The 64,060-nt window shown below is 31.8% G+C and overlaps 4 protein-coding genes, 1 long non-coding RNA gene and 1 other non-coding gene across 9 annotated transcripts; 2 read left to right on the plus strand and 4 right to left on the minus strand.

Annotated features, from left to right (window-relative positions):
• Positions 1–3,800: 3,800 nt before the first annotated feature.
• LOC115724056 (uncharacterized) lies at positions 3,801–39,435 on the plus strand. 4 transcript variants are annotated; one of them, XM_030653511.2, is made up of 5 exons: positions 3,801–3,991; positions 37,279–37,501; positions 38,274–38,379; positions 38,587–38,641; positions 38,846–39,435. In XM_030653511.2, exons 2-4 carry the CDS (start codon positions 37,356–37,358, stop codon positions 38,605–38,607), a joined length of 273 nt encoding a protein of 90 aa, XP_030509371.2. In that variant the 5' UTR covers positions 3,801–3,991; positions 37,279–37,355; the 3' UTR covers positions 38,608–38,641; positions 38,846–39,435. The 4 variants fall into 4 exon arrangements, with proteins under 4 accessions (XP_030509371.2, XP_060960430.1, XP_030509373.2 ...); XM_061104447.1 differs by having other exon boundaries at positions 3,825–4,039; positions 37,236–37,501; XM_030653513.2 differs by having other exon boundaries at positions 3,839–3,991; positions 39,024–39,435.
• On the minus strand, positions 9,496–10,434 carry LOC115724055 (protein LEAD-SENSITIVE 1). The gene is made up of 2 exons (XM_030653508.2): positions 10,221–10,434; positions 9,496–10,150 (listed from the first exon to the last, which is right to left on the minus strand). The coding sequence occupies exons 1-2, from the start codon at positions 10,306–10,308 to the stop codon at positions 9,567–9,569; spliced, it is 672 nt and encodes a 223-aa protein (XP_030509368.2). The 5' UTR covers positions 10,309–10,434; the 3' UTR covers positions 9,496–9,566.
• Positions 15,707–16,916, minus strand: LOC133031114 (uncharacterized). Its single transcript, XR_009684600.1, has 2 exons — positions 16,456–16,916; positions 15,707–16,306 (listed from the first exon to the last, which is right to left on the minus strand). It is a non-coding gene; the product is annotated as an uncharacterized LOC133031114 (long non-coding RNA).
• Positions 28,306–29,280, minus strand: LOC115723952 (uncharacterized). Its single transcript, XM_061104643.1, has 4 exons — positions 29,136–29,280; positions 28,928–29,026; positions 28,574–28,849; positions 28,306–28,503 (listed from the first exon to the last, which is right to left on the minus strand). Exons 1-4 carry the CDS (start codon positions 29,190–29,192, stop codon positions 28,306–28,308), a joined length of 630 nt encoding a protein of 209 aa, XP_060960626.1. The 5' UTR covers positions 29,193–29,280.
• A 3,393-nt stretch (positions 39,436–42,828) lies between the features above and the next one.
• On the minus strand, positions 42,829–43,869 carry LOC115724199 (protein SRC2). Its single transcript, XM_030653681.2, has one exon. The coding sequence runs from the start codon at positions 43,690–43,692 to the stop codon at positions 42,964–42,966; it is 729 nt and encodes a 242-aa protein (XP_030509541.2). The 5' UTR covers positions 43,693–43,869; the 3' UTR covers positions 42,829–42,963.
• Positions 43,870–59,979: 16,110 nt separating this feature from the next.
• On the plus strand, positions 59,980–60,086 carry LOC115708467 (small nucleolar RNA R71). Its single transcript, XR_004009966.2, has one exon. It is a non-coding gene; the product is annotated as a small nucleolar RNA R71 (small nucleolar RNA).
• Positions 60,087–64,060: the final 3,974 nt, after the last annotated feature.

Raw genomic sequence — 64,060 nt, forward strand, 5'->3', positions numbered from 1 at the left:
ATGTTATCCAAACTATAAATATCTAGTTACTTAAAATAAAAGTACTTGGCTGTCAAAAATATAAGTACATAGTTACCCAAAGTATAAGTACTTGATTACTCAAAATATAAGTAATTGGTTATCTAAAATAGTACTTATAGTTACACAAAAAAAAGTACTTGATTATACCTAGGTTACCCAAAATATAAGTACCTAGTTACCCAAAAAGTAACTAGTACAATTACCTAAAATATAAGTACCTAGTTACCCAAAATATAAATAGATAGTTACTCACGTTACCCAAAATATAAGTACTTAGTTGCTTAAAATATAAGTAGATGGTTACCTAAGATAATATACTTGGTTACCCAACTTGTTTAAGTACTTAGTTTTCCAAAATATAAGTACATGGTTCTCAAAATATATGTTATTGGTTACTCAAGATAGTACTTATGTAGTCACCAAAAATATAAGTACTTGAATATCCAAAATATAAGTATCTAGTTATCTAAAATATAAGTACTTGGTTACCTAGAATGACGATAACTAGTTACCCAAGATAGCAATTTGATAGTAAAAATATAAAAAATTTACAGTCGTAATTTGTTACTAACATATTAATTTGTGTGCTAAGAATATCACAAAAATTGTTTACTTTACTTTAAAGAATCTCACAAAAGATTGATACAATGCCCATTCGTAACCTAACTTTAAATACCTTTACTAAAATATTATAAAATGATATATGTAACTTATTACTCACAAAAAAATTGTAGTTATGGATATCAAGATCTAAAAAAAATTATACATGAAAACTCAAAATAGTTAGTTACTTTACACAATTTTTTTAAAAAAAAAAAATTCGAAGGGAAATTAACTCATTCAGTAAAAATTCTGAAAAAAAAAACTCATTCTGTAAAAATAAAAAAAATAAAAAGTAGATTTTTTACCTACATTAATAAAAGTTATGGAAAAAAATAAATAAATTAGAAAAATATGAATGCCATTCTTGCATATATATGAACTAGACAGAGCCGTCTCAAGGTATTGAGAGGCCTAGGGCAGAATTTAAAATGAGACATTTCTCTTTACAAAAATTTAAAATATATATTATTTAAATATTGACACAATATCAATTTTAACTCTTTTATCTCCGTATAATAAATCATCACGTAAGCTAACTTAAAGTAATATTTAATTATAATAACATCTCTATTGTGAGAAAGTTGGAACAAAATTTTAATTAGAGAAGAATGAAGACTATTGTGAAATAATAAGAGTAAAATTGGTAGAATGATTAAAAAAAAATTGGTAACATAATAGATTTTGAAAGAGAGAGTAAAAATTAAATGCATCAATTTAAAAGATGTAAGTTGTGTAATTTACTCTAATAATTAATAAATATACTTTTTATTTAAGTTATAATGTTGTCATTAAATTTTTAAGTTATAATATTCTCAATAATTATTTTTTTAAAAAAATATATGATTTATTTATTATTATCATGATTATTTTTTAATTAGTTAGTACTTAAAAATACTACTGTACACTATACATTACAGTAATTTATAAAAATATTGTACTAAATATAATATTTTCTCCTTTTAAAAATTATATATAATATATAATATTTATCTTATTTTTTTAGGTAATGCATTTTTATTTTTATTTGTATCAAGAAGAAAACTTTATTACCTCCTTATAGAGTAAAGAATAAAAAATAATATTATGTTATATTTTTTTGATTTTATCTCATATTTTGATACGTGTTGAGCTAATTGGTATATTAGTGCTGAGTCATTATATATACGTGTAAAATTTAACATCTTTTTTCGATAAGAGATATTTTAATGCAGCATGATCAGAATAGACAATTATTTTAGATCCTAACAAATAAGACCGAAATTTCTCTAATCCAAGCACAACAACAAGAAATTCTTTTTCAAATGTAGTGTAATTCAATTGAGCTTCGTTTAAAGTTTTGCTAACATAGTACATTACATGAGGTAACTTGTTAATTCTTTGTCCTAAAACAGCACCAATTGCATAATCAGAAGCATCACACATTATTTCAAAAGGAACATTTTCCAATTAGGAGGGCAAATAATGGGTGCACTAGTCAAAAGAGATTTCAAATTTTCAAATTTTCAAAGGCAACATGACATTCATTATCAAAGACAAAAGCATTTTCTTTTCCAAAAAAAAAAACATAAAGGGCGTGAAATTTTGCTAAAGTCTTTTATGAATCTTCTATAAAAACCGGCATGGCCTAAGAATGATCTAATTTCTTTTACTATCTTAGGTGGAGGAAGTTTTGAAATAAGATCTACGTTTGCTTTATCAACTTCTACCCCTTGAGATGAAATCACATGACTTAAGACAATTCCTTTTTTAACCATGAAATGACATTTTTCCCAATTAAGAACTAAATTATTTTCTTTGCAACAGATTAAAACAAGAGAAAGATGGTGCAAACAATCATCAAAAGAATTTCCAAACACAGAAAAATTATCTATAAACACTTTAAGATTTCTTTCAACCATATCAGAAAATATTGCAATCATACATCTTTGAAAGGTTGCAGGAGCATTACAAAGACCAAAAGGCATGCGACGATATGCAAAGGTTCCAAAAGGGCAAGTAAAGGTAGTGTTTTCTTGATCTTCAGGGGCAATGGGGATTTGTTTATATCCCGAATACCCATCAAGAAAGCAATAATAGGCATGGCCAGCTAACCTTTCAAGCATTTGGTCAATGAAGGGTAATAGGAAGTGGTCTTTCCTAGTGACACTATTCAACTTTCTATAGTCTATACACACTCTCCACCCAGTTTGGACTCTAGTAGGGATTAACTCATTTTGTTCGTTTTTAACAATAGTGATCCCAGACTTTTTTGGAACAACCTGGACTGGACTAACCCATGAACTGTCAGATATATGGTAAATGATCCCTACTATGTAAAACTGACGGGAATTTAAAATTTTTTAGTAGTGGATTGAAACTCAAAAAATCAATGGCGGGAGGTATATATTGATTCTTACTTATATGTAGTACATATATATTTCATTAATTTCGCACTTCATACAATAATCATATAGATGCCTTTTCATACACATAAATATTTAGCAACCAAGACATTCCAAAGCGTCCTTAAAAAAACTCATCAAAATTTGGCCACTAAAGACTTTTCCCTTTCCCAAAATTAACAATTACCAAAAAAAATTACAACTTAACAAATATAGATAAATAAATAAATTGAGTCAAAGTTCAACAAAAAGAACACCGCGAATGTCTCGCAGTTGTTTTCTAAAAGGATGTAGTCCCCAAACCCCTCGACCGAGTTTAACATATCAGTGGCTTGTCGGGCAACCTCGTCTAGGGAGTAGATGCAAGAGCCGGTGCTGCATGTTCCTGTGCGGTTGAGAAGGAATTTCTTGGATGAAACACTGTACTCGAATCGAAAAAGTCAGTTGAAGTGGTAAAAATCCTACCATCGTATACCAATAGTCCACACGTTTTGTTGTGAACTTGCAAAGCACTTACCAACACATGATAACATCACCTTCAATCAATACCACAAAATTTTTGTAAATTATCCCAACTTGCTTCAAAATTGTCATCTTACTTAGAAGTTAAGAATAAAGAGTACAATTATTATTGGGTCGTCTTTAAGGTCAATAAAAGTGAACTCTAAGTTATTTCAATATGGCAGTTAATGCCAGTACTACTTAATAAATAATTGATAATTAAGAAAAGTCAGTCAGTCCAATATAACACGGCAATATATATGAGAATAATTATTCCCATATATATAGTAAGAACTGAGCTGAGGATATATACAGAATACCAATAATATTATATATTATTATTATTTCTTATTGCATTTAATTAAGTTCATTCAGAAAAATATGATAGTTATGGATTTATGGCACAAAATTGATGAGAGCAAGTTGAAGGAAGGAGATCACATCTACACTTACAGAAACCAACACACATATCATATCCCTTCATGGTAAGTATATATATCATTCTCTCTCTCTGTAAATAAGTGCATGTATGTGTATTCCATCTGCAACAATATGTACAAAAATTTGTAACTCTCTTTATACAAAATTCAACATAGTCGTCTTTCTTGTGGCAATTTTAAATATTAGTTATATTATTTTAAAAAAATATATTTATTAATTTTCATTTATATTTGTTGGGTTAACATTAATGAATAAAATATTTTGAAAATTAAAATAAAAATATAAAAATATAAATTTTAAAATAGAAAAATTATTAAAAATATTTAAAATTAGATATAAAATGATATATACATATAAAAGAAAAGTATGAGCGGTGAAATCATTCTAAATTTATTTTTCTCTTCTCTTTTTAATTTTTTTTTATTTTGTATTTCAAAATCTTCATATAAATATATATATGTTAATTTATTTTAAATTTAAACTTCCAAAAAAAAATTCAATCGTATAACTAAAAAATATATCTATTCTATCTATATATCATTTCTAAAACATCCTAAATTTGTGGTTAAAAAAAATTCTAAATTTAAAAACTACCAAGAAAAAAAAATAAGAGAAATCAATAGTATATATCTATATTTTTTCTTAAAAATAATATCTATATCTTTATATATTAAAAGTGTCTATCTAACGGCATTTCTTAGTTTAACAGAATATACTTTAAAAATAAAAGAATATTCTGTTAAATTTAACGATAGGTTTGATCCTCCCGTTAACTTTCAAAAATATATAAATAATTAAACCAAAAAATTAAACAATCTTTTTTTAAACGTTTAAACACAATAATTAAATCCAAAAAATTAAACAATCTTTTTTCAAATTAAAAAAAGTCATCCTAGCCACATATCTCTCTAACATAACAAACCGTATATCTCCAATGTTTGATATTTTTTTTATTAGTTAAACGTTAACAAATAAATAAAAAATTAACAAATATTAATATGGGTTAACTTTCAAAAATATATAAATAATTAAACCCAAAAAATTAAACAATCTTTTTTTAACGTTTAAACCCAATAATTAAATCCAAAAAATTAAACAATTTTTTTTTTTAAATTAAAAAAAATCATCTCAGCCACATATCTCTCTAACATAACAAACTGTATGTCCCAAATTTTTGATATTTTTTTTATTAGTTAAACGTTAACAAATAAATAAAAAATTAACAAATATTAATATCGATTAACTTAACAGACTGTTTAACGTTTAAACTCAATAATTAAACCCAAAAATTAAACAATCTTTTTTTAAATTAAAAAAAACTACACCGATACTCACCCTAAATAACAATTATCAATATAAAATTTAAACTCTATATAAAAAAAGTCGCTTAAAACATAAAATATTTGAATAACAATGTGTATATTATAGATTTATGTTATGACATTCTTAACAATTAGTTTTATAAAACGTATCGTTTATAACATAATTTACAATTAGTCACTAAATTCTTAAACAAAAACCCCTAGAACTTAAAATAAAACTAATATTTACGTGGCTCGCCACGTAATTCTCTTCTAGTATACATATAACTCTAAACTATCCTAATTAAACTTAACCCTATTTGACAAAACTCCATTTTTTTCAGCCACTACCCCTCACGTTTTTTTCTTTTTTGTTTATTTGTTTGACAAAACTCTTACCCCACTCATGTATTTGGTGCTTAAAGCAAGATCACTAATTATATTTATGTGGTTATTATGTAATTGTTATATTATTCACAATATTATTGTTGGAAATATTGTTGTGCTTCAATAAAAATATCACATCAACAAGATTATAAATTTATGATAAATAATACAAATGACAAATTCACAGATTAAATAATGTTACAACACTAAACAAAATATACACATAAAATAGAGAATAGAGATATAAGCTACACATGAAACACAATATATAAATAACATATATATAAAAGAGATGTGACAGGCGCAATCTTAACACCACATACACCACAAGTAGTATATAATAGGAAATCGCAAAACTTGAACAAGGTCTTACACCTCTGTCTAAAAGCTTATTTCTCCTACCACAAGCACTTAGGGAAAAGAAAAGAATGAAAATAGTTTTCTGGATTTATCAAGCCTATAGTGTTTCTAGCAATATGTTCTCTTGATAGAAACTTGTTCTCTCCCAAAGTAAACTCAAGACCTCTATTTATAGTGTTTTGAGGATTACATTGAAAATCAAATCCTTTCATCACATGGCTGTTACCAACACTATAATTGGTGTTCAATGGGATAAAAACGTTGGACAAGAGAGCTGGAAACATGCTCAATTAATTTATGTACGTTTATGAACGTTTTCAAAAACTTGTTCCAGGTGTTCGTAAAACAACCATGAAACAACATAAAAACAACTATTAAACAACTGTTTCCAGAGAACTCAAAATGTAACTCCTCTCCGAGTTAAATCTTTTCTCAACGTCCCAATACCCAATTAATTAATGATAATTAGTATTGTAATAGTTTTTGATAGCTAGAAACTTATCCCATTAATTCCATAACTCCCATATGTAACAACTCACATAATTACATATTTATCAATTTTGATTTTTAAGTTACAATCTATTTTCAGATTTGTAACTTATGTTACAATTTTATGTGTATTATTATACTATATATGATATAATATAACCTCCAACACATAATATATATTAATCTCATATTAATATATAATATACCACATTTTAATCTTTAAATAATAAATATATAACAATTATAATATAGTTTTATATTTTATTATTTTCTTTTATCATATGTTTTGTCATATATATTCTTATATATTAATCATAAATATATATATCTTTGAATTGATGCAAGTATGTAATTTTGTGTGTAAAATATATGGCAATTTGATCATGGCTAGAAAAACTTTAATGTGACATATTCAATTTTAAACTAAGGATAGTATGCAATGCTTCTCTCCCTAATTTATATATTTTGTCAAAATATGTGATTTGAGTTTTTGCATGTAATTTTTGCTCTAAATCTCATAATCATAACTTATTATTATTATTATTATTATTATTATTATTTATCTTTTCTCAACAATTCTTAGTACCACATCTCACTTATAGCCGCTACTACATTTAATATTGATGTCAGTAGCAAAAAAAACATTATCAAAATCAATAGAAGAAAGAATTTAATAAAATTGTTTGAATTAATTTTTTTATTATACATATAAATATTAAAATAAATAAAATATTTTACTTTTACAATATATAGGACTCAAATATATAATTTAACAAAATATATAAATAAAAAACTAATTTAAAACAAACGTCAAAACTAAAAATAATTGAAAAACATACATATATTAAAAAAACTAATTAAAGTTAAATTCAAATTATACAAATTTTTAAAATAAAAAATCAAAATATAAAAATCCTTAATTAGTAATACACACTACTAGACTCTAAAATCTCTATTTCAATATTGAAAACATACATAATATATTTCAATTGCGCTAAAATTAAAAATTTTAATTGATCACAGGACCATGTATTATTGATTCAGTTACACACACTACAGCTAGTCTCCAATTAATTTGGGACGACCGACTTATCAAATTAAGAAAAATATGATATAGTATATACTATGAATCATCATTACAAAACTTAAATGCCTCGTAAGTCCATCAAACTACAGATGAAGCGGTTACGTACTTTGTAATGTGTAATGTGTAATATTGAAACCAAAAGACTAAAGACCAAATTTTTGGAAAGTTCAAAAAGGTATTTCAAAAAAATATTAAGGGTCAAAGTTAATTGTTAATCATCCTAACATATTCTTGGCTTCATATGGTGTTGATCATCCTCCATAAAAATGTAACTAAAAATTTCTTTAGAATGTATTATAAAGCGCATGTATAATAAATCAACATATTATTGTTGATAAATTTATTGATTTAGGATTATAAGTGGTTTAGATTATATAATAAGAAGAGATATAAAATTGATAATTTTTTAATAAAAATATATAGCTTATAATAAATAAACAATAATTATTAATATTTTTATATATAATATAAGGTTTTGTTAAATTTTTATTGAATTTTTTAATTCATTAATAACTGATATTAAATTAAAAAAAAAAAAGAGAGAATTAAGGAAAGAAAAGATAATAAGATTAAAGTTATTTTAAAGTGTCACGTTATTGTGTTATTTATATATAGATTGAACAAATAAGTCTCAACCAAATGGTGCATCCAGTGTCTTCTATTTTCTTTATGTCTAAGACTTTAATTCTAATACAAATAACCTGTTTAACATTTTGCACATATCTCTTTACACAGTAGGGACCTCTTTATCCCAAAAAACTTTGTTCTTAGTTCTCCAAATCATATATACACAAGCATTAAACACCATAATGTAAATGTCTCTCCTCGTCTTGCTTTGTTTACAATTTGTATCTCCCAATCCAATTAAGTATTTCTTTAAACTGGTATTGATTTGATCCAATACCAATTCATTGCATCAACTGATCAAAACAATTCTTACTAAATGTACGCTGAAAAAACAGTGTCACAAGCTTCTCGAGTCCAGTATTTCATGGTCTCAATCTAGTAGCAGGTCAGCATTTACCTTTATTACTTTTGTCCAATACCAACTACTATCTTGGTGAATTTTATACGTACTCCAACCAATTCAAACCTTACATATAAATTTCATGAACCCATTTCACTTACAAGTTGTCTTGTTTTTGAGCCGAAGCCCACGCGTACTTACCCGTAGCTGCAATATTAATTCCACTCTTCCAAGCATCTAAATTCCAAACCCCCAAGCTTTTTTGGAATTTACACACTTCCTTCCATGCCACTATGCCAAAGATAATCTCTACAGATCCCTATCAATGACTTGCAAGACTTTTTTAATTAGGCAAGACCATTATTTGAGCCCAATAGGAGTGAATGGCAACAAGAATGGAGTTGACTAAAATGACCTTTCCTGCATATGAAAGATGTCTATAGCTCCATATTCACATCTTCTCTATCAACAACAGTTCACATTCCACACTTGAGATCTTCTTAGAACATATTGGGAGACCTATATATATACTTAAATGGCAGATTCGAAAAATCTGTTGCACATCTTGACTCTCCATTCTCGTACAGAAAATTGTAGTTTTATTATAGCATTTGCTTGGAGACCAGATGATGTAGAGAATCTCTTGCTCTGTAGCAGTACCATTTAATTTGTAGATAAAATTACACTATATTTAAGTTTTTAGTGTGCCATTGGAGATGGACTGAGCATCCCAAAGCCCTGCCCCAAAATATCTAACATTAATTTTGGATAAGCTTTTGGATTCTACCCCAAAGGCCTAAAATAGAGATAATTTTCTTAAAACTTAAAATGTACAAGCAATCAATAAGTTTTAAGAAATAATTCTCATATACAAAATTCAAATTTTTATTTAAATTGGGAACACACTATCTCAATGGAATATGAATATATACATTTCGAAATGTAAGATACTATACGATCACCAACCAAATATCAACAATATAAATATAAAAAGAAACATCTTCTCTGATCATCATTCTGGTTGATCATTATCGATCATCTCCATCATAATCTTGTTGATGCACCCTTATATCATATCGAAGTGTATCAAATTTTTGTGTCACGGCCAAATTAAACATAGTTGTAGCAGTGTTCTTCAAAGAGAAAGATTGGGATGTGAAGTCCTTAAAAGCAATGATCCCTTTATTTTTCATAGAAAAAGCTTGCAAACTTACTCGTTTGCCAGTCTTACAGAACACTGCGAATGTCTCGCAGTTGTTTTCTAAAAGGATGTAGTCCCCAAACCCCTCGACCGAGTTTAACATATCAGTGGCTCGTCGAACAACCTCGTCTAGGGAGTAGATGCAAGATCCAGTGCTGCATGTTCCCGTGCGGCGGCTGAGGAGGAATTTCTTTGATGAAACACCGTACTCGAATCGAAAAAGTCGATGGTCTTTATGGAAACAGTCTAGGCATGACTTAACAACCCCTATTCTCTTCTTTGGATTGTATCCACAGTCTTCACACCTATAATTACTACTCTTCTTGATTTTTTTGATGTGATCATCATCATCATCATTATTACCTCCTGTTCTTGTGAAATGTATAACTCTATTTTCCCCCACATATATTCCTGCACTTTAAATATTAAATATTAATTTCCTTATAACATAATTATAAGTTAATTATTAATTAATTGTTACCGTGGTGGGAGTAGATGTGTGCGTTTCTGAAGCTGTAAATGTGATCTCCTGCTTGGAGTGAACTCTCATCAATGGAAAATAACTTCATCACTAATAATTTGCAACCTCGTCTAGGTAACACCCTACTCGCGAATCGAAAAAGTCGGTTGATAAGGAGGCAAAAATCCTTTTGTCCACGATTTTTTATATGGTCAATAAAAGTGAACTCCAATTTATTACAATATGTCAATTAATAATTAATTGATAATTAAGAAAAGTCAGTCAGTCGGGCCAATATATAACACAGCAATACATATTTATAAATACTAGGTGAGGTTAGCGTGACTAGTTTTTTTTTGTTTCATTTTATTTATATTTTTCTTTGCTTAATTTTTATTTTATAAAGTATTGTGACAAAAATTTATATGTTGTTACAGATTCACTTATTTACCCTTAAGTTGAATAACACCACTCATAGGGTTTGACAAATATACCCTTACATCAGATACAACAAATATCAAGACAGTTACAAAGACAGTTACAACTAAAAAACAGTTACAAATATCACTAGGGCTCTGCCCTAGATCAGATCACAGAACAGTATATAAAAGGAGGTGCTTTTCTCAGATACAACAAGCAATAATATTCAGAGCAAAAATAAGAGATACAACAAAAGTAAATAGTCACAGCCAGAGAGAACAACATGAGAAAAGAGAGCCTTTTGGCTTAGGGTTGTTATCTCCATGTGAGCTCCTCCTAGAGTGTTCATGTAAAAGAAAAGAGAGTTTTGTTAGTATCAAAAGTGAGAAAAACAGAGAGAAATATAAAGTTGTAAATCAAAGATTGTAACCTATTTTGAGATGAATGGATTCAAGCTTTGAGGGCTTGACGGAGAAGTAGCCGGTTGTTTTGGGCGAACTCCGAGATCAAAGTTTTGGTGTCATCTACTTTAATCACTGTTTGCATTCTCTCATCTCACTCTTATTATTTTCTGGTATTTGTATTTGTGTATGTGTTCATGTTCTTGAGTTTTCGGGTTTGATATGTTTTGGCCGAAAGTTAAAGGGGATTTTTGGGGGTTCGGTTTTGAGTGAGTAAAGCTTTGAGGGAGTGAGTTTTTGGGTTGTTGTTGTCTCGGTTTGTAGCTGCAAAGAAAGGAAAGAAAATATTAGAATAACCCATAAAACTCTTGCTGCCATTAAATAGAAAAGAAGAAGCTTTAAGAAATCAAAACCCTAGAAAACCATAGAACAAGCTTGCTGTAAGAAGAAGAAGAAAGGATAGAAAATCTTACCATTTTATTTCTGCCATTTGAAGAGAAAAGGAGAAGCTTGAAGAAACCCTAGGTTCGGTTGAAAAGAAGGAGAAGATAAGAGAACACATTAGAACCCCATAACCCTAGCTTCCATTTGTGTTGAAGAGAAGAAGAAGAGAAGGGAAAAATATACAAACCCTAACCCTAGGAATTTTTCCTTGTTGCTGCCGTAGAGAGAAAGAGAGAAAAGATATTTGAAAGAGTTTGATTTTTAAAATAAAGTGATGGCTGCCGAAGCTTTAGTTTAGGGTTAGAGAAGATATCATATATATATATATTAGGGTTTGTATTGTCTTCTATTGGGCTGGGTTTCTATTTGGGCCGAACCATTATTGTGGAAAAGTGAGTCTCATTTGACTCTTTCTTTATTGCTTTGACTGAATATATATCAAAGAAAGGGTGTTGATTGGAGAGAGAAACTTTGTTTCTCTTTGGATTGATCTGTGAGAACCGAACCATTGATTGGTTCTTTTGATATTGTACATAAAAGCTTGATATTGATTTCTTGTTGGGCTGTTATCTTTGGGCTGAAACAAAGTTTGCAAAATGTGTTAGATATAAAATTACCAATTTTATTTTGTGGACACATAATATAAAAGTAAAATTAGAAAAATACCAATTTGCATATAACATTAATTTTGCTTCTTAAAGTGTGTTGGTTAGAACAAATAATTTCCAACAGTGGTATCAGAGCCAAGTTATTTCCGCAAAGAGATTCAAAATAATACAATAAAGAAGCAAGTTTGAAAGATATTGAAAATCAAGAACACAAGGATGGACATGAAGAGGAGGAATTAGATATTGGAGATTTGGAGGACATTCTAAACCTTTATCTAATTTGATTTTTTAACAAATACAATATGAGTAATTTTAAAGTTGATGTTGATAAGTTTGATGGATCAGGTGACTATAGAATATGGAGGAGGAAAATAAGATCTCTACTGGCACAACAGAAGCTGTTGAGGGTCCTTGAAGAACCCATTGAATGGCCTGAAGGAACAACAAAGATACAGCAAGAAGAGTATCTTGAAACAGCTACTGGGATTATCATATTCAACCTAAGTGATGCAATCATTAGGTTGGTTGATAAGGAAGAAACTCCAGCAAAGATATGGAGGAAGTTGGAAGTGCAATTCCAACAAAAGTCACTAACAAACAAGATCTTTCTAAAAGAAAGGATCTTTGGCTACAAGATGAATAGATCTAAAAGTCTTGAAGACAACTTAGATGAATTTCTGAAGATGCATATAGAGTTGGCTAACTCGGGAGAAGGAGAAGCATTGAGTGATGAAAACCAAGCAATCATCATTCTCAACTCATTACCGGAATCCTATAAGGATGTAAAGATAGCAATAAAGTATGGAAGAACTTCGATTACCCTAGATGAAGTCATCTCTGCACTAAAGTCTATGGACTTAGAGATGAAGAATGACAAGTTGGGGAGCTCTAATGGTGAGCTGAACTTGAGTAGAGGAAGGCCTCATGAGAAGAAGCCTTGGAACAATAGGGGAAGGAGTAACAACAAAGATTCTTCCAAGGGTGGAAGATATGGAAATGGGAAGTCTCCATCAAGAGGACAGAAAGATCCTAAAGGCTGCTATCACTGTGGTAAACCGGGGCATATCAGAAGAGACTGTTATTTTTGGAAGAGAAGTAACAGAGGAAGAACAGATGGTAGCAATGGTGACTCAAATAATGGAGAAAATCATTTCTCAAAGGAAAAGGGAAAGAAGCATGAAGCCAATCTAAGTGATGGCTATGAGAGTGGAGAAGTTTACATCACTGCAACTAAATTCAAAGATGAATGGATTTTAGATTCAGGATGCACTTTTCACATAACTAATAAAAGATCTTTACTTTCTAATTTCAGGGAATCCAAGGGAGGGAAGGTCATATTAGGTAACAACCAAACATGCCATATTGAAGGCTCAGGTAATGTGAGCTTTAAAATGTATGATGGTATTGTAAGAACTCTTACAGGTGTAAGATTTGTGCCTAACTTAGCTAGAAATTTAATTTCTATAAGTATGCTAGATGACCTTGGTGTTGTGAGTAAGATTGAGACAGGTACAATGAAACTAAGCAAAGGTTCAATTACCATAATGAAAGGCTACAAGGAAGAAGGATTATACTACCTAAAGGGAGAACCAATTTCACATTGTCACAACACAACAGAAACTCTTGAAGATTCTAAGGCAATCTTATGGCATAGAAGACTTGGGCACATGAGTGAGAAAGGTTTGCAAATTATGAGTGAACAAAATCTTTTATGCAAGGATAAAGTAAGTAAAGTTGATTTTTGTGAGCATTGCACATTGGGTAAGCATCATAGGCTTAAATTTAAAATTGGGACACATAATTCTAAAGAAATTTTAGAATATATACATGTTGATGTATGGGGTCCAGAAAATACAGCTACTCATGGGGGGAGTAGTTATTTTCTATCTATTGTGGATGACTACTCTAGGAAAGTATGGGTTTTTCTTTTGAAAAATAAAAATGATGCCTTTGCAAAATTTCAAGAATGGAAAATTTCAATAGAAAATTTAACTAACAAAAGAGTTAAGACTCTTAGGACCGATAACGGTCTAGAGTTCTGCAGCGATTTGTTTAACATGTATTGCAGGAACAATGGCATTCAAAGGCATAAGACTGTAAGATTAAACCCGCCACAAAATGGAGTAGCTGAGAGGATGAATCAGACTATTTTAAATAAAGCCAAGTGCATGATGTTCCAAGCAGGGTTAGCTACGGGATTTTGGGGAGAAGCAGTACTCACAGCAGCTTATTTGATAAACCGAAGTCCATCAAGTGCTGTGGAGTTAAAGACCCCTGAAGAGAGATGGTCCGGCAAACCACCAGATTTATCCCACTTAAAAGTTTTTGGGTGTGCAGCATATGCACACCAAGAAGATGGAAAGTTAGAGCCTAGAGTTCTAAAGTGTGTATTTTTGGGATATTCAGAAGGAACAAAAGGGTATAGACTTTGGGTAAGAGAAAAAGGTTTTAAAACTATTAATAGTAGAGATGCAATATTTGATGAAAATATTTTTCCATGCATTGCTACTAACCCAAATGTTTTAGGTTCTTGCCCTAGTACTAACCATGCAGGTAACTCAATCAACGTTGATCTAAGACCTACTACTCCAAGTGATGAACAAGGAGAAAACACTGTTCAGGTGGAACAGGGAGAAGACACTGTTCAGGTGGAACAGGGAGAAAACACTGTTCAGGTGGAACAGGGAGAGAATACTGTTCAAGTGGAACAGGGAGAAATCATTGTTCAGTTAGAACAAGGAAACCTAAGGGAAAGTCAAGTAGAGGAGTTGGAAGACTATCAGTTGACTAGAGACAAAGTTAAAAGAGCACCTAGACAGAATCCTAAGTATAGCTTCAACATTTGGAATGAAGACATTGCCTATGCACTATTAAGTGCTTTGCAAGGACAGAAGAATAAACCAGAAAGTTGTGGAGAAGCTACGAAGAGCAAAAATGCTAAGAAGTGGAACTGTGTTATGGAAGAAGAGATAGACTCATTGAGTAAAGAGAAGACTTGGGTTTGTGTTACAAAACCCAAGGGAAGGAGTGTTGTGAAACATATGTGGCCTTTTAGACATAAAGAAAAATGCAGTAAGAAAAATAAAGAGTTGGAGGATATGAGTAAGATCCTCAACCCTAATGAGATTCGTTCAAAGATGTATTTCATGTTGAGTACCATACCAGATACAACATATACTATGGTTGCTGTTAGCAAGTATATGGTATTGACTGGGAAGATACATTGGTTGGTTATCATATGGATTTTAAGTTACTTAAAGAAGACCACATGTGTTATACTTGCGTTTAGAAAGTCACAAAACCAAATGGAAGGGTTTTGTGACTTGATCTATACAAGAGAGAAAAACAAGGTGACACAAGGAGGTGTCACAAACATGAAGACCATGGTGTTTGTCCTAGCTAAGTTCAAACTGAACTTGCTAGGGATAAACAAATGGTACTGACCTTTGGGGTCATTCAAGCCCTCATAGCATTATCAACTATCCTTGGGTAAATAAGAGAATCTGGGTGGAATTTGTTGTTACAGATTCACTTATTTACCCTTAAGTTGAATAACACCACTCATAGGGTTTGACAAATATACCCTTACATCAGATACAACAAATATCAAGACAGTTACAAAGACAGTTACAACTAAAAAACAGTTACAAATATCACTAGGGCTCTGCCCTAGATCAGATCACAGAACAGTATATAAAAGGAGGTGCTTTTCTCAGATACAACAAGCAATAATATTCAGAGCAAAAATAAGAGATACAACAAAAGTAAATAGTCACAGCCAGAGAGAACAACATGAGAAAAGAGAGCCTTTTGGCTTAGGGTTGTTATCTCCATGTGAGCTCCTCCTAGAGTGTTCATGTAAAAGAAAAGAGAGTTTTGTTAGTATCAAAAGTGAGAAAAACAGAGAGAAATATAAAGTTGTAAATCAAAGATTGTAACCTATTTTGAGATGAATGGATTCAAGCTTTGAGGGCTTGACGGAGAAGTAGCCGGTTGTTTTGGGCGAACTCCGAGATCAAAGTTTTGGTGTCATCTACTTTAATCACTGTTTGCATTCTCTCATCTCACTCTTATTATTTTCTGGTATGTGTATTTGTGTATGTGTTCATGTTCTTGAGTTTTCGGGTTTGATATGTTTTGGCCGAAAGTTAAAGGGGATTTTTGGGGGTTCGGTTTTGAGTGAGTAAAGCTTTGAGGGAGTGAGTTTTTGGGTTGTTGTTGTCTCGGTTTGTAGCTGCAAAGAAAGGAAAGAAAATATTAGAATAACCCATAAAACTCTTGCTGCCATTAAATAGAAAAGAAGAAGCTTTAAGAAATCAAAACCCTAGAAAACCATAGAACAAGCTTGCTGTAAGAAGAAGAAGAAAGGATAGAAAATCTTACCATTTTATTTCTGCCATTTGAAGAGAAAAGGAGAAGCTTGAAGAAACCCTAGGTTCGGTTGAAAAGAAGGAGAAGATAAGAGAACACATTAGAACCCCATAACCCTAGCTTCCATTTGTGTTGAAGAGAAGAAGAAGAGAAGGGAAAAATATACAAACCCTAACCCTAGGAATTTTTCCTTGTTGCTGCCGTAGAGAGAAAGAGAGAAAAGATATTTGAAAGAGTTTGATTTTTGAAATAAAGTGATGGCTGCCGAAGCTTTAGTTTAGGGTTAGAGAAGATATCATATATATATATATTAGGGTTTGTATTGTCTTCTATTGGGCTGGGTTTCTATTTGGGCCGAACCATTATTGTGGAAAAGTGAGTCTCATTTGACTCTTTCTTTATTGCTTTGACTGAATATATATCAAAGAAAGGGTGTTGATTGGAGAGAGAAACTTTGTTTCTCTTTGGATTGATCTGTGAGAACCGTGTTGGGTTTTATGCCCTAAATAAAACTCATTTCAATATAATCAGATTTGTTTATTAATATAGATCAGAAATAACATTTAATGTTGCATGGTTCACATGATTTATTTCATGATTATATGTACATAATGTATAAATTCATCTGAAACCCTTTTCACATACTTGATCCTGTTTATTGTGTCGTCAACACATTGGAAAGTAAACATGACTATGTGAATAAAGTTTCCTAGATTTATCAGACACAGGGTTTTACTGATATGATAATCTACAACAAGAGTTTACTTGTATTTGGAGAAATACTATGTTCTTTCCAGAACATTGGTTAAAGTAAAGCTCAGGTTGGATGCATGGAGTATGCATCGGAAGGGACCGATATTGAACTTTGACTTAGATTTATTAAACTTACCGTAATATCTATTCAAGTCAATATCGCCTAGTTGATCCTAGATCAAATGATCTTAATCCTGATATGATTAGGCTCAATCTTGAAAGGCTATTCGTGTTCTTTGATTTGTTAGTTAAGCCTACTTTTAGGTCAGGGTGATACGTACATTTTGGGAACACGGTAGTGCAATTGAGTGGGAGCGCTATCATAAACATGGAATCTATAGCTTCTATCTGGCGAATAGTAAGCAAAGGATGATCTCCTTCGAGCTTGACCAAACGAACATAAATGGTGGAGTACTCATTTCACATAAGCTGAAATATCATTTATACGGGGTCAAGTGTTTTAAGGAATAAATACATTGTAGGGTGTAACGGTAATTTAATCCCTTTACAGTGTAGATCATTCATATAGAGGATCATTGATCACATTAGGATTATAACAATGGATAACTAATGATGTGTCTATATGGTGGAACATATAGAGCATTCTATATAACTGAGAGTGCAATTCTGAGTTCTATGCGTGGATTCAACGAAGAATTAATAAGTTAGTGAATTTTAGTGCTAAATTCTTGATCTACTTATTGGAAGCTCGGTTATATAGACCCATGGTCCCCCCACTAGTTGAGATAATATTGCTTGTAAGACTCATGTAATTGGTTTTGATTAATCAATTATAATTCACGAATTAGACTATGTCTATTTGTGAAATTTTCACTAAGTAAGGGCGAAATTGTAAAGAAAGAGTTAACAGGGGCATATTTGTTAATTATGATACTTTGTATGGTGCAATTAATAAATATGATAAATGACAATATTATTTAATAATTATTTATAGTTATTAAATAGTTAGAATTGGCATTTAAATGATTGAATTAGGAAATTGGCATTTTTGAGAAAATCAGATACAAAAGGTGTTAAAATTGCAAAATTGCAAAGCCCAAGGCCCAATCCATTAAGTGTATGGTCGGCCACCTTTGTAGCTTTTTTAAATTGATTTTTTCATTATTTTAATGCCATATAATTCAAATCAAGCCCTAGAGGAATGCTATAAATAGATAGTGAAGGCTTCAGGAAAAACACACTTTCTGAATCAGAAAAACCTGAGCCTCCACTCTCTTCTCTAGCCGCCACTCTCTCTCTCTTTTCTTCCTCAATATTTCGAACCTCTCTTAGTGATTAGAGTAGTGCCCACACACATCAAGTGATACCTCAATCATAGTGAGGAAGATCGTGAAGAAAGATCATCAGCAAAGGAGTTTCAGCATCAAAGATTCAGAGAAAGAGATCCGGGTTCGGATATTGATAATGCTCTGCTGAGAAAGGAATCAAGGGCTAGATATCTGAACGGAAGGAGTCATTATATTCCGCTGCACCCAATGTAAGGTTTCTTAAACTTTATATGTGTTTATTTCATCGTTTTAGAAAGTTCATATTTAGGGTGTTAATAAACATACTTGTGAGTAGATCTAAGATCCTGGTAAAATAATTTCCAACAACTGGCCTCAGAGCCATGGTAATTGATTTACTTGCAAGAAATTTGGACTTTAAAACGATTGTTTGTATGTTCTTTGGATGGTATCATGTTGTATTGAGTGTTATTTGATGATTGATTGATGTTTGTGAAATTTTCGTGAACAATAATTGTGATTTCGTTTCTGGAATTATTTTTATTGGATAGTATGGAAAAAATTAAGCAAGTTAGCCTTTTACAGAACTCAATTTGGATTTTATTTGAATTAGTTATGATTTTTTGAAGATTTGACAAAATCGGAAATTTGTCTTGATAGTTTCTCATGATCGCAGAACTGTCCGTACAGTTTCGGATTTTTTCCTTTTTCTTCAATTTTTCATACTTTTTCATGGAATTAACTTCCAATTTTTTGTATGGTTTTGTATATATACTATTACTATTCCTAATTCAATTCTAATTATCATTTTGAATTAATTTAAATTTTTTTTAATTTAATTCAAGATATTAGTGTAATTTGAATTTGAATAGAATTAGTATTTATCTTTTTGCTTAAAAATCTATCTTATTTTTAAATTTGATTATATTTTTTTAAATTTAAGGTCAGATATTTTAAGATATTTATAATATCTTTTAAAGATATTTATAATATCTTTTAAGATATTTTAAAAATATCTTATCTTTTAAGATTTTTTAATTAAATCTTTTTAGATATTTTGACCATATTTAAATTTAAAATAAGATATTTATAATCATGTAATTTTAAATAGATATAAGATATTTTGCTAATTTTTTAAATTTTGTTATTTTATTTATTTAAATTACATTTAAAAATTTGAAAAAGATATTTATTTATCTTTTCTAATTTTTTATTTAATTTTTATTTATAAAATAACATTTAAAATTTAAAAGTAGTTAGCAAATTTTTGAAATGATATTTAGGTTGGTTGAAACTTAATTTTTCAAAAATTGTAGGTTTAATTTTAAATTTTTTTTAAATTTCGAATTTTTTTTTAATTTTTTAAAAATTTTCGAATTTTTTTTTTATTTATTTAATTAATTATTTTCGAAATTAAATATTTATTTAAAATTAAATAAATCCTACATCCAACTATCCAGTTAACCTTGTTGCAGGAGTATGTGTTTTAGCTTATGTGTAAGTTTTTAAAACCTATTATTACTTGATTGCAAATAGCCATGGTTACTTTTTGCCGTATCTAATGATACGATGGCTCCCTTGGTCAAGATAATAATTTGTAACAGGTATATTTACAATCTTCTTTCATCTGTGTATGACCTAGCAACATGATAGGACCCATCCAAAGTGTGCCTGTGTGAGCCTATGTGTTTAATTTTATTATAGATGCATATAGGTTAATGTTGCTAAATAAAATGTCATAGTCATTGATAGATTTTATTTAGGCCCATTTAGTTTTGGGCTTATTCAATTAATAACAGTTGTTCTTATTAAGGTTAAATTCCTCTCTTTTGGGCCTTGTGTAAGAGTTGGGAGCCATAGAAGTGGGTACGACATACTGAACCCAGCACCCCCTCACACAAACCACCCCAATTGTGAAGGCCCATTTGCTCGATTTGAATGATCGTACTAGGTTAATTAAACTAGTTTAACCTAATAAAATTGATTAGCAACATAATTAATTTCATTTATTTTGAAATTAATTTAAGAAAAATATAGTTTAAGGAATTTTATATTCTAAGCTAAACTATATGTATTTTCTTGTATTTAATTAAATATAGAATTATAACCATCTAGATTCTTTCTGGAACTTAATTTAAATTTTTCATTAAATATTCCTATTTAAGTTGATATTTAGTTATCTTCAACTAACCAACTTAAATCTGAATATCTTTTGAATTTCAAATTTCAAAATTAAGTTGAGGAATTTTAGGCATTGGTTATTAAGATTCTTTAGATATTTTTTAAGTTAATATCTTTTCGAATATTAACTTAAAATGGAATATTTTCAAATTAAGTGGTTACAACTTAATTTTTGATATTTAATTAAATTTAAATTTGAAAAATATTTAGGTTCTAGATTTTTTCTAATACAACTTAAATTAGATATTTTTTCAAATTTTGTTGAAAAGATACTTAGTCAAATAAGATATTTTCTAGATAGTTATTTCTAGACTACTTATTATTTCTAATATTAAATAGGAAAATATTATAAATTGTGAAATTAATTATTTATATAATTAATTTTGGTACAATTTATTTTAAGTATATTTTTCCTAGTATTAAACTAGAGATTAATAATTAAGCATTCTCTACACTTAATTATTTATTTCTTGAATTTAATACATTTAATTAATTTGAAAATAAAATATCTAAGTTGATTTAATCATCATACTTAAATATTTCTTTTTCATGACATTTAATTAAAAAGAAAATTATTTTTAGTTGAAATTTAATTTTTCAACTAAATTTAAATAATTTTCAAAATATATTTTTTCTTTATTTTATTAATCAATTTTTCAAAATTGCATTTCTTAAATGCTAGAATTTCGAATTTTATCTTGAAAAATAGATTAAGTTGTAAATTAATTATTTATTTTAATTAATTCTTGGATCAACTTAAATCAATGATTTTTTCATTTATTGATTAATTTAAAATAAATTGAATTAAAGTATATTATTAGAAATTGAATTAATTAGTCAAAGGAAAATCTAGATAGATGATATTTTTGCTTGAAGTATTTTTCTAGTGCATTTAATTAAATAGAAAATTAATATTTAAGTTGATTTTCATCATCATACTTAAATATTTGAAATTTTTCTTATATATTTAATTAAATAGGAAAATTATATTTTTTGTTGTAAATTAATTTTATTAATTAATTTTGGGCCAACATTAAATTAGAATAATTTTTCCAGGATTAATTTTTTATTTTAACATGCATTTTCGAAAATTGTATCCTTAAATACTTTAATTTTTCGAAATGCAAAATATATTTATAGAAAATTAAATTTGAGTTGTAAATTAATTTATATTAATTTTGTAACAACTTAAATTGAATATTTTTCTAAATATTTATTGGAAATTATTACTAAGATGGAAATAATTCATGTTATTTTCATATCCATCTAAGTAAAATTTATAAATATTAAATTAAAATTTATATTTAGAATTTTTCATTCTAAATTGGAAATTTTAAATAAATATATATTTAAAATAAATAAATTAAATAAAGAGAATCAAAGAAAATACAACTCACTTTAAATAATGAGCTTGATTATTATTAAGATATTCGATCTCCATTGTTGGTCTTACAAAAGTTAAATGTTTTCAATATAACCTCGAGACGCTAGACTTCGTCCCCCTATGGATGGTTATTCGTTGAACGCATTTAACACCGTAAGATTTCATTTGATAAGTGTTTTGTAAGTTTTCGTCTCTATTAGACTCTCCCCTACGGTGACTACTTAGAGATAAACTTATGAAACATGAAACAATGGTAGAAGCTCATAAAATGAGAATAACCTTGACTCTCGCCTACCGGGACAACGTTGGATTCTTATTTTGATCGAATAAAAGGTTGCTAGAATGGTTTTTATTTTAGATGAGTGACAACTCTATTCAATAAATGATGCTTTGACTCTCGCCTACGGGACCTTTGTATCGGTTTATTGAAAACCTTGGAAATTATTTAGGATTGTATGTTTTAGTATTTTCACTAGTCATTCCTACTTGCTATATGTTTATAATTTACGAATTGTGTATGAATTTATATTGAACCATGTTAATTTATGTTATTAAGTTGTAGTTTAATTTCGAATCTTCATTGTTGGTCTAACATGTTTGTTTTTCTAATGAGATAAATCCCTAGTGGATTTTCACCATTAGACATACATAATAGTGTAAGATCTCGAAAGATAAATATTGTATATGCGACATCTAACATTTTGTTCATCAATTGATGACACCCTAGACTAGTATTTTACGATATGAAACAAGAAGATTGTATAAATAAGATTACTTTGAATTTCGCTAATCGAAGCATCGTTGGATTCTTATTTATAAACGAAATTATCCTAATTCCTCTTAGCTTATTCATTTCGAATTAGCTTCAAAACATATCATTGGATGAATGGTTTATAAATCATTTCATGTCATTGTATTTTCTCTTAAGAAATTAAATGATGTATATGATTATAATCCCGAAATTCTATTCCCAATTGATATAAATCCTCAATCCTAGAAATCTCCTACTTGTATGGGCAAATCTGACTTAGAGTTTGTATTAGTAGTGGTGGTCCAAGAAAGAATTACTCATTATATTTGGTTGAATTTAAGTCTTTGACTTTAATTTTAGAATCCAAACGAAATTTTCTTATATTTCTAATTCCGGATACAATACGATTACACTTTCTCAAGTGTTTAATATCCATCTTTTATTAATGGATTAAACCGTATGGAATGTGAGTTAGGTATTACGTGACAGGATCCACTTGAAGTATTCTAAGAACTCTTTGATGTAACTAAACCTATGTCATCATAGACACTACCACATTTTCTTAATCTATGGCATTTGTATCTTGTTCATAGTGGATTTGACAAGATCAATCTCTGCAAAGAGTTAATATGCCTATATCCACTGAAAGTAGTTCATCTCATTCGCGAGATGAATGTACATTCGGGGGTGGATATGAGTTTTTCGTTGTATTCTTAAAACGATAACTCTAGATTATACCTTATGCAAAGAAATTTGAAATGTTTGAAAAATTTCATTAATTTCTAGCAATGGTTAAACACCATTAAGGTAAGTGGTTAAAGATCTTGCGAACTGATAGGGGTGGAGAAATAGTTAGTAGATATGCAGTTCAAAGATCATTAAATTGATTTTTGAATTATATCCAAACTTACCTCCCCGAAATTTCGAGTTGCATATTGATGATTAGTTCTTTTAGTCGTTGCCTAAATCCTTCTATGGTAATACAATTTCGGAATGATGTAATGGTTGTATACTTAATGTAAATCATTACTAGATTCATGGATGACCTAATCAAAATCTTAAGAAAAGCTAGAATCGTTAACCATGGTTTCTTAGCTATTCTAAGTGATTAGGGGTGGACCATCCCATTGTCAATAGATAAGAAAGTGTTTGTTCTTACAAATACTACTTTTCTAAGATAATGACTAAGTGCGAAAACAAGTAGCAAATAAAGGAGATATTTAATTCTTGATTCCAAAAGTGTTCTATCATCTTATATAACATATGATGATCCCACTGCCTCTGTTGTCTTGTCACAACCGAAGAGATCAATACCATTTAGTTTTCTTAGACATAATTCACGGTGCCTTGTCGTAGTGGGAGAGTTTCTAGGAACTCACCTTCTTATGACTTGGGAGACACTAGTGATTAAAATCCATTGTGAGTTTAAACAAGTAATGGATTGTCAAGATAAGAAACTAAGAAGAAAGCCAATAGAACTATGGTTTAATTCATTCACATGGAGTAACCTAAAGTTTTCTATTACAAGGACATAAAAGGAAATTTTCGTTTATAAGTCTATTCAATGGACTTAACAAACTTCACATTCTAGTATTATAGGTTTGAGGTTATCTAAACCTATGGCTTGTGGTATACCCGGTAATTACTAACTCTAATGCAAGCAACTTACTTTAGTAAGATGTCGGCATTTTCTTTCTAATGGCAATCTATAGAAGCTTCACAACTTCTTAGGTATAGATTTTATTTATCTAAGGAAAAGTCTTAACTATTGTAAAAGATAAAGCCATGAAAGAATTTTCTTATATCAACAGTGAGAGGTCTTAGATATGCTTTTGTATTCCTTAGACCAGACACCTGCTATTGAGTGGGAGTAATGAGTAGGTATCGGATTAATCCGGGGAGAAGAACATTGGAAGACAATCAAGTAAATTTTAAGATAAAGAAGAGGAACTATATGTTAGTCTATAAGGGTGTGTTTAAAACTCTTAGACTACACCATATCAGATTTCGAAATTTGCCTATGTGCTAGTAAATATTTCTGATAAGATGGTGATTACTCTGGGGGTGGAATAGTGATTTTGGAGAAGTGTAAAAACCTATCTGAATTCTCTAAGTCTACCGAGAGACCGAATGTTAAAGGCTTGCGGGAAAGTTACTTATTCAGTCTAAGGAAAGTTCTATACATCTTTGGCACCATTCCAAATTGCCTTAAACTACTAGTGTTAATTCCCTGATTAACCAAAAGTAGTTGCCAAAGGTATAGAATCCAGTATCCCAAGAGAGTAGACATATAGAGAGGAATTTCACATTATCAATGATTTTGTGATTAAAGGAAGAGTAATGGTGGAGAAAAGGTTGTGGTTAATTCAACCTTTCAGATCCTATTACGAGGAGTTTACTACTACTACACTTGATTTGAATATCAAGGTGTTGAGATTATTTGAAACGCACTTATTGTTTTATAATAGTGCAAGTGGGAGTTTGTTGGGTTTTATGCCCTAAATAAAACTCATTTCAATATAATCGATTTGTTTATTAATATAGATCGAAATAACATTTAATGTTGCATGGTTCACATGATTTATTTCATGATTATATGTACATAATGTATAAATTCATACGAAACCCTTTTCACATACTTGATCCTCGTTTATTGTGTCGTCACCACATTGGAAAGTAAACATGACTATGTGAATAAAGTTTCCTAGATTTATCGGACACGGGGTTTTACCGATATGATAATCTACAACAAGAGTTTACTTGTATTTGGAGAAATACTATGTTCTTTCCGAACATTGGTTAAAGTAAAGCTCGGGTTGGATGCATGGAGTATGCATCGGAAGGGACCGATATTGAACTTTGACTTAGATTTATTAAACTTACCGTAATATCTATTCAAGTCAATATCGCCTAGTTGATCCTTAGATCAAATGATCTTAATCTGATATGATTAGGCTCAATCTTGAAAGGCTATTCGTGTTCTTTGATTTGTTAGTTAAGCCTACTTTTAGGTCGGGGTGATACGTACATTTTGGGAACACGGTAGTGCAATTGAGTGGGAGCGCTATCATAAACATGGAATCTATAGCTTCTATACGGCGAATAGTAAGCAAAGGATGATCTCCTTCGAGCTTGACCAAACGAACATAAATGGTGGAGTACTCATTTCACATAAGCTGAAATATCATTTATACGGGGTCAAGTGTTTTAAGGAATAAATACATTGTAGGGTGTAACGGTAATTTAATCCCTTTACAGTGTAGATCATTCATATAGAGGATCATTGATCACATTAGGATTATAACAATGGATAACTAATGATGTGTCTATATGGTGGAACATATAGAGCATTCTATATAACCGAGAGTGCAATTCGAGTTCTATGCGTGGATTCAACGAAGAATTAATAAGTTAGTGAATTTTAGTGCTAAATTCTTGATCTACTTATTGGAAGCTCGGTTATATAGACCCATGGTCCCCCCACTAGTTGAGATAATATTGCTTGTAAGACTCATGTAATTGGTTTTGATTAATCAATTATAATTCACGAATTAGACTATGTCTATTTGTGAAATTTTCACTAAGTAAGGGCGAAATTGTAAAGAAAGAGTTAACAGGGGCATATTTGTTAATTATGATACTTTGTATGGTGCAATTAATAAATATGATAAATGACAATATTATTTAATAATTATTTATAGTTATTAAATAGTTAGAATTGGCATTTAAATGATTGAATTAGGAAATTGGCATTTTTGAGAAAATCAGATACAAAAGGTGTTAAAATTGCAAAATTGCAAAGCCCAAGGCCCAATCCATTAAGTGTATGGTCGGCCACCTTTGTAGCTTTTTTAAATTGATTTTTTCATTATTTTAATGCCATATAATTCAAATCAAGCCCTAGAGGAATGCTATAAATAGATAGTGAAGGCTTCAGGAAAAACACACTTTCTGAATCAGAAAAACCTGAGCCTCCACTCTCTTCTCTAGCCGCCACTCTCTCTCTCTTTTCTTCCTCAATATTTCGAACCTCTCTTAGTGATTAGAGTAGTGCCCACACACATCAAGTGATACCTCAATCATAGTGAGGAAGATCGTGAAGAAAGATCATCAGCAAAGGAGTTTCAGCATCAAAGATTCAGAGAAAGAGATCCAGGTTCAGATATTGATAATGCTCTGCTACAGAAAGGAATCAAGGGCTAGATATCTGAACGGAAGGAGTCATTATATTCCGCTGCACCCAATGTAAGGTTTCTTAAACTTTATATGTGTTTATTTCATCGTTTTAGAAAGTTCATATTTAGGGTGTTAATAAACATACTTGTGAGTAGATCTAAGATCCTGGTAAAATAATTTCCAACAAACCGAACCATTGATTGGTTCTTTTGATATTGTACATAAAAGCTTGATATTGATTTCTTGTTGGGCTGTTATCTTTGGGCTGAAACAAAGTTTGCAAAATGTGTTAGATATAAAATTACCAATTTTATTTTGTGGACACATAATATAAAAGTAAAATTAGAAAAATACCAATTTGCATATAACATTAATTTTGCTTCTTAAAGTGTGTTGGTTAGAACAAATAATTTCCAACATTATATAATTTAGTTTTTACATTTTAATTGTAGTGCAAATTACAAATATAAGTTTTATTATTTTATTAGAAATACAAAAGTAAGAACAAACTGTCACTACAACATTCAGGAGCAATAGCGGCGGGCCCCTCGGCCGCTATTGCTCCAGTTTTTGGCCGCTAAAGAGCAATAGCGGCGGACCTCGGCCGCTATTGGTCCGCCGCTATTGCTTGGCCGCTATTAATAGTATTAGCGGCCAAAAACTGGTTCCGCCGCTAATACTATTAATAGCGGCGGAGCAATAGCGGCGGGACCCCGCCGCTATTGCTTTGTGTCAGTTTCGTGTTTCGAGACTGACACAGGGCAATAGCGGCGGGGTCCCGCCGCTATTGCTCCGCCGCTACAACTCCGTATAATAAAAAAAAAATATTAATTATTTTTAAAAATTTATTTATATTATATATAAATAAATAATTAAATATTTAATAAATAAATCTAATTAATATAATTAAAACAATTTAATTAAATATTTAATAAATAAATCTAATTAATATAATTAAAACAATTTAATAAAATTTATTAATAATTTAAAATTGTCTCCAAAGTAATTAACTTTAACATATTAATCCTAATAAAATATTGTCTCAAAATTAAACTAAATTATTACAAAACATAAATAAATTATTCATTAACATCTTCATTCAAGTCTCTAATTATGAAGTCTTGATCTGGATTATTTTCGGTACGAGTCCCTGAAGCCCGTGGTGGAGAAGGCACATACGCTTGGTCTGATGATAAACCCAGCGTCAAATTACCGAGCTCAGCTTGGTTGAAAATGGGAGTTGAAAAAAATTGGTTCTCCTGCGATGAACTCCCAAATAATCCAAAATCAGCAAAGTTTGAGCCGAGCGGAGGAGACTCTGACGGTGTTCGGTATAAGAACGATTTCCCATTGGCGGAGCGAGGCCCCATTTATTCTTCTTTGAGGAAATTCTTGAGGAAAAGATTGGGGTTCTTCTTGCAAAAAATTTTCAAATTCTTTGCTTGTGACAAATTTTGGAATTGTTGTTGCGAGGAAGGCCGAAATTGTGGTTGCGTAGGAGGTTGTTGTTCAGTTCCGGAGGAGCGGCATGACTCTGAGAAGACGAACCACCAGGCGACTGCGATTGACTATACGTTTGAACGAAATTGTCAAAGCGTGGGTTAAATATTAGGGCACGTTGTTCAGGCGTCAAATTACCCCCCAAGTGGCACGCATAGCTGAGAATATATCTGCCATGGTGCTCATCATTTCAGTAGTTGGTTGGGGAGGCACCGTTGATTGAGTTTGAGGGATTGGTTTCTTTCCTTTGCCCTTGAGCCTTTTACCCACGCCTCTTTGATAGTCAGATCTTTGGCCTAGAACTGTTTCCATTACGTCAAACTGATAACCAGTATCAGATTCAGATTCAGTCCCAGTATCGCTCTGGGATTGTCGTTCAAGTCGCTTCCTATCAAGCTCCTTGATCAGTTCCTCCTATTTAAATCAAAATTATTAGAATATGTAATTAATATAAAATATAAATTTTAATAATAAATCATTTTAATCACTTACATAATCTTTTGCAGCTAATTCATTAACGAAAGTTCCAGACGGTTTTTTCACATGGATCTCCTTCCATGCGTCAACTACATGCTCTCCAGGAGTACCCCCCTATACAAATATAAACAATTAAATTAGTTTATTATAAGAAAAAAATATTATTAACTATTAAAGAATTTTTTTGTATGAAACATTTAACAATTAAAGAATTAATACATACCATTCCGTGGCGTATGGACGCCAACGATTTTGTGCCTTGCGTTGTTGGATATTTCATTAGTTGCCGATTCGATTTATTTTTAGTTGAACGATTCAAAAATGCCTCGCTAACGAACAATTCGCAAACCGGTTTCCAAGTCTCGGTATTCAAGTAGTCAGGGGAGAATTTGAGAAGCGTGTCCCAATCTTACGGTTTTTTGTAATGTTGTTTGAAATGCTTGTGTCTGAGCGTCTTTCGCTCACTATACCGCTCCGCCATCACCGAATATAAAGTCCCCATAAGTAGGTCTCGGTGGGGATTCCCATCGATATCAAAGTAGTACTATGTAATAAAATAATTTAAAATTATGTTAATTTGTAAATGAGGACATAAAATTATTACAACCTTTAATAATTAAAAATCACTCACTCTGATTCGATTGAGCACTTGATCCTTGTATTGTTGGGGTACATCGGAAAAATTTAGATGACCACCCGGGCACAACATGCTCACTTGTTGGCCAAGAAATCGAACATAATTGCTGGCTTCAGTGCCAACTACTTTGCGGTTTCAAGATCTACCTCCACTTAGGTAAGGGCTTACCGGCTTCTCTCCTTTTTTTTTTTCGAGATTAGCGTTTGCGGCAACCCCACGAACCTTTCTGACCGGAGGTGGAACTATATATATTCGAGGGAAAAATTATTTTATTAGTAAATCATACATTCACTATTTATATTCAGAACAATTGTAGATTTGAAAAAATATGAAAACCTGCTTCGCAAGACGACGGTACCCTAGAAGGATCAGGGGGATCCCTGCCATCACCATCCCCACCGTGGTGTGTCGCTAACGTAGCTGACATTTTACTTTACTTTGAAGACGGAAAAAAACGTAAGAATTCACAAATGTGAAACACATAATTGAAATATAAGTATTTAAAATGTCAATACGAAAGAAATTAAATATTCCTTTAATTGTAAAAAATTTTAGTAACAAATGTTTACAAAATAAAAGTTACACTGAAGAATCACTATCATTTCCATCATTCACTAAGTTTACATTTTCATCCTCTACATGTTCAACTAGTAAATCATCTACTTCTTCAGCAACATAATTCTCATCCAGTTCATTATTCTCTATCTCAGAATCCACTAACTGATCGGACGATTCAACAATTACTGGAGGTTCATTCGATTGCATAATCAACTCTCCAAGATCAACTGTCAACACAAAATTGGCAGAGTTAGAATCACTAACAACATCTACATCAGTCTCATCTTCGTTGTCAGTAATGTCCCAAATTTGTCGATGGCTAATATCTTCAACAACCTTCCAATCGCGACCTCTGAGTGGATCTTCAAGATAGAAAACTTGCTTTGCCTGGTTGGCAAGGATGTACGGTTCATCTTGATACCAATGTCCACGAGTATTTATACTAGTTATATTATTTTCAGTGATTGTCTTCTTTCTTAATGGATTAGTGTTATACCATTTACATTCAAACAATGACACTGTAAATGCACCAGTATAAGATATAGTGATTACATCTTCAAGTGTGCCGTAATAATTAAACCCTTCTGTTCCAGCAACAGTAACACCACTATTTTGTGTCTTCCGCTTTTGGTCTCGCTTTGATGCAATAAACCGAACACCATTCACTACACAACCTTCGTAAAATGTTGCTAAGTAATCGGACCCGGAAGCGAGAGCGAGTAACTCATCACCATTTTGTAAAGTTCCAAGCTTGTGCAGCTCATATATCTAAATACATAAAATGTATTAATATGAGAGGAATATAAATGATTGAATTAAAACTTAACAATTTTGTCGTTATACCTTCTTGTGAAACCACGGACGGAAAGTTTGCCTATGCAATGCATCGTGATTACCATTAGGATTTTCATGCTTGATCTTGTCCAAATGTTCACTGTGAAGTATGATAATGTCAAGATACGATAGAAGGAGATAGAAAATAAAAACTAAAAATTTAATAAAATAATTTATAAAAATGTAACAAACTTACTCTAAGTAAGCTTGGATTTCAGGAGAATTTTGAAGAATGTACCACTCAGCTTTTTCACGACTGGTATGATCAAGAGGCTTGATAAGTCCGCTAGTTAAAGGACGAGATTGAGAATTAAAAACTGAGAGATAGCGACAAACAGAAGGCGCATCTTCATTTCGATCAAGCCGATTAAATCTTGTTTCACACCCTTTAAAGTACATTGAACAAAAGGTTACTGCCTCATCAGCAACATAACCTTCTGCAATTGACCCTTCAGGACGTGCTTTATTTCCCACATAATTTTTCAATTTTTTCATGTACCTTTCAAAAGGATACATCCATCTCATAAAGACCGGGCCACCCAATATCGCTTCTTCAGGCAAATGCAATACCAAGTGTATCATTATGTCAAAAAAAGCTGGAGGAAAAATCAATTCCATCTTGCACAATAACAGAATTAAATTATTTTGAGCATCCTCCATATCTTTTACATTTAGAGTTCTAGAGCATAACTGTCGAAAAAAATTACACGATTTGAGTAATAGTTGTTGCGAGTGTCACGAGGTAGAAATTTACGGACACCAACCGCTAATACTCGCTGCATAATGACATGACAATCGTGGGATTTTAACTTGATAATGTTAGACTCATCTGGAGAAACTTTGCTCTTTAAATTTGAACAGAAGCCATCGGGAAACTTTATTCCTTTAACAAACTGACAAAAAAGTTGTCTTTTCTCACGAGTCAAAACATAAGGAGCATGCGGTTTCATTTGCCTCCCATTTACATCTTCATAAATCCACAACGATTCCCTAATACCCATCTTCTTTAAATCATGGCGCGCATTGGTTGTGTCCTTTGATTTATCATTATCCAAGATGGTTCCTAGGAGACTATCACACACATTTTTCTCAACATGCATGACATCAATGTTGTGTTTTAAAATATTCGTGCTCCAATACTCCAACTCGTAGAAAATACTTTTTTTCCTCCAATTATAATTTTACGCAACTCTTCTACGTTTCACGCCCCCAAAATTTTCATGATGTCCGGGAATTTGGGGTTCGAGAGCATTAACTTGTGATAATATTTCTTCACAAGTAAATCGTCTTGGAGGAGGTCTTCTTTCAACTTTACCATCAAATCGAGTATCCCTTCTCATTGCATGGTTACTTGGCAAGAACCTTCGATGACCAACATATGATGTCTTCCCGATCACTCGAATGGACGTCGTGTCTTCATTACAAGTAGGGCAAGCTTTATAACCTTGACCACTCCACCCAGACAAGCTACTACGAGCAGGAAAATCATTCACTGTCCACAAAAGCGCAGCACGCATGGTGAACATTGAGTTGGTCGAACTATCTCTCGTTGCTACCCCATTATTCCACAACTCCTTTAATTCATCCACCAAAGGTCTTAAAAATATATCCATGTCTTTACCTGGAGATTTTGCACCAGGAATTAGGGTAGATAGCAAGAAATAATTATCTTTCATACATAACCAAGGTGGAAGATTATAGTTAGCCAACACCACGGCCACATCTTTGTATGCAAGACTCATGTTGCCAAATGGATTAAATCCATCAGCAGCTAACCCAAGTCGAACATTTCTTGGGTCCCTTGCAAAATCGGGATGTTTTGCATCAAAGTCTTTCCAAGCTAAACCATCGACCGGGTGTCGCAACAACCCATCATCTTTTGATTTTCCAGTATGATGCCATATCATGCTTTTCGCTGTAATCCTCGAACTATATAATCTTTTAAGTCGAGGTGTCAACGGAAAGTATCGCATGACTTTGCAAGGAACTTTTTTCCTTTCCGTTCTCGGAAGTAACCCAACGACTAGTTCCGCAAACTGGACAAGCCTCCTTGGATGCATTCTCCTTATAAAATAAGCAACAATTATACAAACAGACATCGATATTATCATAACCCAAGCCTAATTTCTTCAATCTCTTTTTTGCCTCGTAGTAAGTTGATGGAATATTATTTTCCTTCGGAAACGCAAACTTTAAAAGCTTCAATAATTCTTCAAAGATGTTATTAGGAATTTTTCCCCTAACTTTTAAATGCAATAGCTTTGCTAAAAAGTTAAGAGATGAAATCCAATCACAACCGGGATACAATTCAGCTTCAATTTCCTCAAATAAGTCATCAAATTGCGGGTTTGTGGTTGGTTGTTCATCTTCTCCTTGTGCCTCAGTTGTCGAGGGAAAGAAATCTTCCAAAATAGGAATCATTTCATCCTCTGATTCAACATCGGCAACTGCTACATCAACGACGGCATCCTCAGGCTCCCCGTGATAAATCCACTTGTCATATCCTTGCATAAAACCTCGATCAAATATGTGTGCTCTAACCCTATCTATTTTTTCAAACCTACTATTTATACATCTCACACAAGGACATCGTATTCGTCCATCACAATCCTTATGTTCTGATGCCATTGCTAAAAAGGCTTGTAGACCATTCCAAAATTCATGGCAACCACGATTTCTGATTTTGGTCCAAGACTTATCGATTGTCGCCATCTACAATTTAGACGACAAATGAAGTATTAAATATTTAAATTTTTGTAAAGTCTTATGAAATTTTATGAGTACGAATTTTATGATATATTTTTAAATATAATTATTATTGTTCTTTATTGTTAATTTTTAAATTTTTGTAAAGTTTTATGAAATTTTATAAGTACAAAAGTTATGATATATTTTTAAATATAATTATAAATATGAATTATTATTGTACTTTATTATTAATTTTTAATTTTTTTTAAAGTCTTATGAAATTTTATGAGTACAAAAGTTATGATATATATCTTTAAATATAATTATAAATATGAATTTTGTAAAGTATTATGAAATTTTATGAATATAAATTTTATGATATATTTTTAAATATAATTATAAATATGAATTATTATTGTTATTTATTATTAATTTTTAAATTTTTGTAAAGTCTTATGAAATTTTATGAGTACAAAATTTATGATATATTTTTAATTTATTTATAAATATGAATTATTATTGTTCTTTATTATTAATTTTTAATTTTTTGTGTTATTTTTATTATTTATAAAAAAATAAATTTATTTTCAAAATTTAAATAAATATCAAATAATTAAATTTTAAATGAATTATTATTTTTTGAAACTTAAAATTAGTTATAAAAAGTTAAACTAATTATATTATAAAAAAATTCATTTTACATATTACACTATAAAAATTCATTAAATTACTAAATTTTAAATTTTTAATTTTTAAATTTTTGAATTATTTATCATTTATATAAAAAAAATTTATTTTCTAAATTAAAATAAATATAAAATAATTAATTTTTACCACCATAAAAATACAAAAAAAATTATTTTTTAAAATTCAAATAAAAGTTAATCCATTTAATTTAAATTTTAATAAAAATTAAAAAAATAAATCAAATCTTCTAATTAATCTTTTTAACTTTTAATATTTATATTATTTATTAAGTTACTAAAAAACTAATTATTATTATTTAAAAAAATCTTTTTATGTATATATTAAGCTACAAACTAATATTTCTTTTTTCTAATTTTTTAAATTTTTTTCAATATTCTAAATTTGCTAAATTTACTTCTCAAATTTTAGCAAACTTAACAACAAATCAATTTAATATCAATAAAATCTAACATAAAATAAACAAATACAAACAAATAAAAATTACTAATTACTAAAATTAATTAAAAAACCTACAAATAACAACAATACAATATACAATATTGTTACAATATATAAATTATATATACATTAACATATAATCTATATTTTCTTTAAAAAAAAACCCAATACTATATATTTTATATACACAAATATATAAATAAAAAAAATAATATATACAAAATATACAATACACAAATATATACACTATTATATTACAATATACAAAATATACAATATACAATAATAAAAATAATATAATAGTGTATATACACAAATATATACACTATTACATTACAAAAATAATATATACAAAATATATAATATATATATAATGTATAATTTTTATACTTTACATAATAATACAATACAATATATATACTACACTACGATATACATATATATATATAAACTGTTATATAAAAATATATATATATAATATACCCAGATTATATATATACCCAAAATATATATATACACAGATTTATATGTAAATATATATATACACAGATTTATATATATATTTATATGTAAATATAACCAATTTTATATACAAAAATATATATATACATAGATTTTTCTATATAAAAACCTACATTTATAAAAACCTACACAGATTATAAAAACCTACATTTTTCTATATACACAGATTTTTCTATATAAAAACCTACACAGATTATTTAAAACTTTAAATATATAACATTCAAAATTTAAATATGCATTATATAAACCAATCTAAAACCTAAAACTATATAATAACAAATCTAAAATAATAAAAAAAAAATACAATACTTACCTAAAATAACCGGTGGTGCGTCGGGGTGGTGGTGCGTCGGGGTGGTGGTGCGTCGGGGTGGTGGTGCGTCGGAGATGGAGGCGGTGGAAATTTCAGAAATGGAGAAGGGGAAAGGAGGAGCGGTTTGGGAATTTTTTGAAAGAAAATGGAAAAATGGGGATGAGGGGTCTGATGGGGTATATATAGTGTTATTAGCGGCGGGGCAATAGCGGCGGACCCCGCCGCTAATAACATTTCATTAACTTTTTTATTTTTTTTTTTTAAAATAAAATACTATTAGCGGCGGGGTCGCGCCGCTAATACCCGCCGCTAATAGTTTGAATCAAAATGGGCGGGATTTTTCCCGCCCACCTATTAGCGGCGGGGTATTAGCGGCGGACCCCGCCGCTAATAGTAATAGCGGCGGGCATTAGCGGCGGACAGCCCGCCGCTATTAATATTTTAAAAAAAAATTTAACTCAGCCCAGCAATAGCGGCGGGGGAGGGCCTCCGCCGCTAATACCCCCATTATTAGCGGCGGAGGAGCTCCGCCGCTAAAGATGGGATTTCTTGTAGTGTGTTATTCCAAAATTAAAAATAATGAAACTGGAACGAATTACCGATAGAAAAATCTGGCTGAGTCGCGGACAATGTCGTTTTCTTTAAGACGTTTTGCAGTTCTGCCTGAAGTGTCCACGACAGTCTAGCAACCACGGCGTCCCCAGGATAAAACAGCCTCTCTATAAGTACGATACGTTCTGCACCGAACTGTATCGCTCTATTACACCCTAAAATTTGCTCTAAGAAAAATCGTAAAGAAGAAAGAAAAGATTTTTTAATGTTTGAAAAGATATTTTCTTACGTTGTTTTGATACGACTTATATAAAAGTCGGTCCAAGAATAAACGGTAATGTTATCGTTCGTGGAGAAGTTGGATCGAGGGAGTAAAAAGTGAATCATTGACTGATCGCGTTTAATCACTTTTGATCACGTGTTAAAATTAATTATTAAATAAATAAATAAATAATAAATATCTTTATTTAATTAAATAATTTTTTTTTTTAAAAAAATTAAGTGACACCTTACCCGCCAACCCGGACCGGCTCGGTCAGACGGCGACACGTGTGGTGGTTCAGTGTGTGAGTCCTCACCCATGCGCACAAAACTGGATACCCTGTGGCTCAAACCCATATCTCAAACTTGCACTAGTTATATACTTCAAATGAAGTGTTTCTATCCCATGTGGGACTCCTACTCACACACTTTACTTTTCTATTTTTATATAATTTCATAGAAAGTTCCAACACAAACATCTAAAGTGGGCTTTATAAACATTTTTAACATTACATTGTATATTAGAAATTATTTTGAATTTTTAAAAATTTTGTACATGTCTTAAATAACTACAACGTACACAACTATAAAAACAGATTAATTTTTTTTTGGATGTCAAAATAGTACGAGTTGCACCATTGAGTTCAAAAATATTACTATTATTGTAATTTTATAATTTTTTTAGGTGCAAAATTAGCATAGTCAATATAGACACTAATACCATATTTTTATAATAATAAAAAATTAAAATTTATAAAAATATAAAAAAAAAATAGAAAATTCATATAAATTTGTCATTTTGATATACTTAGGAAATAATCCAAAATATTATTTACTATACAAATCATGTGTTAGGAAAACGACAACAAAAAGAAGGAAAACGACAACGACGAGACTTGAGAGACATATATGGTGTACGGCGTGATACCCAAATGTCAAACAGAAGAAGAAATAGAGAGAGAGCTATGGGGCAGTGCGTGTCTTGCTTGGACGAAGAGAAGAAACAACAAAGGAAAGAAGAGGAAAGGTTAGCCGCCGCTGAAGTACGTGCCAGAGCTGCCGAAGCTGCTGAAAAACGGTCTCTTTCTCTCTCTCTATAATTGTATTATTCCTATTTCATTCAATTCTTTATTCATCAGTCAAATTTGTTCGACTATGTCAATGATCTTTTTCTGTAAACCATAAAATTCGAAATCTATGTATGCAGTCTCGCCGTAGATGCTAAGCTCGATGATTTTGCCCAATTTAGGGATTTTTAATATTTACAAATGCTGATACATGAGTAATTGATCATTTATAGTCGATTATTTCGTTAATGGATTCTTCGCAACATTTAAGTATATAAAACTGTTTCCTGTAATCCCATTTATCATTCTGTACGGTCAATTGTGATAGTAACTATTTCAAAACACTAGCAATGGATCATTGTTTGGCTTATCGAATTTGGTGTAGACCCTTTTAGCAAACCTTCCCAAAACAATTTATGTTCATATCTTTATCTTATGCATTTTGGAATTTTGATACATCATTTAAGTACAGTTTAAAATGCTTTTGCCTCAACTTAATTTCAAGACTGCACTGTTCCTTTTTGCTACTCTTTTTTGGAGTGGCCTACTAGCCTTAAAGAAATAACTACAACATATAAGTGCTGATTCTTACATGGAAAGTACATTAGTTTTCTATTAGGAAAAAAAAATGATCTTTCTGTGATCATGTGGTTGTGACTGGACTTTGCTATGTTAGTCTAAGCTTCTTCTTCTTCTTTTAATTGTGAAAAATGGTGGAGTGGATGTAATTGTTTGTATATATAATGAATTTTGTACTTTTCTGTTTTTTTATCATAATTTCAGGAAAGAGCAGTTTGAAAAATCTGCAGCAGGAAGGGCTGCACGTGCACAGCAACAGGGTCTTGCAAAGCAAGCATCAAACACTAACAAAGGGGAACCAGTATTAAAGGTTTTTACTTCTTGCACTTGCACCAATATTTCTAATGTTATCTTGTTTTTCATCTCAGAAGGTTTTAGTAGTTGCAAACTCTGTACACTTGCCTTGCCTTGATACAATTAACCAACTGTGCCTATGATTTAACTAAGATCATTGATATAGAGCAACAAAGCTATGATGCTCTCAGTTATAACTATTTTATTTTGTTGGGAAATGCAGTGGCAGATGGGTGGGTCTTAAGTATTGTTTCTGTACATTCCAACAACTGCTTATTGTAAGTTTGTGAATATTTTCCATCTTATTGAATCTAATTACTCTGTCATTATACATTTATGTAAGCGATGCGATATGAATGTGTGTCTCAAATACATAAATTTAATTATAAGAAATAAAATGAAAGTGATTAGTTTGGTTGTGAAAATTTTGAATTGAGAATGTTAAATAAAAATGTGATATTGGATGTTTGAATTTTAAACAGATACTTGCAGTATTTTTCCCACTGCAGCCTCGGTCGTTTGTTATTCTTTGCCTTCTCTAGTCTAATCTTTCTGGGATAGTGGCGTGTTGTTCTAGTTATTCCTTTTTTGGTTGGTGAATATTCATTAGAGCAAGGTGCACGGTAAGAAGTATGAGATTTATATTAAAACTAATTGCAGTTAAAACATTTTCTCCTCGAGGGAGTCTATCTTCACAAACACATGTTTATCACCTTCATGCGGCTAAGACAATCCCCTCAAGCCCATAATTGTTTGTTGCTGGGTTTTTTCATTTATTTTTTTCTTTGTAGAGTGTAATTTTGAAGTTATTGTGAATTCTATTTCATTTTTTCTTTCTGAGAGTGTCTCCAAGTGGGGTTGTTTTTTAGATCTTTTAGAACATTGTTATTTGTCTTTCCGGGTGTATGTCTTCAACATGTAATGTGAAATGGTAATACCGCAATACATAGTAAGTATGATATGCACTATAGATGGAAAACGAGGTATCTTGGTTGAAAGAAATTCCTTCTTGTTTAATAACTAATGTATTATTTGACTTTTAGCAATAAAATTGATTATTATATTAAAAAAATCTAATTGTAGATGAGTAGAGTAGCCTACTACACTCTCTTTCGTTATTAAGTTAGGTCTCTTTAAAATAAAATAGAAAAATAAAAAAACTAGAGTGCTCAAAATTGATTTTTTCAATGAAGAATTTACGCCATATATTGTATTTTTTGCCTTTTCCTTTCAATATTGTTTCACATTTTCTATTTATACGATTTCCTTATGCTGGCTTTCATTCACTTTCACTCTTCATTCTCCAATAGCATTACATTGTGTACAACCTTCTAGTCTAATATACGTACTTGGAATAACTGTTCTGTATTATTATTGTTAAGATTATGGTGTCACACTTGTGTTGTATAACTACCAACCAGCGCCACTTAGTTGGAAGCTTACCTTGAGGCACATTTCATGCTTAGCATATAAGCATGCAACTCATGTTTTTTTAACATAACCAACTTAAAACTAGTTTCTAGTTTCTTGCCGGAATAGATGTAAAAAATGTAATATCAGAGTACTATTTTGTACAGGTTTGAAAAATACAAAATCTAATTAGTAGTTTTTGGAAAGTGCATAATTCAAAATGGAATTACTGAATTTAGTGAATACATTGCATTTAGGGATGGTATAAGGTCTCTTGGAGAATTTGCAAATTTTGCTTTACCATTACTCAAGGAGATTCTGCCTGCGGAAGGACAACTTGAGCTATGATGTGTTATTTTGTTGGTGACTTCATTTAGTTTTTCGAAGTTATATAATAAGTATACATTATATATGTTATAAGCTGTTATATAAGGTTCAGAACAATTTAAGAAGGACCTTCGAGACGCCCTTCGTTTTCTTAAGAGAGCATGACTTCTTCATAGGTATCTTCATCCTCCTTTTCGAATAGCAGCGATCATCTTGACCACTTCCAGCCTTTTCGATTCCCCAAACAGCTCTTCCATCCTTCGCAATGTTGTGGTGGCATCGCATTTAAGGCGATTAATGCTCAACGACCTATCCTCAAGGTGCTGAGGTCAGATTTACTTGGTTCACGAAGACATTTGACCAGGCAAGTGTAGAGTGGCATTTATGAGCGATTTGCAAGTTTGATCTTGCTTCAGAGTAAATCTAATCATGATTTCTCTTTGTATTTAATTTTAAGAGTCCTTTTAGTTCCTAAATTAGATTTTACTTTTAATTGATGTCTACCAACCTAGTGTGTGGATAGATTTGGATAATTCCTTGCTTGAAATGGCCATTAAATGCTATAGATCCTACTGTCTCTAGGTTCGAGTGTACCTAGGTTAGTCGCAACCCCCCATATTCCTCGTATAGCAATCTTCTTAGTTTTTGTCTATTTAAGAACTAAAATCCAAGTTAATCTCTTTACCTTATTTGTTAAGACTTGCCTATCTTACTTTTCAATTCTTGCTTTACCTAAAATAGAAGACTTAGCTCGTTTCTTTTTTTTTGCAGCCTTGAGTCTTTCTAAAACAAAGAACATTGTACACTCTCGCATTGATAATGCTGACATTTAAGAAGGACTTCCACTAGCTTCACCCCTATTCCACCTCATGACCACCTTGTATACCATAAAAAGCTTTAATCACAATGCCTTGACAAATTTCTTTAAAAATACTGGAAAGGAAGGTTTCCTGTTAGCGTCAAGAAAAGATCTCCTAATTCCAACCTGTATCTAGTAGCTTTCCACCGTGAAGGAGATAGGCGTCGACCATTGTCAATCAGCCTTGAATTTTTGAAGAAAAAAAAATCTCGTCCTCCCTGAAATCCCTGACCCCGACTCTTCCCTTGTCTCTGAGGTTATTAGGAAAATCCCCTTATGGGTCCAAATCCACAACATCCCATTCACACGAAGATCCATATCGACGGCCAAACTTGTTGGCCAGATTGTAGGGTTCTTCTGGAAATCCATCAACCCTCCCTCCTCGAAGCGTGGGGATCTTTTTTAACAGTTTGTATTATGTTGGATGTCACCAAGCCTTTCTGAAGAAGTGACCCTATTCTCTTCCCTGGGATGGCTTTCGCCACCTAGCTTGAATTGAAATATGAGGATCTCCCTAACCCCTACTATCATTGTGGACGTCTTGGGCACACTTATAGTGGGTGCATTGACTATATGAGAGCCTCCGATGTATCCCCACACCCACCACCACTCCCATATGAGAACATTTTGAGAGGAACCACTCGACCGAACCAGGGACCATTTGGAATCTCACCTTACTATAACCAATTGCGTCTCACAGGAGTCATGAATCCCCCCACCCACTCCTTACACATACCAGGCCAAAACATCGTCAACTTCACCAATACCACCACCCTACATTACTTAACCCACAAGATTTTTTCTTTCCAACTGCACGAAGGAGAACACACTTATAAGTTGCCCTAAATGATTTAAGCGGACTACGATCCTCATAATTTTTTTTCACATTAAGTTTCTACATAAAAATATTAGTGTCTCACTTTTATACTTAATATATGTATTTTCTATTACTTTAATTGATATTTAATATCGTTTGTCTTATTTGATAAGTATGCTATTTTTGACAATAAAATATTGTGTGAATAATTGCAATAAATTTTCTCTAACAATAAATAGTAACAAGAACTCGACTTTTTCTTTGTGTTTAATTTATATCTTTTTTGTTTTCTCTTTTCAATTGTATTCAGTTTCTTTGGGCATTTTCTTCTTGTTAGTTTTTTACTTTTATTTTTGAACAATGGTTTTTTTTCTTAACTTGAACAATGGTTTTTACTTTTATTATTTGCTATAAATCTTATTGTTGACCTATGTTATATTATACATTATTTTATTAAAGTATTTCTACATTATAACAACTAACAAGTCGTCGTGACAAAAATAATATCGTTTTATTCCAACCGCAAGTCTAAGTGGTTGCCATAGATTTTCTTGTACGAGCAGGAACAACCTGGAATTTTTGGGTTCAATGAATAAAAATTATTAAATCCGATAAGAAATATCATTATTAACACCGTATTAACTAGATCATCTAAAAAGATGTCATTATCGATCTTTATTAGATATATATTGCTAACTAACTCGTTTTAAATATTCAGACTATAACTTCCAGAAGAAAAGTCTAATTTTACCTTCGACAAAAACGAATACAAGTCCAATTTTATCTCAATTATAACTAAAATAATATTAATTATTACTTTTTTACTTGTATGTTTTTTTTATTAGTATCATATATTGTGTTACCTACACCCTAGAAATACTCAATATTTATACATAGAAACTCTAATTTCCATATAACATGAAGACTTTATACACATATATTTTGGACTCTTCATTTTCAATTGTCCAAACCAAACTTCATGTGATGTCATGTCACAGTTGCTTACATATTTATTATTGATTAATACATCCAAATTAATAAGAAAACAAAAAAGTCAGAATATTTATCTTTCATATTAATTACTTAATTAACTTTTTCCAAGCTCTTAATAAAGAAAAAAAAACATTAATATTAATATTAATAATAAATTAAATTACATTAAAAATCAAATCCAGCCCCATCTCCAATCAAAATCCCACACCTTGCTGATGTGGCGGGTACCCATAACCCGGTCCATTCGGGTATCCATATCCAGGTGGCGGCGGAGGCGGGTACGACCCATAACCGTGCGGTGTAGGAGGATATATATTATGATGATGAGGAGGTGGCGGTGGGCCAGGTGGCGGAGCGTAGTAGTGATAGGACCCACCTTGTCCGTACCCTACACCCGGTTGCACCGGAATATAACCCCCAACAACTGGCCAGGGTGGAGTGGCCACCATGGCCGTGGGGCCCACCTCCACCGTAGGATAAAACTTAACGGGTTTCTCTGTGAGTTGTTGTGGTGGGCTGAGCTTATAGGAGAAATGGAGTTCGCCTTTGGGTTTGCCGGAGGGTTTTCTAACCTGGTAACTCACGAACTGTGTGGATGATGACGTGGCAGCAGAGTCGAGAAGCTCCTTGACCGGGACGTTCACTTGGCCGATTTCTTTATCGCCGAGGGCTCTGTCGCAGAAGAGGGTGAAAACTAGATTTCTGTGTTGGGCGGCGGAGTCAGCTGATGAGTCGTTGATGGTGAATTTGACGGGGAAGTTCCAGGTGGGGTTTGTGCCGGAGCCACGGTGTACGTTGGTTTTGGTTTGTTGAGAGTCGCCGGAGAGTGAAACGACGACGTAGACGTCCATCTTGGTCATGATGTTTACATCGTTGAGATCTCTGGCGGATATAACGTTGATCTCAAGTAATCTTTGCTCCATTGGAAAGAATAAGAAGAAGAAGAAGAAGAAGAAAGAAGAGTGTAGTTTTGTGAAATGTTAATGGATGGAACCTAATTATTAATAATAATAAACTAGTTGTTAATACATAATAATTAATAATGTAAATTACTTGTTAAATGTTATATGTATATAACGTGGAAAGGAATGGAAGATCAGTAAAGCATAAAAGCAATATATATTACTCAATAAGTCAACGCTTTTGTTGTGGTCAACTTTTGTGTTAGGTCGCTTGTAATATAAGGTTAACTACCATCCATGAGGGCAGTTAAAGATACATATAAACTCTGTTGTTCGAAAATGCTATATAGATATTTATCAAACACTAAAATAAGTAATATCAAAATATCAACTAAAACACCACAATTAAATAAAATACATAAATAGACACCAAAATTTTTGGGAAAAAAATCAAAAAACTGTAGTCCGCTCAAATTATTTATTATCATCAAATTTCAGTAATAGTATTACAAAGTTCTTCTCTAGTAAATCTAGAGACTCACAACAATATTAAGATTCAACAATTTTAGATCACCAATACAATTATTTGTTAGACTTTTTATTTGGGCTTACATTAAATTTTATTGGTTTTATTAAGGGCATTTTACATAAATACTGGATTTGGGGTAATACTTTTCAATTTTACTGTCACACGGCAGAATTAACATTTATACTGTCCTCCCTTTTTTTTTTCTTTTATACTGTCAATACCAAAACAAAAGTATGAGGTCTCTATCTTTGACAATCGCAGACATAACCACCACAACAACACCAAGACAACCGGAAAATAACCATTAATTCCGACAAGATTGAACAAAAGCAGTAAAATCGACGTCAATAAATAATCATGGCAAAACAACGGTAAAACAACACTAAAACAATCAAACAAAACAAAAGAAAAAAAATGATTAAAAAAAACAAACAATCTGCGGCACAACCTCAACACCAGATGCAAAATCAACTATATTTGCAAGTCTATTCCTAAAAAATTATAATTAAAAAAAACTACTAAAACAACACTGAAACAACACAAAAACAAAAGAAGCAAATATAACTACTTAGAAAAATATAAAAGAAACACACACCTCAAAACTCTCTTGTGAGTGAGCTCGTCAAATATATTTATAGGAGAACCAAAAGAAAAAAACCACAAAAATAGCCAAAGAGAACGAAGAAGAAATGTATTTATAGCCTCCATCTTCCACACTCACGTATTTAACCATCACAACAACACGAGAACACCCAGAAAATACATATTAATTCCAGCGAGATGGAGCAAGGGCAGTGAAATCGGCATCAAATAAATAAATCATGAAAAACAACAGTAAAACAATACTAAAACAAATAAAACAATAAAAGAAAAAAATGATCAAAAATTAACTATGTTGTGCACATCCTCAATACTAAATGCATTATATTTGCAAGAAAGTTCTAGAAAATTAGAACAAAAAAAAACCACACTAACTCTTATATTTTCAAAAAAAAAAACATAACTAAGAACTTCAAAAAAAAATTTAAAAAAAAAAAGAAGATGAAGAAGAAGAACTGAACATGAAAAAAAATAAAAATCATGAAAAACAACAGTAGAACAATACTAAAACAACGGTAAAGATGAAGAAAAAAAAAACTTGAAGAAGAAGATGAATATTAGAACATGGGGGTGAAATTTATGTGAAAAGCTAGAAGATAAAGATGAAGAAGAAGATGAATCGTGAGAAATGGGAGTGGGATTTTTAAATCTATTTAAATAAAAGAAAAAGAGTGAGACATGGGGTGTGATTTTTAAATTTATTTAAATAAAAGAAAAAGTAAAACATGTCACTTTTATGACACATCCCATCAACCTTTTCATCAAAATAATAATTATTAAATTATCTCAAAAAATAATAATTATTAAATATTAAAAATAATAAATAATAATTTTTACATCCATTAAAATAAAAAATTAAATAAATAACTTGAGCCCATGTCCCAATCAATCAAAAAAAAAAAAACAATAACATATATAATTTGGCAGTATACTGCCGAAATTAAAAAAGAAAAAAGTATAAACGTAAATTTGGGCGTGGCACAGTATTTTTGTAATACATGGGGAAAAGTTAGTAAAGAGTGTAAATTTCTCTTTATTAAAACTTGGGTTGATTGGATAGTTCTTAGCCCATGTTGTTGGTGATCAATTGTTAATGGGCTTAGCATCTGTGTGTAAAGTCTAGGTGAAGCAGAAGTGTGGGCTTTTCTAGTTGACTGAAGCCTTTGATGAGGAGGCCCAGCCCAACTAGGGTTTTGTAGCTAAGTCCCCTCCCTAACTCTATAAATACATATTGTCTCATCACAATCGTATACCTTTTGATAATCAGATAAATAAACTGCTTCTGATTTAGAGATCTAGGGAGGAAGACTTAGTTGATAGTATTGCACTATCAAAGTGGAGTAACTGCTGCGAATCAAACAGAGATAATTGCTATGGATCAATCAGGTACACATACCTAACTATTATATCTTATTATTGTGTTCTATGTTATATACAAATAGATCTTGGGTTTATTATTAATTTTTCTAACATGTGGTATCAGATTGCCTATTGTATATAATTTAGAACCTATAATTAGTATAATTAATTTTTATCTGTTAATTATCTAAAATTACATATCAATTTCGTTATTATTTTATGTTCAATTTTTCTTTTTTAAATCTTAAAACTTTAGGGGTTTTATTGATCGTTAAATTCTCTTTCAATTGATATATTATATGCATGAAATCATTATGTATATTATGAGAATTTTAAGTTTAAAATTTTAGGGTTTATATAATTATAATATGAAATTATAATTTGTGTGTTTTGATATTATTGTTTTTGATCTAAAATTGATTATAGATATCTCATTATCAATTGTTTATCAACCTTCTTACACCATTTATTTCGTGTTTCAATCGAGAATTGATATCACAATCAATTTTTTTTAAGTTCTTAATTTTCGGATTGGGTTTGCCATGAAATCTAGAGATTTAATCTTTAATACCCGAAATTAGTAGCATAGATCAATTAGAAATTCCATCCCGAGCAAAACCCATCAAGAATCGCGTGTGTTCGTCGTTTTTTTGGCCGAAAAACGGGACAGACCCGACTGGGGCCGACCGGGTCGCGTGACCCGCATCCGACCCGCTGGAGGTTGAAGAAGACCGTCCCAGCAGCAACACCCACTCGCGCAGGAGGCGCGTGGGGGCGCGTGACGCCTCTTGGAATGTCGTTTTTCGACGTTTTTTTTTCAGCGTGCTTAAAATTAAATTTCTGATTTTTTTATGATTTTTAATTAATTTTTTGACTCCGTTTAATAATTATTATTATTTTAATGATAATTATGTAGTTAAAAAATTATTAAAAATAATTTTTGATGATTTTTCGAAATCTGTCGATCATAGAAAAAAAATTTTTTGAGTTTCTTCTCGTTCCATATGACATAATCACTCTCTTATTTGATTTATCTTGACTATGTAGTCTCCACCAATTTTCTTATATTCACATCTTTTAATTATTTGTTGTTCTAAAGTTATAAAACTTGATTGTTTGATACAAAAATAATGTGTTATGGTGGACAATTTATTTTTTGATTATCAATATAATAAAAGCAATTATATATCTCTTTTGGAAATTTGGTTGAAAATTATTAATCTTCAATGATTGTTTTATCACCAAATTTCACATGTTGAAGAAAATATTATATCTTTTGGTTGACTATATGTGTAATTACTTGCCCAAAGGTAGTATTTACATATATTAGTTCACATTCCATGAAGTGAGTTAATATTAAATATATATATATTTTAATTATTTGCCCAAAGGTAATAATTTAAATATATAAATTTATTATTATTTTTTGCTTGAATTAATACATATTTTTAAGAAATTTATTTGCTCAAAGGTAATAAAATTCTAAAATGATATGTATTTTTTCTTTGTTGTTAACTTCATGAAGGTAGATCATGTGTGTGTTATATTCTCACCCCAAAGGGGAGTTTATAATGATCAGTTGATTCTACAATATTTTCTAATGCATTGCTCATATTGCTTATTCAAGTTTTAATTTTTGGATTTTTCGGTCTCTTTTCTTCGAACAACAATAACGTTTTTATCTGAATTCTGAATGCTTCCAACTTTAAGACATGGAAACGAGATGTGAAAATTACTTTAGGCATAATAGATTTGGACTTATGCCTTCGAGAAGAAAAACCTGCTGATCTTACTGACTCCAGTACAACTGCCCAGAGAACTCATCATGCACAATGGGAAAAGTCAAGTCGTCTTAGTCTTCTTACTATGAAAAGATCCATTCCTGAACATATATTGAATGGTTTGTCAGACACTACAAATGCCAAAGAGTTTTTCAATGTTGTACAAAAACTATATGACACTGGTGAAATCGCTGCAGTTGGACATCTTATGGATGCTATGACAACCATTCAGTATGATAAATCATAGGAGTGAGAGGTTTCATTTTAAAAATCATTAAAGTTCAGTACAAGTTGAAAGATCATAATATTTCTCTACCTGACTCTTGCATCATTCATCAAGCTTTTCATACATCTTCTCACTATGTTTCTCAACTCAAGCCCAACAAAGGATAAAGAAAATATGAAAATAAGACACCACAGCCAGGGGCTAAGGGATCTCAGAAAGCCAAGTGAGAGGGAGTCAATGCTTACAGTGGGCACTTATATTGGAGTTGACGTTATTTATGTTGGCACATTAATTCTTGAATTACCGTTTAGTGTTCAGATTGTTTTGAATAGTACTTTCTTGATTCCTACTTTTAAAGTAATTCAGTTTCGCTTCTGCTTTTAGTTAAACAATGATTTTCTTTTCGTTTTCCCAATTATAGTGTTAACATTATGTTTGACTTCGAATAATTGGAAATTGTTTTTACTCTGATATTCTTTTCAAATTATCATTGACTTCCTTAACTTCCTTTTTCAATGCTGTGAATATTGTGGGTAAAAAATCTTATATTAAGATAACATCCTTATTATTATGGCACGATATATCGGGTCATATTTCTAAACAAAAAATGATTGATTCCTTCTAGCTAAAATTCTTCCTCCTGTTAATGTTTCTGGTTGGAATACTTGTGCTAATTGTACTTGTGAAAAATTGACTAAAACAAGAAAGAAGACTACAAACCGCAGTCAATCTTTATTGGAAATTATCCACACTGACATCAGTGGTACTTATTCCACCACGTTGTGCAGAAACAAGTATTTATCACTTTTATCAATGATTTTTCTCGTTATGGATTCACCTATTTAATTAAAGAAAAATCGGACGCTCTTGATAAAGTTAAAATTTTTCGAAATGAGGTTGAGAAACAATTAGGAAGAGTCATCAAAGTTGTTCATTCTGATCGTGGAGGAGAATATTATGGTCGTTATATAGAATCTGGACAACTCATGGGGCCTTTTGCAGAGTACTTACAAGAAAATGGTATAGTTGTTCAATACACTATGCCTGGTTCACCTGGGCAAAATGGCGTTGCTGAAAGGAGAAATCGCACTCTCATGGATTAGTGAGAAGCATGATGAGTAGAACAAATCTTCCAGAATTTTTATGGGGTGAAGCACTTATGACTGCAACTTATATTTTAAATCATGTTCCCAGTAAATCTGTTCCCAAGACCCCTTTTGAGTTGTGGACTGGGCGGAAGCCTAGTCTGAATCATCTTCGTGTATGGGGTTGTCCAGCTGAAGTAAAGATTTATGATCCTAATTTGAAAAAGTTAGATCCGAGAACAATTCTTTGTTTTTTCATTGGTTATCCAATGCACTCAAAAGGCTATCGCTTTTACCGTCCTACTCGTGGTACGCGAATTGTTGAATCTCAGACTGCTAAGTTTCTGATATTTGATGTTGCTGAAAATATTCCTTCAACATCTCTTGAAATGGGGGAGTCATCTAAAGGAATTTGTATTCCTATGTCATTTTCAAGAGATGATAATAGTAGTCTCTATCCTACTCCAGTTGGTAATGCTCCCATTATTGATGAATACATTGCTCCTAATATCTAAGATGACCAGGGTCCTATTATTGATGAGGAACCTATTATGAAGAAGGTTTTGTTGTTGATGAGGGTCCTGTTATCAGAGAAATCTAATTGTGGAATATGTCATTCAAAATGATGGTCAATAAATAGAGGTTATTCCAGAAGTACCTCCTATATGGAGATCTCAAAGACAAAAGATGTCAATAAGGTGTGATGATAATTTTATTTACCTTGGAGAAGGTGAATGTAATCTTGGTCATTTTGTGGAACCTCTCACTTATAGTGAAGCACCTAATTGTCCACAATCTTCAAAATGGTTAGCAGCTACGGATGATGAGATCGACTCCATGAAGAAAAATGGTGTATGGGAGCTAGTTTTATTACCTGATAGTTTTAAACCAATAGGTTGTAAGTGGATTTTAAAAACTAAAAGGGATAAAAAGGGACAGATTGAAAGGTTTAAAGTGTGTTTAGTGGCTAAAGGCTTTACTCAAAGAGAAGGTATTGATTACACTCAAAATTTTCTCACCTGTTTCTACTAAAGATTCATTCAGAATTATTATGGCCTTAGTTGCGCATTTTGATTTAGAGTTGCATCAAATGGATGTTAAAACTATTGTTCTGAATGGAGAATTGAGTGAGCAAATTTTTTATGTCTCAATCTGAAGGCTTCGAGGAAAATGGAAATGACAATTTGTTTTGCAAATTGAAATGATCTATTTATGGTCTCAAACAGGCATCTCACCAGTGGTACTTGAAGTTTGATAAGGTTGTGTCACTGTTGGGTTTCATCGAGAACAAGTTTGACTAGTGTATTTATATGAAGATCAGTGGGATGTTGTCCTCAAAAGTGAGTGTTTTAATATTTATACTCGCAAGTGCACGAATCGTTTCGGAATATAGTGTTCATGTAAGTGCAAGGTCGAACCCATGGGAGTTGACTAACATCAAAAGAAACTATTTCAAACAAAATAAGAATATTCTAACCTAGCTCCAAATATTTGATAGGATTTTGGTTTTGCAAAATAAAATAAAAGACAAGTAACTAAAATACTTAAGATTAAAGATGAGTGAGTATGAAAATGATTTTCAAATAAGATGAGTAAAATAAGATTATTAAGATATTAGAATCCACAAAATGCAAGTTCAATAATATTTATAAGTATATTGATTCCCAAGTTTTAGATATAGTTGAAATAAATCTCACCATATTTTCCAAAATATATTTTTCATTTAAGTACAAGTTATTTTCAAAAAGGTAGGATTTTTCTTCACTTATAAAATGTATAATTTCTAAGCATTAAATGTGTTACAATTTAATGAAACTACACAAAATCAAAGAAACTGTGTTTAGGCAAAATATAACACTTATATTCTAAGAATTAGATGTAAACAATTTAATGAAAGACATTTAATCAAAGAGTATTATATTTTTGCATAATGAAGAACTAAGTAGAAATATGCTTTAACAATCAAAAATACATGATATTGAAGATGAAAAAGACATATTTTTGATAGAAAAATCCATGAACTTTATATCACAAATGGGAAATCAACATACAAACATAAACACTATCTAGTTACATTTTGCTTCATCATTATCTTAATAATCTTGAAAAAAGATTAGAAGCTCATAACTAGATAAAAATTACAAAAGATAAACATACTTGACATGCTCTTCAAAGTGTAAAAATGGTAGAAAGAAAATGGTAAAAATGAAGAGTGTGGAATGGAGAAGTGTTTTGGGTTGAAGAGGTGTTTAGGAGGGTGAAGAGATGTCTTTTGAAATGGTCTTCCAACACCATATTTATAGGAAAAATTAGAGAATTAAATTAATCAAAATAAATAAATAAAATGATTAATTTAATTAGTGTTGGGAAGAGAATGGATAAATAGAGTATGTGTAAGAGTATTGGAAAAAATAAATGTTTTGTAAGGATGTAAAAGTAGTGAAAGATAGGGTAAAAATAAAATAGGAATGTTTATTTAGGTGAAATAAGTAGGAAAGAGTGAATAGGTATTTAGGTGTAAGTTATGGGAGAAAAATATGGATTTTTGGCTTTTATGTGTATGAGAAAATAAGAATAAAGCAATTAATTTAACAGCTTTTTTCTTTGTTCTCAGCAGGTGGCAGCTGGCGAGCTGTGATTGGAGGAGAAGCTGACGAGGCGGTTGCGTGGCGCTTGCTGATTCGCTGAGGCGCTGACGGAAGGGGACCACGCAGGAGGAAGGCTGGCAGGCGGGTCTGGCGCACCACTTGCGCCTGTCTGGAGTGTGGCTCACGCACGCATGGGAGCCCTCCGATCAGTCAACGAACGGTGCGGATGGGCTGTTGACTTTGACCGAGAGTGGGCTTCATAAAGGTTGATCTGATTTCCTTTTCTAAAATTATGCTTTTGACCCATTTCTTTAAGTTTTTCTTCATTTTAATCCCAATCTTTTTCTACCAAATACACCTAAAAATACATAAAATTAATTAAAAAACTAAAATAAAATTAAAAATAAATAGCACATAACATATTATAATAAAATAATTATAAAAACACATAAAAACATATAAAATTACAATAAAGCTAATAAATTCAAAAATAATTAAAAACTTACTAAATTAATTAAAAACTTAAGAACTAAACCAATTTTTAGTTAAAAAAAATGTGAAAAATAACTCTAATTTCTAGAGTTATCACAACCCCAAACTTAAAATTTTGCTAGTCCTCAAGCAAAAGAAAAATTAAAAACACACATTTTTTTTTTATTTTGGTGATATCAAAAATGTCCTCAAAAATTGCACATTGAAAATAGCTTATATAAAATATGAATAAAAATTAAGCTTATCTAATTAATTCAATAGTCAATCTTGCGTTGAAAATATATTTTAAATTCTAAATCTAAAATCTATTCATCAAATTATTATGTGAATTTTAGAAAAATTATTGTAACAAAATATTTATTTCACATAACAAGATGAATACTTTTTTTTTCAAAATTTGATTTTTTAGCAAAATTGACCCAAGAATTAAAAATAAAGCTTAAAAAAGATTCATATTTGTATAAACTAAAATCAAACTCAATCAAGGGTATTATCATAGGAAAAAGGGGATATCACCAAAGGGTTTTTTTTTTTTTTTTTAAAGGCATAAATATATATATATAGAAAATTAATATATTTTTTTTGTTTTTTTTTTACTAGAAAAATAATAATAAACATTTTTCTTTGTTTTTTTTTTATGAAAATATATAATATTACTACTTTAGCATCCAAACAATAATTTTTTTTTTTTTTTAGTGAAAAATACTCTACCATTTCTAAGCACATGAAAGAAATAACCATAGGAACTCACCACCCCAAACTTAATTTATGCATTGTCCTCAATGTATCAAAATACAAATATAAATTGAAAGTGAAAGAGTTGAGAGTTTAGAATGGTCATACCTCATCTTGGAGCATGTCAAGAGCAACAAATTGATAACAAAAATCAAAACAAAAAGTTAATCTAAAACATAAAGAAAAACACATATTACCAAGAATTGATGAGAGCAATTAAGGATCATGGTAAATTGGATCCTCAAGGAGGATTTCATCCACTTCCACATTTTTCAATTCTAAAAATGGTTTCAATTTTTGTCCATTAACTTTGAATACATTACCATTATTAGGATTTTCAATTTCAATGGCTCCATGTGGAAAAACAGTGCGAATAATGTATGGACCTACTCACCTAGAGCGTAACTTTCCCGGAAAGAGATGCAAACGAGAATTGTATAAAAGGACTTTTTGACCGGGAGAAAAATCTTTTCTCAAAATATTTTTGTCATGGTAAAATTTCATTCGGTCCTTATACTTTTTCGAATAGTCATATGCATCATGCCTAAGCTCTTCTAACTCATTCAATTGAAGCTTTCTTTTCTCACCCGCTTTGTCTAAGGAAAAATTTAGTTGCTTAATAGCCCAATAGGCTCTATGTTCTAACTCAACGGGTAAGTGGCATGCCTTCCCATAAACAAGTCTATAGGGAGACATTCCAATGGGCGTTTTGTATGCAGTACGATATGCCCATAATGCATCAATGAGTCTTAGGGACCAATCTTTCCTAGTGGGGTTGACAGTTTTCTCTAAGATGTGCTTAATCTCCCTATTTGATATTTCAACTTGGCCACTAGTTTGTGGGTGATAAGGTGTAGTGACTTTATGTGTAATGCCATATTGTTTCATTAAATGTTCAAAAGGCCTATTACAAAAGTGTGTACCATTATCACTAATGATAGCACGTGGTGAACCAAATCGTGAGAAAATATTTTCTTTCAAAAACTTAAGCACAACTTTGTGGTCATTAGTGTGACATGCAATAGCTTCTACCCATTTAGACACATAATCAACACCAACAAGAATGTATAAATTACCAAAAGAATTAGGAAATGGACCCATAAAATCAATGCCCCAAACATCAAATATTTCAACAATAAGAATAGGATTTAAAGGCATCATGTTTCTTCTAGTTACACTTCCTAATTTTTGACAACGTTCACAAGATTTGCAATATATATAAGTGTCATGAAAAATAGTAGGCCAATAAAATCCACATTGTAAAATTTTCAAAGCAGTTTTCTTACCACTAAAATGTCCACCACATGCATGATCATGACAAAAAGATATGATTTTAGGTTGATCACAGTTTGGAATGCATCTTCTTATTATTTGATCAGGGCAATATTTAAACAAATAAGGATCATCCCACATGAAATTTTTCACTTCAGCATAAAATTTAGATTTATCTTGTTTAGACCAATGAGAAGGAATTTCACCAGTGACCAAATAATTGACAATATCAGCATACCAAGGAAAAGAAGATACATGCATGAGTTGTTCATCAGGAAAAGTTTCAATAATAGTGGTGGAATCATGATTAGTTTCAACAACAATTCTAGACAAATGATCAGCTACAACATTTTCAGAACCTTTTTTATCACGTATCTCTAAATCAAATTCTTGTAAAAGCAAGATCCAACGAATTAAACGAGATTTAGCATCTTTTTTCGACAAGAGATATTTCAATGCAGCATGATCAGAATAGACAATTATTTTAGATCCTAACAAATAAGACCTAAACTTCTCTAATGCAAACACAACAGCAAGCAATTCTTTTTCAGTTGTAGTGTAATTCAATTGAGCTTCATTTAAAGTTTTGCTAGCATAGTATATTACATGAGGTAACTTGTTAATTCTTTGTCCTAAAACAGCACCAATTGCATAATCAGAAGCATCACACATTATTTCAAAAGGAACATTCCAATCGGGAGGGCGAATAATAGGTGCACTAGTTAAAAGGGATTTCAATTTTTCAAAGGCAACATGGCAATCATTATCAAAGACAAAAGCATTTTCTTTTCCAAGTAAATGACATAATGGGCGTGAAATTTTGCTAAAGTCTTTTATGAATCTTCTATAAAAACCGGCATGGCCTAAGAATGATCTAATTTCTTTTCTCGTCTCGGTGGAGGAAGTTTTGAAATAAGATCTACTTTTGCTTTATCAACTTCTATTCCTTGAGATGAAATCACATGACCTAAGACAATTCCCTTTTTAACCATGAAATGACATTTTTCCCAATTAAGAACTAAATTCATTTCTTTGCAACGAATTAAAACAAGAGAAAGATGGTGCAAACAATCATCAAAAGAATTTCCAAACACAGAAAAATCATCCATAAACACTTCAAGATTTCTTTCAACCATATCAGAAAATATTGCAATCATACATCTTTGAAATGTTGCAGGAGCATTACAAAGACCAAAAGGCATTCGACGATATGCAAAGGTTCCAAAAGGGCAAGTAAAGGTAGTCTTTTCTTGATCTTCGGGGGCAATGGGGATTTGGTTATATCCCGAATACCCATCAAGAAAGCAATAATAAGCATGGCCAGCTAATCGTTCAAGCATTTGGTCAATGAAGGGTAAAGGGAAGTGGTCTTTCCTAGTGACACGATTCAACTTTCTATAGTCTATACACACTCTCCACCCAGTTTGGACTCTAGTGTTACGAATATTATGTTTATTACGCAAGTGTACGTATCAAGTAGTATCTCACGCAAGTGAGGTCGAACCACAGGGAATTGGATTAAGTACTACTAAATTATACTTATGATTCTATTTGGTAAAATAATAAGTTTGCAATTTAAAAATAAAGAACTCAGAAATTAAAGGGAAAATAAACGAAGATTAATCAAGATGAGAGATTAGGGAGGTGAATCCTGCTGATAAGCTACCTATGTTAATGCCTAATTGCTATCCTTATCTCAATGTGAAAGACAGATTATAAATTAACCTAACTCTTTTCAGATCTTTTAGGTTCTAAATAATATGTTCTCTAATTAACTTCTTAATTAGATCAACACAAAATCAGCATTAAGCAATAATCTATTAGTCACTAAGGCTATGTAAATACTTTCGTTTTACATCAAAACCTAGACTATCCAAATTTTAGCATTCCTAATTCTCACTTTTCAGATTTCGAATTAGGATCATAGAGCATGTAAAAGGTGATCAAGCTTACACATGAAATTAAACACAAATAGAGATAGTATTCACACATAAGATGAAGGAATGGCAATTATTTATTAACTAGGCATAAACTTAAACAACAATCATCATCCTCCCTTATTGGGAAATTTAGTTCATAATAACTCTAAAAACATCCATGATTAATTCAGAATTAAAAACAAACATAAAGATGAATAAGAAGGGTAAAAGAAAGAAACTAGAAGGTGGTATCGCTCCGGGTCTTCAAGATAGCTTCCTCTCCACTTTGCCTCCACTATTAGGTCTGTTTTTGCTTGCCTCTGACCTTCAATGTCGTATTCCTTATATAGGGATGAGTGGTGAGCCTCCAATTGAGTGAAAAATCAAAATTAGGTCAAATCTGCGATTTCCGTACCTAGTCGCGACTAGCATTTAAGCTGGTCGCGACTATAGGCAAAACTCGAAAAACCGAGTTTCTGCCTATCTTACGAAGTCGCGACCAGGTCGCGACCAGGAAAAAAGGTCGCGACCTGGCTCTCTGGAGGTCGCGACTACTGATGCTTCAAGAACCGAATTTTCCAATTTTTTCCAAGTTTGTCCCAGTTTTTCGCCATTTGACTGGATTCGAACTTTAACACCCCGGGAACCTGAAATAATGAAAATCAAGCGTAAAACTGCTCCAAAAGACACCAATAGACGAGATAATGCTAACTTTAAAGACCCGAAATATAGGTTAATTATAACCTAACAAAATCCCCCAAACTAGATTCTTACTCGCCCCCGAGTAAGATAAAAAAAAACTAACTACGCTATCAGATAATCACTACACTGCTGACTCATGCTCTGTTTTCTTCCTTGCATAAACTAGAATTTTGATCTTACTAACTCTAACAATTAACTCGGATGCTCAATTATAATCACTATGTACAACTGCAACAATCTACTCAAATGTGAAACATTGTTATAAGAGTTTTACTCTTTCCATTAATTCCACAATCCGATAACTCATAAGCTTGCATGTTTACCTTTCTCCACTAATGTTGACAGTATTCTTTGGAATCATTAGGTCTTTTTAAGGTTTAGGTTATATGGCTTAGATATTCAGGGATAGGTAAAAAAAACAATTTTGGCTCAAGATATCATAAGCGCACAAACAGAACCCACAAGCTTCTTACTCTTCTTTTTCAATACCCCATAGTGTTCCCACATTTACCAAGATTGAGAGAAGATATATTTACTATTTTCCAACATCACTGAAATCATATACTTTATTTATTTATTTTTTCTTTTTTTTTTCTTTTTTTTTTCAGTGACATTGAATTACACAAAAAATTTTTTTCTTCTCAATCTTACAACTTTTTTTTTTTTCCTCTTACTATTTCGTCACACTAAATGTTTCTTTTCCCCCAAACTAATCATATAGCTTATGATATCATTGATAATCATGGTGAGAATAAAAATTAATAGTGTGGTTGCAAAATTTCAAATCAGTGGGTGAAAACACAACAGATTAAGGCTCACTAGGGATATACATTATGGTAGGCTTGAAAGGCTCAAACTATCCAACAAATGCCTAAGTCATGTTCCAATTGAACACTATCAAGGATTTCGCCTCAAAATAATAAACATGCAAGTTCTAAGCTATCCTGTCAATCTTACCACAAACCATAGTAAAACAGTTATAAAAATTTTCACAACTTGAGTATGTGCAGAAAAACACAGGTTTCTAAGCATCCAAACTAATCCAAAGAGTTAACAAAATCAAGCACACAGTTATTTTACAGTTTCAGATCACATCACACTAATCAGCAGTATACAACTATCATCAAGTTTATTGCCATTCCTTAACTAAAACAAAAAACTAAAACAGAAAATTAAAATGCAGAAATTAAATTTTTTTTTTCTTAAGCCTCTCCCCCCAAACTAAATATTACATTGCCCCCAATGTGTACAATAATATGCAGAGAGAAGAAACTTACCTGAGACCCTCTCAGAAAGGGTTGGGTGGACCCTTTTCATCCAAAAGAGCCCTCGTACTAAATGAAGAAAATTGACCACTAATAGTGTTGATTTCAGATTTTTGCACAAGAGTAAGCTCACCTTCAGAACTACCACACATCAATCTTTTCCAACGACGCTGAATCGTTCGAAGTCGCTCTTTAGGCTTTGCTTTCTTCTTATCAGCTTTAACAAAAGAACCCTTCACCATCTCAATCTTGCAACAGGTAGGAATGTCGGTTGGGGCAAAAACATTAAAATTGACCTCTTCATCTTGCACTCTTAACTTTAACTCTCCCTTTTGAACATCTATTAATGCTCGGCCCGTGGCTAAGAATGGTCTTCCCAAAATAATGGGAATAGTTGAATCTTCCTCCATATCAAGAATTAGGAAATCAGCAGGGAAGATAAACTTACCAACCTTCACCAGTACATCTTCTATTATCCCACGAGGATGAGTCAAAGAACGATCTGCCAGTTGTAAAGTCACTGTTGTAGGCTTTGCTTTTCCCAATCCTAGCCTCTTGAAGACAGACAAAGGCATTAGATTAATGCTTGCTCCTAGATCACATAGAGCTTTAGTTTCCACCGAACCCCCTATAGAGCATGGAATATTGAAACTACCCGGATCTTTAAGCTTGGGCGGTAGTTTCTTTTGCAAAATGGCGCTACATTCCTCAGTTAATGCCACTGTTTCATAGTCCTCCAATTTTCTCTTCTTAGACAATATCTCCTTCATGAACTTCACATAACGGGGCATTTGTTCCAAGGCTTCAGCAAAAGGAATGTTGATGTGTAGTCTTTTGAAGACCTCTAGAAATTTTGTGAACTGCTTGTCTAGATTGGTCTTACGGAGTCTCTGAGGATAAGGTATCTTTTCATGATGCTCAATACTGATTGGTGGGGACTGTTGTGGTTGTGTTGAGCTATCAGTAGCCTTCTCTACTGTTGGTGTTGGGGTTGGCACTGGTTGAACTTTAATATCCTTATTCACATCAATCGGTTGTGTCAATTCAGGCCCATCATACTTCTTACCGCTCCTCAGGGTAATTGAATTGCAGTTTTCCTTAGGATTAATTTCAGTTGTACTAGGCAAATTTCCTTGAGGACGGGTTGCTACCTGAGTTGCTAATTGGCCCATCTGAGTCTGCAGGTCTTTAATGGAAGATCTAGTTTCAGTCATGAATTGTAGCAATAAATCTATCTGCAAACCAGAATTTCCACCAGAGGTTTGTTGCTGATTAAACTGTTGGTTCTGATTCTGGTTCTGATTTCGTTGCTGATAGAACCCACTGTTTCTTCGGTTATTACCCTGGTTGAACCCATAATTGTTGTTATTATTCTGTGAAAAATTTCCAATGGCTTTAGCTTCATCCATTGGCAAATCATCCACATCTGCTTGACACTCTGAAAAGTGATGACTTCCTCCACATAACTCACACACAACTTGGGCTTGTTTAGCTTGCCCTGCAATTAGCTTTGTCAATGCCTCAACCTGTGCTGTCAACTTGGTGATGGCATCGACCTCTAACACACCAGCTACCCTCTTTGATTGACTCCTCTCAGTTGGCCACTGTTGATTGTTTAGAGCCATCTCCTCTAATAGATCATAAGCCTCATTAGCACTCTTCCTCATAAAGGCTCCTCCAGCTGCAGCATCTATTAAAGTTCTTGTATTTCCTACCAACCCATTGTAGAAGTTGTGGACCAGCATCCACTTCTCTATACCATGGTGAGGGCACTTTCTGATCAAATCTTTAAACCTCTCCCAAGCCTCATGGAGAGATTCATTATCTTGTTGGCAGAAGTTATTAATTTCTCCTCTCAGCTTTGCAGACTTGGCTGGAGGAAAGAACTTTGACAAGAATTTCGTTGCCAGATCATTCCAGGTGGCAATAGAGTTGGGTGGCAAGGAGTTTAGCCAACTCTTGGCTCGCTCTCTAAGAGAGAATGGGAACAGTCTCAGTCGAATAGCATCATCACTAACTCCATTAACTTTAAAGGTTTCACAAAGTTCCATGAAGTTAGAAAGATGCAGATTAGGATCTTCAGAAGGGAAGCCACCAAACTGAACTGAAGACTGCACCATCTGAAGTATGGCAGGTTTGATCTCAAAGTTGTTTGCATCCACTGCCGGTGGCCTGATACATGACTGCACTCCCGTCAGAGTAGGGAGGATGTAATCTCTCAAGCTGCGGCCATTAGCTTGATCTTCTACTGCGCCACCATTGTTACCGTTATTGCCTCCATTGTTTGCAGCATTGGCAGCCATAATGTCTGAAGTTTCAGCAGTTGCTGAAACTCCCTCTTGCCTCTTGTTCTTTCGGTTTCTCCTACAAGTTTTCTCGATTTCGGGATCAACTGGTAATATCACTGCTTGTCCTTGACGGCGCATACACTTATGATTCCTGAAATAGATCAAGAAAATATTGCAAGACAAAGGTTAGAAAAATCAGCAAGAGAAAATATACCAAAGTAGAAGTTAGTATAATTTTATGTAATATTAATCTTTAAACAATTCCCCGGCAACGGCGCCAAAAACTTGTTACGAATATTATGTTTATTACGCAAGTGTACGTATCAAGTAGTATCTCACTCAAGTGAGGTCGAACCACAGGGAATTGGATTAAGTACTACTAAATTATACTTATGATTCTATTTGGTAAATTAATAAGTTTGCAATTTAAAAATAAAGAACTCAGAAATTAAAGGGAAAATAAACGAAGATTAATCAAGATGAGAGATTAGGGAGGTGAATCCTGCTGATAAGCTACCTATGTTAATGCCTAATTGCTATCCTTATCTCAATGTGAAAGACAGATTATAAATTAACCTAACTCTTTTCAGATCTTTTAGGTTCTAAATAATATGTTCTCTAATTAACTTCTTAATTAGATCAACACAAAATCAGCATTAAGCAATAATCTATTAGTCACTAAGGCTATGTAAATACTTTCGTTTTACATCAAAACCTAGACTATCCAAATTTTAGCATTCCTAATTCTCACTTTTCAGATTTCGAATTAGGATCATAGAGCATGTAAAAGGTGATCAAGCTTACACATGAAATTAAACACAAATAGAGATAGTATTCACACATAAGATGAAGGAATGGCAATTATTTATTAACTAGGCATAAACTTAAACAACAATCATCATCCTCCCTTATTGGGAAATTTAGTTCATAATAACTCTAAAAACATCCATGATTAATTCAGAATTAAAAACAAACATAAAGATGAATAAGAAGGGTAAAAGAAAGAAACTAGAAGGTGGTATCGCTCCGGGTCTTCAAGATAGCTTCCTCTCCACTTTGCCTCCACTATTAGGTCTGTTTTTGCTTGCCTCTGACCTTCAATGTCGTATTCCTTATATAGGGATGAGTGGTGAGCCTCCAATTGAGTGAAAAATCAAAATTAGGTCAAATCTGCGATTTCCGTACCTAGTCGCGACTAGCATTTAAGCTGGTCGCGACTATAGGCAAAACTCGAAAAACCGAGTTTCTGCCTATCTTACGAAGTCGCGACCAGGTCGCGACCAGGAAAAAGGGTCGCGACCTGGCTCTCTGGAGGTCGCGACTACTGATGCTTCAAGAACCGAATTTTCCAATTTTTTCCAAGTTTGTCCCAGTTTTTCGCCATTTGACTGGATTCGAACTTTAACACCCCGGGAACCTGAAATAATGAAAATCAAGCGTAAAACTGCTCCAAAAGACACCAATAGACGAGATAATGCTAACTTTAAAGACCCGGGGTTAATTATAACCTAACATCTAGTAGGGATTAACTCATTTTGTTCATTTTTAACAACAGTGATCCCAGACTTTTTTGGAACAACTTGAACAGGACTAACCCATGGACTGTCAGAAATAGGGTAAATGATCCCTACATCTAACATTTTAATTACATCATCTCTTACTACCTCTTTCATGTTTGGATTTAATCTTCTTTGACTTTCTCGGGAGGGCTTAGCATTTTCTTCTAAATGAATTTTATGCATGCACACAGCTGGGCTAATTCCCTTAATGTCTCCCATGGTCCAACCTATGGCCTTTTTATGTTTTCTAAGGATATCTAACAACTTTGTTTCTTGTTTTTCATCTAAATCAGATGCAATGATAACGGGATAAGTGTTAGACTCTCCTAGAAATGCATATTTCAAAGTGTCGGGCAAAGGTTTGAGATCTAACTTTGGTGGTTCAGGAATTGACTCAACATGCTCTAATGGAATACATGGTTCAATTTGGGCTTTCCATTTTTCAGTATCCATTAGTGGGGTAGACTCAAGCAAAGAATTGACATCATGAATAAAATCATCAACATTTAAGCACATTCCAAACATTTTTGCATAAGCTTCAAAAGATTCATTCATGTCCATTTCAAACATATTTTCTGTGTTAATCATGTTCACTTCATGTATTTCCTCACACTCAACAGATTTAGCAACATTAAAAACATTCAATTCAACAGTCATGTTTCCAAAAGATAATTTCAATACACCATTACGACAGTTGATAATTGCATTAGATGTAGCTAAAAATGGTCTACCTAAAATGATGGGTATTTGAGCATGAGCATTTTCAACAGGTTGAGTATCAAGAACAATGAAATCAACAGGAAAATAGAACTTATCCACTTTAATTAAAACATATTCTATAATACCTCTAGGAATTTTCACAGAACGATCAGCTAATTGAAGTGTTATAGAAGTTGGTTTTAATTCTCCTAGACCAAGTTGCTTATAAACAGAATAAGGCAATAAATTCACACTAGCTCCTAAATCAAGTAAAGCTTTGTTAATAAAATGATCACCAATGATGCATGAAATTGTTGGACAACCAGGATCTTTATATTTCACAAGGCTTTTGTATTGAATTATGGAACTAACTTGTTCAGTTAAAAAAGCCTTTTTTGGAACATTAGTGTTTCTTTTAACAGTGCAAAGGTCTTTCAGGAATTTGGAGTAGGCAGGAATTTGTTTAATGGCATCTAAGAATGGGATGTTGATACTTACTTGTTTGAACACTTCTAAGATGTCACTATATTGGTTGCCTTTTTTGAGTGGGAGTAATCTTTGTGGAAAAGGAGCTTTTGGAATGGAAGGAAGAATTTGATCATTATCTTTTGACAAGTCATTTGTGTTGGAACTTTGAGGTTGGCTTTGGTCTTTTTCAACTTGAGGTATGTAATCGGGTTTGACAATTTGTTTTCCGGACCTAAGAGTTGAAATAGACTTGGCTTCTTCTTTATGACTAGGAACTCCTACTTCATATTGGCCTTTAGGATTTGGGACGGGTTGGCTAGGAAATCTTCCTTTTTCTCTCTCAGTTACAGCATTGGCGAGTTGACCCAATTGTGTCTCAAGTTTGGCAATGGATTGAGATTGATTTTGCATGATTTGTTGGGTGGATTGCATGAATTGTTGTAAAGTGTCTTCTAAGGAAGGCTTTCTTTGTGGGGGGTAAGGTTGACTTGGTTGGGCATGATTCGGATTTGGCATATTGAATTGATTTCCTTGGTTCATTTGTGGTTGGTTTTGTCTCCATGAAAAATTGGGATGGTTTCTCCAATTAGGATTGTATGTGTTAGAAAATGGGCTATCATTTGGTTTACCATATGAATGTAATGCATTAGCCTCTTCGGAAAATGTTTCAAGAAAAGAAGGACATGATTGATCATTATGACAAGTACTAGCAAAAACATCTTTTTTAGGTTGAACATGAGAATTCATATTTTGACTTATGACTAAGGCTTCTACTTTTCTTGCTAATTTTTCAAAAGATGTTCTCAAATCAGTTTCTTCTTT

The sequence above is a fragment of the Cannabis sativa genome, chromosome 9, assembly GCF_029168945.1.
Source record: "Cannabis sativa cultivar Pink pepper isolate KNU-18-1 chromosome 9, ASM2916894v1, whole genome shotgun sequence".
Classification (NCBI taxonomy): domain Eukaryota; kingdom Viridiplantae; phylum Streptophyta; class Magnoliopsida; order Rosales; family Cannabaceae; genus Cannabis; species Cannabis sativa.

What these genes read in the sequence shown, in the direction of transcription:
- LOC115724055 (XM_030653508.2), bottom strand. Translation starts at nt 10,308, where the DNA reads ATGAAGTTATTTTCCATTGATGAGAGTTCACTCCAAGCAGGAGATCAC. An exon ending in ACACATCTACTCCCACCACG is followed by an intron (nt 10,151 to 10,220) that starts GTAACAATTAAT and finishes TTTAAAGTGCAG; the next exon opens with GAATATATGTGGGGGAAAAT.
- LOC115723952 (XM_061104643.1), bottom strand. Translation starts at nt 29,192, where the DNA reads ATGAAATATCCAACAACGCAAGGCACAAAATCGTTGGCGTCCATACGC. An exon ending in CGTCCATACGCCACGGAATG is followed by an intron (nt 29,027 to 29,135) that starts GTATGTATTAAT and finishes ATATTTGTATAG; the next exon opens with GGGGGTACTCCTGGAGAGCA. An exon ending in CTATGCGTGCCACTTGGGGG is followed by an intron (nt 28,504 to 28,573) that starts GTAATTTGACGC and finishes TCAAACGTATAG; the next exon opens with TCAATCGCAGTCGCCTGGTG.
- LOC115724056 (XM_030653511.2), top strand. Translation starts at nt 37,356, where the DNA reads ATGTCAAACAGAAGAAGAAATAGAGAGAGAGCTATGGGGCAGTGCGTG. An exon ending in GCCGAAGCTGCTGAAAAACG is followed by an intron (nt 37,502 to 38,273) that starts GTCTCTTTCTCT and finishes TCATAATTTCAG; the next exon opens with GAAAGAGCAGTTTGAAAAAT. An exon ending in AAGGGGAACCAGTATTAAAG is followed by an intron (nt 38,380 to 38,586) that starts GTTTTTACTTCT and finishes TGGGAAATGCAG; the next exon opens with TGGCAGATGGGTGGGTCTTA.
- LOC115724199 (XM_030653681.2), bottom strand. Translation starts at nt 43,692, where the DNA reads ATGGAGCAAAGATTACTTGAGATCAACGTTATATCCGCCAGAGATCTC.